Here is a 70,630-nt window from a genome sequence, read left to right as displayed (position 1 = left end):
CCTTGCCCGACACGACCAAACCCTTTGTTCTATACGTGGATGAAAGGCGGTCCCACTGTGTGGCGGTCCTAGGATAGCTTTTGGGCCCGGACTTCTGGCCGGTGGCCTTCTTTCGAAAAAGGTTAGACACCATGGTGTCTGGATGGCCCACCTGCCTTCGGGCAGTTGCAGCGACTGCTCTGGCTATCCAGGAAAGCCGGAAACTTACTCAGTATCAGCCGATTACCGTATACACCCCCACACCGGGTTCTTGTAATTCTTGGAAGCTGGGGAGAATGGTGGCTTACTTGGGGAAGGTTACTGCAATATCAGGCACTCCTCCTGGACTCCCGGGAGATTACCTTGAAACTCTGTTCCACCCTGAATCCTGCGACACTCCTCCCTGTTCCGGGGGAAGGGGCCCCGATATGCCATGACTGTGTGGAAAAGATAGACGCGACTTGCTCTAGTCGACCGGACTTACAAGACTACCCCTTACCCAACGCAGAGGCAGAGTGGTTCGTAGGCGGATCTAGCACAGTTGATAATGGGTTCCGACTGGCAGGGTATGTGATTGTTAGCTTGCATAACACCATAGAGGCTGCCGCATTGCCCCCTGGCACATCTGCTCAAAAGGCGGAGTTGCTGGCCCTCACCCGAGCCCTAATTTTGGGGAAAGGGAAAACCCTTAATGTGCATACAGACTCAAAGTACGCCTTCCACGTTGTCCACGCCCACGGGGCAATTTGGAAAGAGCGAGGCCTTCTCACCGCCCACGGCACCCCTGTTAAATATGCCCCCGAGATCCTCGCACTCCTTGAGGCCGTATGGGACCCAAGGAAGGTGGCAGTGATTCACTGCCGGAGCCACCAGAAGGATGACTCCGAGGTTACCAAGGGTGACAACCTAGCGGACCGCGCCTCCAAAGCAGCCGCCGCGGGTAGCAAGAAACTCCACCAGATGGCCCCCGTTCTTCCCTTAGTCCCGGGGTCCGGTAGTCTCCCCAGACCTCAGTATACCCCAACGGAGCACCAGGAGGCCCTGGCCAAAGGCGGAACCACGCGGCCGGATGCCTGGATTGAAATGCCTGACAGGTTGCTGCTTTTGCCTGGGGCCGCCCTCTGGACAGTTATCCATGCCCTCCACCAAAGCACCCATCTGGGTCGAGACGCTCTGCTTACCCTTTTAACTAAGCTCTTTGTTAACTCTGTAATTTCCCAGACGGTTCGGAAAGTCTGCAGGGCATGTGCGATTTGCCAGCATGTCAATCCAGAGGGAGGATACCGCATGCCCCCACTCGCAACCCCGGTCCAACGGAGAGGATCTGTGCCCGGGGAAGATTGGCAGATAGACTTTAGTCACATGCCCCCCATGCGGGGGATTCTGGCTCCTCTTGGTGATGGTAAATACCTTTACTGGTTGGATTGAGGCTTTCTCCTGTAAAACCGAAAAGGTACAGGAGGTGGCCAAATGGTTACTCCGAGAGACTATTCCTAGGTTTGGGCTCCCCCACTCCCGAAACAATGACAACGGCCCAGCCTTTGTCTCTCAAGTCACTCAGGGGATTGTGAAGGCGTTGGGTGTCACTTACTATCTACACAGGGCATGGCATCCCCAATCCTCAGGAAAGGTTGAAAAAGCCAACCACACCCTAAAAAGGATTCTGTCCAAACTTTGCCAGGAGAATCGGGAAAATTGCGAACGCATGCCCCCAGTGGGGCTGCTTCGGTGCCCATGCCTCCCCCGCAGAGACGTGGGAATGAGTCCTTTTGAGCTTCTCTACGGACGCCCCTTTTTAACCACGGGATTCCTGATAGATCACCGACAATACATGCGGATACATTGGGCCCGTGAGTTGCCATCTATACAGGAGGCAGTTCGGGAATACCCCAATGCCCGTCTCCCCAAACCTGAATGGAATGACCCTCGGCCCACCATCGCCCCTGGAACCCGAGTCTTCCTGCGGAACCGTTCTATAGGCCAGCGTCTGGGCCTCGGAACCAGGTGGGAGGGCCCCCATGCTGTCATTCTTAGCACTCCCACCGCGGGGAAACTCAAAGGGTTTACTTCCAGGAAATCCTTCCAGGACTTCCTGGGTCCATATTTCCCGGGTACAGCCCTGAGAAGAATTCCAACTTCCTGACAATGTGTCCACAGAAGATGAGATAGTGGTGGGGAAGGGCCCATTACCAGGCCCTCTCTCAGAGGACGAGCCGACCGACGACACCAGCCCTAAGGCCTGCCTCCGCCTCCACAACCCCCCCCCCCCCGAGTCTTTTTCTGTCGTTCGAGGGAAAGACCCCCTCTGCCTGACTCTCCGCCGGGATCCTGCTCGGACCGAAGTGTCTGCCGAGGACCACCCCGACCCAGAGGAGCCATAAGCTATCTTGATCCAGGTTCTCTTCCTCTGGCTTGGAGGGCTGTCAATCCAACCCTCGGGGGTGGGGGTGGGGGGACTTTTCTCACAACCTGGCTGTGCGTGCAGCCGGTTTCAGTAACCTCACCGGCCACGCCAACATTTCCTGTTGGGTCTGCCTCCATCTCCCGGGGCACAGTGGAGCTGGAGGATTCCCTTTCGTAGGAATCCCATACGATATCTCTACCTAGGACTCCCTGTATAACTGCACGCAAACGGGGGCCTGCTCCAGAACCAACACCTCCGGAGCCGCCACTCTCACCTCCTTACACCGCCCCTACTCAGTTTACTCCCCGCTTCCGTGGTGATGTCTGCTTTGTGCTTAGCAACACCTCCGCACCCCCCCCCCCCCGTGGTGTGACGAGACCTGGTATTTCTGTCGGGTCAATAGTTCCTGCTCCAGGCACAATTGCACGGTATGGTCCTGATTCTGTAACTGCTCCTTAGCTACCGTAACCTCCAAGCTTAACAACACGGCATACAATATGACCCACTGGGCTGAGAAACGAGCCCTTCCCTGGAACCTCACAGTGTGGCCCTATGTAGGGACAGGGAATGGATTCTCTGGTGCTGCAAACAATCGCTCGGGCCATGAGGTGTCTGTTTCAAGTCTTAATGTCTTGACCACTCTGGCCTGCTGAATGGATTTCGAGGGAAATCCCTCTCGTAATTCCTATCTGAACACATCCGGCACGACACCAACCAAGGCCACCGTCAGGGCAAATGAGACCACCTTCTGTTTCCCCACACCCTGGCTTCTTCTCTATGGAACATTTGCTTACCCTTGCATCAATAACACATCACCGCCTCAGAGCGCCTGCACCTTAGGCTTCCTCGTTCCCCCTCTGTACATCGCAAGTACCCTGGGCACCGACGTCCTGAGCCTCGGGCACCCTCGCCCTCCCCACTCCCCTCATTCTGTAGACTGGGCTCTCTCTGCAAAGTTTAACCCCTGGCATACCTCTGCCTTAGGTCTCCTACCGATTGTTTCAATCGACCAGCTAGCCCGCTCCATGTTTAACATCTCCGGGGGAACTCGATCTTCTGGCCAATACCACTGCTGACGCCCTTACCGGCCTCCAAGATTAGAACACCTCCCTTTGCCGCGTGACTTTGCAAACCCGCATGGCCCTGGACCTCCTTCTAGCAGCGCAGGGAGGGGTTTGCGCTGTCATTAACCAATCGTGCTGCTTCTATTCCGACCACAGCGGCCGGGTTCTCACAGATGTGTTCCGCTTGCGTCAACTGGCTGTTGAAACATGGTATCCGGCTGGGAGAGCAGGGGACTTCTCCTGGTCCTCCTGGTTAGACCTCTCATCTTGGGGAGGCTGGGAGGGAGCCATCACCAAGACCTTCCTCGGGTTACTTCTGCCTGGACTCTTACTTTTATGCCTAGGGATGTGTATCTTAAGCCTGCTCTGCCGTTGCTGCGCCAGGCAGGTGTTAGGTTAACGAAATATTTCTTCAGTTAACCAACGAATAAGGTTCAGACCCGCGACTACAAGTCCCCTTTTTTCAGAGAAAGAAGCACAGGCACATAGCAATATAGGTGTATTGTTACAATTTTAATAGAAGGACAATTTTAATGGAAGGAAGGGAATACGAAAGAAGAAAACAAATACAAAAAAGAAGGGGTTAAAACAAACACAAAAAAGGGGATACATCACCAATTCGGGGGAACGCCAACTCCTGAAGTTTCATGCTGGGGAATCCCGGATTCAGCTTTCAGGGTCCCCGAATGGGAGGGTCCCAGGCAGAGCGTCCTCTCCGTGGGTGAGATTCCGAGTTAGCTCCAACATACGAGCCTTAATAAACCCTTTGCAAACCAAGAAGGCATTTTGCCAATTGCACAAGTTCCCGGGCGACTGGCCAAGTCACCCTGGGAAGATGTGTTTATTCAAGATGTTTCTGTACTGTGGGAAATGGCCCGTTTCCAGAGTACAGAGATAAGTTGTTTTTCTTCTCCTTTGTTCTGCAATTGGTTATCTATCAAGCCCGGTCGAGGTCTCCCAGCAGACAGGTCGGTCTAGCTGTTGCCAAATTAAAGCCTATACTTAATGTGCAAGAGTTTCTAAATTTACCCATCATTAGGTCTCAAAATCAGGCACATTAACAGTATAGGCCGTTAATAACTTGGGAGTAAAGTTAGTATACAACATTGTTATCCTACAAAACATATAACAATTGCAAAAACTTAAAATAATTGAAATGCAGGCAAATATTAGCAAAGGGTTAGCCAGAGCATTAAAATACTTCTGCGCAGTAGCTGATTTAAAGAAGAGATCAAACCCATGATGATTTGTGTCTGTTACTATTACATGAGATGCGTCTATCAGTTTTCCAGCAACTACATGAGTTTGTATGCGATGTTCATTAAGAGCTCTTTGATTTTTAATAAGCAATTGAAGTAGTAACTGTGACGCATTCAGGATGGCTACTAGGGGTTCGATAGATACATAGGTAGTGGGTAACGGGAGGGGTATCGGGATTCAAGTGAGGTTTACATCATTCACCTGTACAGGGGCAAAGTAAAAATCATCACCCTGCCAGTGAAGGAAACTAATATTTCGTAGGCAACCGGAGAAAGGGGAAGCCTTTCCGACAGATTCCAAATCAGTAGAGAGTTAAGGTACATAAATTAGAGGAATGGTTTAACAAACAGGGTTCCATCTGTCGTGTGTCCATTCCAAATACCATCCCTTCGAGGATTGTTACGTTGGTCAATATATTCAATCAATCAATCAATCAATCGTATTTATTGAGCGATTACTGTGTGCAGAGCACTATACTAAGCGCTTGAGAAGTACAAGTTGGCAACATATAGAGACAGTCCCTACCCAACAGTGGGCTCACAGTCTAAAAGGGGGAGACAGAGAACAAAACCAAACATACTAATACATAGAATATCCACCTTTCAATTGGGGCAAAACGAAATAGGAAGACAAGACAAAAGGAATGACATGATAATTACGCATGATCATAGCAGAGCTAACCTTTAAGTGAGTAATTGTCCCTGTCCATACATCCTCAGTACACTGCGTTACAATTCTATTGGCTATCCAGTTATCTCGAGGAATGTAACGAGAAAGAATTTGTCTCCAAATGTCCGGGGTTCCAGCCGATAACGGTCTTTGAACCCGTTCTTTTTGTATCGAGCTATAGATATTCTCCAATGAATACCTTGTCCAATTAAATAGCTTAGAAAAATGAGTGTCTATGTTGAGAGAAGCTAACGCTGCAGCATTAAAAAACTGTAGAAATTGTCCTTGGAAGTTTAAGGTACCTTGGTGGGACAGGATCGTTGTGGGTAACCATTGAGCATTTATTGTGAGAGCCTGAGGGACATCGTGGCCAGCACTGCACAGTCCGTAGACCAGCGTCTCAAGGTCTACTGAATTTACTATACCCAAACCTGTTCCTGCCCCTCCAAGGAGAATATCAAACCATGAACTCCTCGTCCAGTAACAAGGTTTCCAGGAGGGAAAAGTTATGTTAAAATGTAGCAAGTTTTTCTGGGTGTTAAACGTCACATCCTGACAACTTCCAGGTACTCGAACGACAATTAATTCTTGTGAAATGGGGGTAATATTGGTCAATAACCTAATGTACTCTACCCACCAAGTCCTATTAGTTAGGGTGGTGGTGTTAAAACAAAACAATGTGGCGGGGCGGTTCACATTAATGGTAAAGTTAGAGCCCTGGTATTGGGTAACAGTGCTGTTACTGTTACTCTGGCTACATTCGCTTATTAAGGCAAAGATATCGTCTCGGGGAGAAGAAGGTAGCATTATAGAGTCGTTATACATACAGCATGTAATATTTATGTCGTTCTCAGTTTGCACAGTCATGTCAAGTCCGCTGTGGACAACAGTCCCCCCTTTGATCCTTCCGAGGCCCACGGCCTCCGGGAGGATATCACATACAACCCTCCTCGGGATGACGAAGGTCTTCCGCAAAGCCGGGGCCTAAAGCATAGGACAAGATAGAGAAATCAGACATAGCTTTACACACACAACAATCCCACTCCTCAGCCAAATGCAGCATCCAGATGGCACTGCATGTCCATGACCTCGGCCTTGGACAGGGGTATGGTCAGGGTTTGCAGAAGTATCCGGGAAGATAAAGCGCGTCGGAGGCAGGCCGTCAGGAGCTGAAAAACACAGCACACCAAAGCAAAGAAGGAAGAGAGCCCAAAGGCCAAAAGCTGCAGCTAAAGTGTAACCCAAAGCCTCAGGAGGGACAGTGGGGGCAACAACATCAAGCAGTCTGCCCTTCCCAAAGTCACACATCAAAACTAGCCAGCATCAAGACACAAAAGTAAGGCACCAGACAAAATCTCACAGGACCGAGGCCCAACACGTAGAAGTTCGACACAGACATAAAGCTGGGACAGCAGGTGGCTCAGAATCCTGAGAGTCTGCAGAAACCGATGGGGGGAGTACAATCAGGAGGCGAAGCATCAAAACCGACTGGCTTCACCTGGGAGTGGTGGATCCATGAGGGGCGCTCAGCAACACGAACTGCAGAAAAGGAAGACAAGAGAGCCTGGTAGGGCCCCTCGCAGGATGGCTCAAGTGAAGCATTGCCGACCATGCGCTTAACCCAAACCCAATCTCCAGCGACGAACGGATGCAGATGATAGGTGAGATGGGTGCGCTGACGGAGGATTCCAGCAGCCTGCAGCTCAGCTAGAATTGCCTGGAGGAAACAAAACATAGGCTCGCAGGGCATCATCGCCCACTTGTAGGGTTGGAGGAGGTCGGGGATCTGAGAGATTTCCCCAATACGGAGGATGACCAAACAGCATCTCATAAGGTGAAACATTTAAAGGAGCCCTGGGGCGAGAACATAGGCGTTAAACGGCAGGAGGCAGGACCTCCGGCCACTTGACATGAGTTTCCATACAAAGTTCTCCCAAAAGGGGCTTCAATTCAGGATTGGCATGTTCCACTTTCCCTGAACTCTGGGGATGGTATGGTGCATGTAAAGAACATCCAATTCCAAGAAGTGATCGATAAATTTCAGATAGAACAGACTCAGTAAAATGTGATCCCTGATCGGAATCAATACCAGCAGGTGGCCCAAACCGGGGAATGACTTTCTGCAAGAGACATTTCACCAGCGTAAGAGCGGTTTCTCTGGAGGAAGGGAAAGCCTCAATCCACCCAGTCGGGTGATCAACAATGACCAGTAAATATCGGAAACGACCAGCCCTTGGAAGTGTCACAAAATCAACCTGCAAACCCTCAAAAGGGGAATACACCCAAGGGCGTCCCCCCAAGGGAACCCGATGACCAGGGTGAGCACTGAAGCTCTGGGGAGTGGCACAACCGGCCTTAACCCGTTTGGCAACAGGATGGATACCTGGGGGGAACCAAACTCGGAGAACTGTGGCTGCCAAGGCATCTGCAACAAGGTGCGTCTCCTGGTGAAGACCCAGACAATCTGGTAGCAGTGCAGCAGCGGGTAAAATAGGGCATCCATCAGGGACCCAAAAGGGTCCGTCCCATTCCGGCGCCTCACGTTGTCGAGGCCACTCAGCTCTTTTTTCCTTTTCAGTAATCAGGGAGGGCAACAGAGTGCCAGGCATAGACGTGGGGGCCAGGGTCATAACAGGAGGTACACCTACAAGGGGGGCATGCCGAGCTGCCCAACGGGAGGCCTCGTCGGCTCGGCGATTGCCCAAACTCGGGGAATCACTTCCTCGGGTGTGGACATGCACGTGCACGACGGCCACCTCGGCTGGGAGCAGGAGGGCCTGTAGTCCCGCCTAACCGTACCTCCTGAACCCGTACCGGGGCTTGGCCATTCCCCTACTCCCCTTTGAAAGGTTCAAGGGAGGGGTACAGTGTGGCTTTGAGAGGCGGCAGGGACACCGGCGGGGAATCCCAAGGTTCTGGCTCCTTTTCTGCGTCTATCTTTCTGGACTCCTTCCTCAAAGACAGATTCTGTTATCTGATACATCTGATACAACTCGGACGTAGGAATACCGTCAATGGTTTCCTTCTCCAATCCCCCGGCTCTCAACACTCTCTGCTACTCTCCCATCCTTCCCAGCAGTATCCTCAGAGGAGCTCTCCTCCCTCCTCTCAAGTGCTACTCCGGCCACCTGTGTTTCTGACCCCATTCCCTCTCATCTCATGAAATCTCTCGCTCCATCCCTTCTCCCCTCCTTAACTTCCATCTTCAACCGCTCACTCTCCACTGGTTCCTTCTCCTCTGCCTTCAGACATGCCCATGTCTCTCCCATCCTAAAAAAACCCTCTCTTGACCCCACCTCACCTTCTAGTTATCGCCTATCTCTCCTTCCATTCCTTTCCAAACTTCTTGAACGAGTTGTCTACACGCGCTGCCTCGAATTCCTCAGCCCCAACTCTCTCCTCGACCCCCTCCGGTCTGGCTTCGGTCCCCTACATTCCACGGAAACTGCCTTCTCAAAGGTCACCAATGACCTCCTGCTTGCCAAATCCAACGGCTCATACACCATCCTAATCCTCCCCGACCTCTCAGCTGCCTTCGACACTGTGGACCACCCCCTTTTCCTCAACAAGCTATCTGACCTTGGCTTCACAGACTCCGTCCTCTCCTGGTTTTCCTCTTATCTCTCCGGTGGTTCATTCTCAGTCTCTTTTGCAGGATTCTCCTCCCCCTCCCATCCCCTTACTGTGGGGGTTCCCCAAGGTTCAGTGCTTGGTCCCCTTCTGTTCTCGATCTACACGCACTCCCTTGGTGACCTCATTCGCTCCCACGCCTTCAACTATCATCTCTACGCTGATGACACCCAGATCTACATCTCTGCCCCTGCTCTCTCCCCATCTCTCCAGGCTCGCATCTCCTCCTGCCTTCAGGACATCTCCATCAGGATGTCTGCCCGCCACCTAAAACTCAACATGTCCAAGACTGAACTCCTTGTCTTCCCTCCCAAACCCTACCCTCTCCCTGACTTTCCCATCTCTGTTGACGGCACTACCATCCCTCCGGTCTCACAAGCCCGCAACCTTGGAGTCATCCTCGACTCCGCTCTCTCATTCACCCCTCACATCCAAGCCGTCACCAAAACCTGCCGGTCTCAGCTCCGCAACATTGCCAAGATCCGCCCTTTCCTCTCCATCCATACCGCTCCGCTGCTCGTTCAAGCTCTCATCCTATCCGGTCTGGACTACTGCATCAGCCTTCTCTCTGATCTCCCATCCTCGTGTCTCTCCCCACTTCAATCCATACTTCATGCTGCTGCCCAGATTATCTTTGTCCAGAAACGCTCTGGGAATGTTACTCCCCTCCTCAAAAATCACCAATGGCTACCAATCAATCTGCGCATCAGGCAGAAACTTTTCACCCTGGGCTTCAAGGCTCTCCATCACCTCGCCCCCTCCTACCTCACCTCCCTTCTCTCCTTCTACAGCCCAGTCCGCAGCCTCTGCTCCTCTGCCACTAATCTCCTCACCATACCTCGTTCTCACCTGTACTGCCATCGACCCCCGGCCCACGTCATCCCCTGGCCTGGAATGCCCTCCCTCTGCCCATCGGCCAAGCTAGCTCTCTTCCTCCCTTCAAGACCTTACTGAGAGCTCACCTCCTCCAGGAAGCCTTCCCAGACTGAGTCCCTTCCTTCCTCTCCCCCTCGTCCCCCTCTCCATCCCCCCATCTTACCTCCTTCCCTTCCCCACAGCACCTCTATATATGTATATATGTTTGTACATTTTTTGGACTGTGAGCCCACTGTTGGGTAGGGACTGTCTCTATATGTTCCCAATTTGTACTTCCCAAGCGCTTAGTACAGTGCTCTGCACATAGTAAGCGCTCAATAAATACGATTGATGATGTACATATTTATTACTCTATTTATTTATTTTACTTGTACATATCTATTCTATTCATTTCATTTTGTTTGTATGTTTGGTTTTGTTTTCTGTTTCCCCCTTTTCGACTGTGAACCCACTGTTGGGTAGGGACCGTCTCTATATGTTGCCAACTTGTACTTCCCAAGCGCTTAGTACAGTGCTCTGCACACAATAAGCGCTCAATAAATACGATTGATTGATTGATTGATTGATTGATTGATTGATTGATTTACCCCTGCCTTTAACAGGGCAGTGAACAAGTCCTTTTTAGAGATACGGTTATTCCCTCGAGTGTCATTCCGCCCACGGTCACGATTGTACCACAACCCTTCGCGTGGTTTCTCCTGGCGATCCCATTCTCCCATATCTCCTAACTGAGACATTTCATCTAATACTTCTGATAGAGGCTTCCCAGACTCACTCAACAGTAAAGCCATAATTAAATTTTTGTACGCGGGCGGTGCCATTTTGACTAAAATATTCCTCTGTGGCGCCGATACCGGGCAGAGGTGGTAAGAGTCAGCCTCTCCCAACATTATAGCAGCCTTCATCACCTCCTCCTTTAATCGTTGGATTCCGTCCCTCAGGGAATACCAGGTCCCTCCCAGGCCACACTGAGTCAGCGGGGTCTTGTTTCTGACACCCTTCCTCTACCAACGCTAGCAGGGCAGTTTGACCACTCCCGTGTGCATGAGCAGCCGTGGCATGTTCTATGAGAGCCTGCCGCACATTTGAATTAAAACTGATAGGAACGAACTTCGTACAGTCTTTTGCATCCACCCAAATTCCTCCTGCCCCGCTATCACTCATGCACACCATCCATTAAATCAACGGTTCCTGTGGCCTTTGAGAGAAGCGGCTTAAAATATCAGAAACTTCTTGTTGCGTAATATCCTCTGTTACTTCTTTAAAAACTCGGTGTGTCCCCCCCACCACTCCCCCGCCATTTTCCTCTTTTCGTCTCCGGATTGGCCTAGCAGATGACGCTTTGCCGGAATAAGCATTCTTATGATCTTCCCGAATATCTTCACCCGAGGAAACTTCTTCAGTATCATCCCAAATATGCCCGTCCCATCTATCCGGGTCCCTATCTGCCGTAGCGGAGGCGATGACCGCGTGCACCTTTCACTTATTGACCTTTCCCTTCCTTTTCCTATATTCAAACCGTGCCACTCTGACTGCAGCTTTCTCCACCACCGTATGATAGTTTCGCGCTTGGTCACCTAATATAAAATTTTGAAACGGCAACATTGACATTCTACTCTGTAACTCCGTCAGCTCTTTTTCCAAGGCCAACTTATCTTCCATAGCCTTAGTTTTTAATTCATGTGTTTTTCGATAAGCAGTTAACAAACCCCACCCTCTTCTGCAGACTCCTGTCACCTCTTTTCCTTTTTCTACAGGACTACTTTGCAAACACTTTGTTAATTGCAAAGGTTCATCATTTCTTACTCGTCCCTTCCAATCTTCACCCGAGCATGTTCCTTTAGCCCAGGCCTTAGCGAGGGAATGGTACGGCATACTCTCCCATCCTGGGATATCCTCCTCCAGTGGCGTTTGCGTTACTTTCTTGAAAAATGGCCTGATGTATCACGGCTCCTGGCCATGTCAAAATGTTAGCTTAACGAAATATTTCTTCAGTTAACCAACGAATAAGGTTGAGACCCGCGACTACAAGTCCCCTTTTTTCAGAGATAGAAGCGCAGACACATAGCAATATAGGTGTATCGTTTCGACTTTAAAAGAAAGAGAATTTTAATAGAAGGAAAGGAATACGAAAGAAGGATACAAATTCAAAAAAGAAGGGGTTAAAACAAACACAGAAAAGGGGTTACATCACCAATTCGGGGGAACGCCAACTCCTGAAGTTTCATGCTGGGGAATCTCGGATTCAGTTTTCAGGGTCCCGAATGGGAGGGTCCCAGGCAGAGCGTCCTCTCCGTGGGTGAGATTCCGAGTTAGCGCCAACACACGAGCCTTAATAAACCCTTTGCAAACCAAGAAGGCATTTGGCCAATTGCACAAATTCCCGGGCGACTGGCCGGGTCACCCTGGGAAGATGTGTTTATTCAAGATGTTTCGGTACTGTGGGAAATGGCCCATTTCCAGAGTACAGAGATAAGTTGTTTTTCTTCTCCTTTGTTCTGCAACTGGTTACCTGTCAAGCCCGGTCGAGGTCGCCCAGCAGACAGGTCGGTCTAGCCATTGCCAAATCGAAGCCTATACTTAATGTGCAAGAGTTTCTAAATTTACCCATCAGCGGGCCAGCCACCTCCTACCCATTAGGGCGGGATATTCCCCTGTACCTCTTCACCCGCTAGACTCGGCCCGACGAGCCTTCGTCCCCTCTAAGACAAGGACCCCTTAGCCCCCCACCATCGGCTACACGGCCTACCTGCCCCACCGCGAACCATAAACCACCCTTACGGCCCTCTAGTTTGATCGCCGCCCTTTGTCAGCTTGAAGAAGTTGGTTCCGGGACGACACCCCGTTCCCTTAAGAATAAGGGTGTGCCGTGGTTCGGGGGGGGGGGGGGCGGGGCGGGGGAGGGGAATGGAGTAGGGCAACGCCCTAGTCCTTCGGGTGGACCCGAAAGGCTGACCCAGCAAAGATTAGGCTCAAAGAGATGCCTCGGCAGAAGGCCCAAAGCCGACAAGGAAGCGGATCACAAGCCCGGCCCGAAACCGATAAGGAAGTGGGTCACAAGCCCGGCCAGAAACCGTGAAAGTCAGAGATATCACCCAGCCAATCACTGAAACCCCACGAGCCCCAGCAACTGACCCCCACCCCCACCCCCTCGTCCCACCATGGAGGGCCAATCCGAGAGCACCGCGGGAGACACTGTGGACTTCTAAGCCCACCGCACGGCTTGATCGGGGGCCCCCGCTCTCCTCCCAGAAGGAGCGAGGCCGCTGTCTGCGTCACACCCACTGGGAACTCTGTTGTCCGGGCCAGAGCCAAACTAAGGGGAACTTGGACGGGAGCACAAAAGCTAGCTTGGCTGACATGATCCTCACCCTTGGGTTGAGCTGGATGCTGTCATCGGTGGGATTGAACGCCCATTTTACAGATGAGGTAATTGAGGCTCGGAGAAGTTAAGCGATTTGCCCCAGGGTTACGCAGCAGACATGTGGCATTTCGGGGATTAGAACCCAGGTCCCCTGACTCCCAGACTTGTGCTCATATCCAGAATGAATGAACTTGTCTATCAACTCTGTCATACAGTACTCTCCCCTTCGCTTGGTTCCGTACTCTGCACACCGTTTGCTCTCCACGGAAATCATTGATGGATTGATTGACTGATTGCTTTTCTGTAAGCTCCTTGAGGGCAGGGTTGGGGGCTACTTGTGTATATTTGTACATGATGATGATGATGATGATGATGGTATTTGTTAAGCGCTTACTATGTGCAAAGCACTGTTCTAAGCACTGGAGGGGTAACAAGGTGATCAGGTTGTCCCATGGAGGGCTCACAGTTTTAATCCCCATTTTACAGATGAGGTAACTGAGGTACAGAGAAGTTAAGTGACTTGCCCAAAGTCACACAGCTGACAGTTGGCAGAGCCGGGATTTGAACCCATGACCTGTGACTCCAAAGCCCGTGCTCTTTCCACTGAGCCACGCTGCTTCTGTGTATATGTCTGTAATTTCTATTTATCTATTTTGATGCTACTGACGCCTGTCTACCTACTTTGTTTTGTTGTCTGTCTCCCGCTTCTAATAATAATAATAATGATGGCATTTGTTAAGCGCTTACTATGTGCAAAGCACTGTTCTAAGCGCTGGGGGGATACAGTGTAATCAAGTTGTCCCGTGTGGGACTCACAGTCTTAATCCCTGTTGTCCACAGCGGACTTGACATGACTGACTCCATTTTGTAAATGCTGACAGTAACCCTCCATTTCTGCAGGCTGAGAGAACAAGTCTGTAAAGGATGCCTTCAAGGCCATCAACAAGTAACACCCATCCGAAGAGAATTTACATCCCTATTACTTATCTATGCTAGGCCATAGGGCACAAGAATTTACATCCCTATTACCTATCTATGCAAGGCGTGGGAACGGAGCACAAAGATAATTTGTAACATCCGGCCGGTCCCAATTCCTGAAATTCCTGAAATTTCCAAATGCCCCACTCCCATGTTGCTGTAACTCAATAAAAGACACAGTGATATTGGGATCGGGGCTGCTTGTCACTCGTACCTCTCCCGGGAGGTGAACGGGCAGGTAGCCACTTTCCTTCTTTACTGCTCTATCTGAACTCCTGTCTCCGAGTCATTTTTCCTATCTGCATCACCACCCTGGGTACAAGAACCCTGCGTCCGATTTACACCGTGTTAACCTATTTTGCACCCTACTTGTCGATGACAGTAACTTCTGTGGCGACCACGAAGGGACCCTCGTGCTGTGATCTGGATAGGAACAACCTCCGTGGGTGAGAACGGTCGACTCTCATGACGCGTCAGAATTTGTAAGTAAGGATCCGCTTTTAGGGTCTGAGTCTCCCCTTCTCTCCTTCTGGGTTGGTAATTTGGAGCGCCCGGTGAAGTTCCGGGTTAGCAGTTTCTTCCTCCTCCATTTACACGGTGGTGGAAGGTTTCTCCCCCCTTCGGTTAGAAGGGGCGGGTGGTTTCTCCTCCTGGGTTAGGAGGTGGTTTGTTGACCTCAGTAGACGTTCTGAGGGGGCCTAGGAGACGTCCTAGGGGTTCTTTCCGGGTTGAGCGGAAAGGGGGTTCCGGTTGTTGGAACCATGGGCGCGAGTCTCTCCAAGACTAGTTGATGCCTGGCTAAAGTTCTCCAATCATGGGACGAGGGTCACTAGCCTGCAACTAAAGGAATGTCTAAAAAACAACTTGTAGGGTGTCACAAGGCCTGGACTAAGTTCCGGGACCAACAGGGTTATTCTTTCTGGCCCAAGGGAGGGTCTTTTGATCCTCAAACTCTACGCAAACTCTGGGAGGTTTTATCTTGCTCCCGGTCTGATGAAATGTGCTATTGGTATTGTTGGGCTGAAGTTAGTAAGAATCAGTCCTCTCAGACTGAAGTAGCAAGATTGTCACCTGTGGCAGAGAAGGCTGCGTTGCCTTCAGTCCCGAGTCCGCAGTCCCACTCAGTGGACCTGATAGGTACTCCAGTTCCTATCCCCCCTGCTTATTTACTACCTCCGGTACCACTTCTAGCCCCTGTTCGTGAGAACTACCAGCAGATCACAGGGGTGGGCGGGAATATCGTAATAGCCAGAGTAAGGCTTATAACCTGGCAGCAGAATACTCCACCCTTTAAAAAAATCCTCAGGAAGTGTATCGAAGGGTCCTGGGAATTTTGAGAACCCATCTTCCTACTTGGGCGGATGTAGAAGAGCTGCTTGAATTGTTTTTCACTTCTGATGAGCGCTCCTGTCTCAGAGCCTAGACTGTAAATTTAGGGAACGATGGTCAGCCTCATGTTGCGTGGCCAACAATTGAGCCTAATTGGAATTTAAATGTGCAAAGTCCTATAAATTGTTAGTTGATACTGGTGCAACCTATTCAGCGCTCCCTTCCTTTCCTCCTGGAAAAGTGCCCGAGGAAAGGAAAGGATAAGTATAGGAGGGGTAGGTGGGAAAGTTCAAACTGTTTCTAGAACGCAGCCCCTACAGTGCTGGTTACAAGGGATTTACATTCAACACCCGTTCCTAATCATTCCTTCCACTCCATCTCCAGTAATGGGACGAGATCTATTATGCCGTTTGAATGCGACTTCGGTTTGTGATCAGGAAGGAATTGCCTTGACTCTAGGAAGCCTCCTGGGCAAACCTGATCCAGTGTGCACTCCACCTGAACAGCTGAGTTCCCTCATGGGACTCCTGGATGCGTCTCCCTGCACAGATGATCCCACTCTAAGGACATTGCCCCTGACACTGCGGAGTCGTGGTCCGTCAGATGTAGGTTTTCTTCATGGGGCAGAGCAAGTTACAATTGCAGTCCGAGAAGACCGGGCACCTCCCCAAGTCAGACAGTATCCAATGTCTCCTGAAGGTAAAGCGGGTTTAGCGCCCTTGATATCTGCCTTTTTGCATAAGGGAATTTTAGTCGAATGTCGGTCTCCTTGTAATACTCCTGTGTTGCCTGTGCGAAAGCCAGGCTCCCCTCTGTCCTTTCGGTTAGTCCAGGATTTAACTCTTACGTTTTGCCTATGCATGCTGTGGTTCCTAGTCCCACGGCAGTACTTAGCTCCGTGAGCCCCAGAGCAACCTGTTTTACTTGTATTGATCTAACTGGTGCTTTCTTTACTATCCCGGTGTCCTGTGAGAGCCAGTACCTTTTTGCCTTTACCTGGGAAGGTCGTCAACTAACCTGGACGAGGCTTCCCCAGAGTTTTGTTCACTCCCCAACTGTCTTTTCGAGAGAATTGTGTAGAGCCCTATCTCCCCTCAAATTACCCGAAGGGATCAGTATGTTCCAGTATGTGGATGATATCCTTATTGCTGGGGACACGAAGGATCTGTGTCGGTCAGGTTCCCTCCAGGTCCTAGCTTGTTTGCATCAACTTGGTCTTAAAAGTTAGTCGCGAGAAACTGCAGTGGTGTCAGCCCCAGGGAAAATATCTTGGGTTCATGTTGCGGGCGGGAGAAAGAGGAATCTCCCCCAAGCGAGCGAGCCTGATTCAATGCATGCCTCGCCCCACTACTAAGAGGGCCCTGAGGGGTTTTCTTGGTGCGGCTGGGTTTTGTCGAGCTTGGATTCCAGAATTTGGGTTGTTAACCAGACCCCTTTTTGAGTTCCTAAAAATGACCTCCCCAGAACCCCTGGACTGGACTCCCGAGGCTGTAGAAGCCTTTCAGATACTGAAATGATGCCTGAGTTCAGCCCCTACCCTGGGAATCCCTGACTACAGTAAGCCATTCTATTTGTACATTCATGAACGCCGCGGAGTGGCCTCAGGTGTTCTGTGCCAGACTCTTGGTCCAATCGACCAGTAGCCCACTATTCAGGTGTCCTCGATACTGTCATTCTAGGTCAAATGCCCTGTATCTGTTGCATGGCTGCGGTAGTAATGCTGCTTGAAAAGTCTCAGGATATTCTCTTGGGACATCCCGTCGTTGTTCAGACTCCGCATGAAGTTGTGCGCCTCCTTCATGGGGCAGCCACCCAAGCCTTATCTGTGGCACGCCTGACTAAATATGAAGTTGCTTTATTGGAAAATCGGGAGGTACATGTGGAGTGCTGTGGCTCCTTGAATCCAGCTACCCTGCTTGAGTCCTCTCCCATGACTGACCAAATTCATAATTGTGATGAAGTAGTTCGGGAAACTGTCGCTCCTCGATCTGCCCTTCGGGATGAGCCTTTGTCCTCGTCTGATCATCATCATCATCAACATCATCATCATCAATCGTATTTATTGAGCGCTTACTATGTGCAGAGCACTGTACTAAGCGCTTGGGAAGTACAAATTGGCAACATATAGAGACAGTCCCTACCCAACAGTGGGCTCACAGTCTAAAAGGGGGAGACAGAGAACAAAACCAAACATACTAATAAAATAAAATAAATAGAATAGATATGTAAAAGTAAAATAAATAAATAAATAGAGTAATGAATATGTACAAACATATATACATATTTACAGGTGCTGTGGGAAAGGGAAGGAGGTAAGATGGGGGGATGGAGAGGGGGACGAAGGGGAGAGGAAGGAAGGGACTCAGTCTGGGAAGGCCTCGTGGAGGAGGTTAGCTCTCAGCAGGGCCTTGAAGGGAGGAAGAGAGCTAGCTTGGCGGAGGGGCAGAGGGAGGGCATTCCAGGCCCGGGGGATGACGTGGGCCGGGGGTCGACGGCGGGACAGGCGAGAACGAGGTACGGTGATGAGATTAGCGGCAGAGAAGCGGAGGCTGCGGGCTGGGCTGTAGAAGGAGAGAAGGGAGGTGAGATAGGAGGGGGCGAGGTGATGGAGAGCCTTGAAGCCCAGGGTGAGGAGTTTCTGCCTGATGCGCAGATTGATTGGTAGCCACTGGAGATTTTTGAGGAGGGGAGTAATATGCCCAGAGCGTTTCTGGACAAAGATAATCTGGGCAGCAGCATGAAATATGGATTGAAGTGGGGGGAGACACGAGGATGGGAGATCAGAGAGAAGGCTGATGCAGTAGTCCAGACGGGATAGGATGAGAGCTTGAATGAGCAGAGTAGCGGTATGGATGGAGAGGAAAGGGCGGATCTTGGCAATGCTGCGGAGCTGAGACCAGCAGGTTTTGGTGACGGCTTGGATATGAGGGGTGAATGAGAGAGCGGAGTCGAGGGTGACACCAAGGTTGCGGGCTTGTGAGACGGGAAAGATGGTAGTGCCGTCAACAGAGATGGGAAAGTCAGCGAGAGGACAAGGTTTGGGAGGGAAGACAAGGAGTTCAGTCTTCGACATGTTGAGCTTTAGGTGGCGGGCAGACATCCTGATGGAGATGTCCTGAAGGCAGGAGGAGATGCGAGCCTGGAGAGATGGGGAGAGAGCAGGGGCAGAGATGTAGATCTGGGTGTCATCAGTGTAGAGATGATAGTTGAAGCCGTGGGAGCGAATGAGGTCACCAAGGGAGTGCGTGTAGATTGAGAACAGAAGGGGACCAAGCACTGAACCTTGGGGAACCCCCACAGTAAGGGGATGGGAGGGGGAGGAGGAGCCTGCAAAAGAGACTGAGAAAAAACGACCGGAGTGATAAGAGGAAAACCAGGAGAGGACGGAGCCTGTGAAGCCAAGGTCAGATAGCTTGTTGAGGAAAAGGGGTTGGTCCACAGTGTCAAAGGCAGCTGAGAGGTCGAGGAAGATTAGGACAGAGTATATGAGCCGTTGGATTTGGCAAGCAGGAGGTCATTGGTGACCTTTGAGAGGGCAGTTTCCATGGAATGTAGGGGACGGAAGCCAGACTGGAGGGGGTCGAGGAGAGAGTTGTTGTTGAGGAATTCTAGGCAGCGTGTGTAGACAACTCGTTCAAGGAGTTTGGAAAGGAACGGTAGGAGGGATATGGGGCGATAACTAGAAGGTGAGGTGGGGTCAAGAGAGGGTTTTTTTAGGATGGGAGAGACATGGGCATGTTTGAAGGCAGAGAGGAAGTAACTGGTGGAGAGTGAGCGGTTGAAGATGGAAGTTAAGGAGGGGAGAAGGGATGGAGCGAGAGATTTCATGAGAAATCTAACTAATCTAACTAATCTGATCTAACTTTTTTTACAGATGGCTCCTCCTTTATGGACCAAGGGGTGCGCCTCACCGGCGCTGCTGTTGTTACCCTAACCTCTGTGCTGTGGACTGGCTCACTCCCAGGTTCTTGCAGTGTGCAGGCAGCTGAGCTTGAAGCCCTTACACAGGCATTATTATTCGGTAAAGGGAAGCGTGTGACCATCTATACAGACTCTAAGTATGCCTTTGGGGTCTGTCATGCTACAGGTGCCCTGTGGCAAAGTCGTGGGTTCCTCACCTCAGCGGGTCGGCAGGTTGCTCATGGCGAACGTATAGAACGCCTATTACAGGCCCTCTTGCTCCCAGCCGAGGTGGCCGTCATGCACGTGCATGCCCACACCCGAGGAAGTGATTCCCCGAGTTTGGGCAATCGCCGAGCCGACGAGGCCTCTCGTTGGGCAGCTCGGCCTGCCCCCCTTGTAGGTGTAGCTCCTGTTATGACCCTGGCCCCCACGTCTATGCCTGGCACTCTGTGGCCCTCCCTGATTACTGATAAGGAAAAAAGAGCTGAGTGGCCTCGGCAATATGAGGCACTGGAACGGGACGGACTCTTTTGGGTCCCTGATGGGCGGCCTATTCTGCCCGCTGCTGCGCTGCGACCAGTTTGTCTGGGTTTTCACCAGGAGACTCACTTTGGTGCAGATGCCTTGGCAGCCACAGTTCTCCGAGTTTGGTTTGCCCCAGGTATCCATCCTGTTGCCAAATGGGTTACAGCCAGTTGTGCTACTTGCCAGAGCTTCAATGCTCACCCTGGTCATCGGGTTCCCTTGGGGGGACGACCTTGGGTCTATTCCCCTTTTGAGGGTTTACAGGTTGATTTTGTGACACTTCCGAGGGCTGGTCGTATCCGAAATGTACTGGTCATTGTTGATCACCCGACTGGGTGGATTGAGGCTTTCCCTTCCTCCCGAGCAACCGCTCTCACAGTGGTGAAATGTCTCTTGCGGGAAGTCATTCCCCGGTTTGGGCCACCTGCTGTTATTGATTCTGATCAAGGATCACATTTTAATTGGATGTTCTTTACATGCAATCCTATCCCGTCTGGACTACTGCATCAGCCTTCTCTCTGATCTCCCATCCTCGTGTCTCTCTCCACTTCAATCCATACTTCATGCTGCTGCCCGGATTATCTCTGTCCAGAAACGCTCGGGGCATATCACTCCCCTCCTCAAAAATCTCCAGTGGCTACCAATCAATCTGCACATCAGGCAGAAACTCCTCACCCTGGGCTTCAAGGCTCTCCATCACCTCGCCCCCTCCTACCTCACCTCCCTTCTCTCCTTCTACAGCCCAGTCCGCACCCTCCACTCCTCCACCGCTGATCTCCTCACCGTACCTCGCTCTCGCCTATCCCGCCATCGACCCCCGGCCCTCGTCATGCCCCGGGCCTGGAATGCCCTCCCTCTGCCCATCCGCCAAGCTAGCTCTCTTCCTCTCTTCGAGGCCCTGCTGAGAGCTCACCTCCTCCAGGAGGCCTTCCCAGACTGAGCCCCTTCCTTCCTCTCCCCTCGTCCCCCTCTCCATCCCCCCATCTTACCTCCTTCCCTTCCCCACAGCACCTGTATATATGTATATATGTTTGTACATATCTATTACTCTATTTATTTACTCATTTATTGTACTTGTACATATCTATTCTATTTATTTTATTTTGTTAGTATGTTTGGTTTTGTTCTCTGTCTCCCCCTTTTAGACTGTGAGCCCACTGTTGGGTAGGGACTGTCTCTATACGTTGCCAATATGTACTTCCCAAGCGCTTAGTACAGTGCTCTGCACATAGTAAGCGCTCAATAAATACGATTGATGATGATGATGATGCACCATACCAGGGCGATGATGCCCTGCGAGCCTATGTTTTGTCTCTCCAGGCAATTCTAGCTGAGCTGCAGGCTGCTGGAATCCTCCGTCAACGCACCCCTCTCACCGTTCATCTGCATCCGTTCATCGCTGGAGATTGGGTTTGGGTTAAGCGCATGATCGGCAACACCTCACTTAAGCCATCCTGGGAGGGGCCCTACCAGGTTCTCTTGTCTTCGTTTTCTGCATTTCGTGTTGCTGAGCGCCCCTCATGGATCCACCACTCCCAGGTGAAGCCAGCCGTTTTTGATGCTTCGCCTCCTGATTGTACTCCCCCGTGGGTTTCTGCTGACTCTCGGGATTCTGAGCCCCCCGCTGTCCCAGCTTCGTCGAACTTGGCCGATGGGCCTCGGTCCTGTGAGATTTTGTCTGGTTGCTTATTTGTGTGTCTTGCTGCTGACTTGTTTTTGCTGTGCTGTGTTTTTCAGCTTCTGAAGGGCTGCCTCTGATGTGCCTCATCTATCCTGATGCTTCTACAAACCCCCGTCCAAAGCAGAAGTCATGCAGCAAAGACATGCAGTACCATCTGGACGCTGTGTTTCACTGAGGAGGGGGATTGTTGTGTGCGTTGTGTGTGTAAAGCTATGCCTGGATTTTTTTTTTGTCTTTTCCTTGTCCTATGCTTTAGGCGCCGGCTTTGCGGAAGACCTTTGTTATCATCATCATCATCATCATCATCAATCGTATTTATTGAGCGCTTACTATGTGCAGAGCACTGTACTAAGCTCTTGGGAAGTACAAATTGGCAACATATAGAGAAAGTCCCTACCCAACAGTGGGCTCACAGTCTAAAAGGGGGAGACAGAGAACAAAACCAAACATACTAACAAAATAAAATAAATAGAATAGATATGTACATGTAAAATAAATAAATAAATAAATAAATAGAGTAATAAATATGTACAAACATATATACATATATACAGGTGCTGTGGGGAAGGGAAGGAGGTAAGATGGGGGGATAGAGAGGGGGACGAGGGGGAGAGGAAGGAAGGGGCTCAGTCTGGGAAGGCCTCCTGGAGGAGGTGAGCTCTCAGCAGGGCCTTGAAGGGAGGAAGAGAGCTAGCTTGGTGGATGGGCAGAGGGAGGGCATTCCAGGCCCGGGGGATGACGTGGGCCGGGGGTCGATGGCGGGAAAGGCGAGAGCGAGGTACGGTGACGAGATTGGCGGTTGCGGGCTTGTGAGACGGGAAGGATGGTAGTGCCGTCAAGAGAGATGGGAAAGTCAGGGAGAGGGCAGGGTTTGGGAGGGAAGACAAGGAGTTCAGTCTTGGACCTGTTGAGTTTTAGGTGGCGAGCACACATCCAGATGGAGCTGTCCTGAAGGCAGGAGGAGATGCGAGCCTGGAGAGAGGGGGAGAGAGGAGGGGCAGAGATGTAGATCTGGGTGTCATCAGCGTAGAGATGATAGTTGAAGCCATGGGAGGGCATGAGGCAACTAAGGGAGTGCATGTAGATCGAGAACAGAAGGGGACCAAGCACTGAACCTTGGGGAACCCCCACAGTAAGGGGATGGGAGGGGGAGGAGGAGCCTGCAAAAGAGACCGAGAATGAACCACCGGAGATATAAGAGGAGAACCAGGAGAGGACAGAGTCTGTGAAGCCAAGGTCAGATAGCATGATGAGGAGAAGGGGGTGGTCCACAGTGTCGAATGCAGCTGAGAGGTCGAGGAGGATTAGGACGGAGTATGAGCCGTTGGATTTGGCAAGCAGGAGGTCATTGGTGACCTCTGAGAGGGCAGTTTCCGTGGAATGTAGGGGACGGAAGCCAGACTGGAGGGGGTCGAGGAGAGAGTTGTTGTTGAGGAATTCTAGGCAGCACGTGTAGACAACTCGTTCAAGGAGTTTGGAAAGGAATGGTAGGAGGGATATGGGGCGATAACTAGAAGGTGAGGTGGGGTCAAGAGAGGGTTCTCTTGTCTTCCTTTTCTGCAGTTCGTGTTGCTGAGCGCCCCTCATGGATCCACCACTCCCAGGTGAAGCCAGCCATTTTTGATGCTTCGCCTCCTGATTGTACTGCCCCGTGGGTTTCTGCTGACTCTCGGGATTCTGAGGCCCCCGCTGTCCCAGCTTCGTCGAACTTGGCCGATGGGCCTCGGTCCTGTGAGATTTTGTCTGGTTGCTTATTTGTGTGTCTTGCTGCTGGCTTGTTTTTTGCTGTGCTGTGTTTTTCAGCTTCTGAAGGGCTGCCTCTGATGTGCCTCATCTATCCTGATGCTTCTACAAACCCCCGTCCAAAGCAGAAGTCATGCAGCAAAGACACGCAGCACCATCTGGATGCTGCGTTTCACTGAGGAGGGGGATTGTTTTGTGTGTTGTGTGTGTAAAGCTAGGCCTGGATTTTTTTTTTGTTTTTGTCTTTTCCTTTGTTCTGTGCTAAAGCAAGGCGCCTGCTTTGCGGAAGACCTTTGTTATCCCGAGGAGGGTCGTATGTGATCCTCCCGGAGGCCATGGGCCTTGGAAGGATCAAAGGGGGGGATTGCTGTCCACAGTGGACTTGACATGACTGACTCCATTTTGTATATGCTGACAGTAACCCTCCATTTCTGCAGGCTGAGAGAACAAGTCTGTAACAGATGCCTTCAAGGCCATCAACGAGTAACACCCATCCGAAGAGAATGCACATCCCTATTACTTATCTATGCAAGGCCATAGGGCGCAAGAATTTACACCCCTATTACCTATCTACGCAAGGCGTGGGAAGGGAGAACAAAGATAATTTGTAACATCCGGCCGGTCCCAATTCCTGAAATTCCTGAAATTTCCAAATGCCCCACTCCCATGTTGCTGTAACTCAATAAAAGACACAGTGATATTGGCATCGGGGCTGCTTGTCACTCGTACCTCTCCCGGGAGGTGAACGGGCAGGTAGCCACTTTCCTTCTTTACTGTTCTATCTGAACTCATGTCTCCGAGTCATTTTTCCTATCTGCATCACCACCCTGGGTACAAGAACCCTGCAGCCGATTTACACCGTGTTAATCTATTTTGCACCCTACTCGTCGACAGCAATCCCCATTTTTACAGATGAGGTAACTGAGGCTCAGAGAAGTTAAGTGATTTTCCCAAGGTCACGCAGCAGACTTGTGGTGGAGGCAGGATTCGAACCCATGACCTCTGACTCCAAAGCCCGGACTCTTTCCACTGAGCCACGCTGCTTCTTCTAGACCTCTAAGACCAGGACCCCTTAACCCCTCCCCGTCGGCTACACGGCCTACCTGCCCCACCGCGAACCATAAACCACCCTTACGGCCCTCTGGTTTGATCGCCGCCCTTTGTCAGCTTGAAGAAGTTGGTTCCGGGACGACGCCCCGTTCCCTCAAGAATAAGGGTGTGCCGTGGTTCGGTGGGGGGGGGGGGGGGGGGGGGGGGCGGGGGTTGGGTAATGGGGTAGGGCAACGCCCTAGTCCTCCGGGCGGACCCGAAAGGCTGACCCAGAAAAGATTAGGCTCCAAGAGATGCCTCGGCAGAAGGCCCAAAGCCGACAAGGAAGCGGGTCACAAGCCCGGCCCGAAGCCGTTAAGGGAGTGGGTCACAAGCCCGGCCAGAAACCGTGAAAGTCAGAGATATCACCCAGCCAATCACTGAAACCCCACGAGCCCCAGCAACTGACCCCCACCCCCACCCCCTCGTCCCACCATGGCGGGCCAATCCGAGAGCACCGCGGGAGACACTGTGGACTTCTAAGCCCACCGTGCGCGGCTTGATGGGGGGGGGCCCGCTCGCCTCCCAGAAGAAGCGAGGCCCGCTGTGTGCGTTACACCCATTGGGAACTCCGCTGTCCGGGCCAGAACCAAACTAAGGGGAACTTGGACGGGAGCACAAAAGCTAGCTTGGCTGACATGATCCTCCCCCTTGGGTTGAGCTGGATGCTGTCGTCGGTGGGATTGTGCGCCCATTCTACAGATGAGGTAATTGAGGCTCGGAGAAGTTAAGCGATTTGCCCCAAGGTCACGCAGCAGACTTGTGGTGGAGCCAGGATTCGAACCCATGACCTCTGACCCCAAAGCCCGGGTTCTTTCCACCGAGCCCCGCTGCTTCTTCTAGACCGTGAGCCCGTTGTTGGGTAGGGATCGTCTCTATCTGTTGCCGAACTGCCGTTTCCAAGCACTCAGTAAAGTGCTGTGCGCACGGATTGATTGATTGATTGATTGATTGATTGATTTCCTGTAAGCTCCTTGAGGGCAGGGTTGGGGGCTACTTGCGTATATTTGTACATGATGATGATGATGATGATGGTATTTGTCAAGCGCTTACTATGTGCAAAGCACTGTTCTAAGCGCTGGGGAGGTTACAAGGCGATCAGGTTGTCCCACGGAGGGCTCACAGTTTTAATCCCCATCTTACCGATGAGGTAACTGAGGCACAGAGAAGTGAAGCGACTTGCCCAAAGTCACACAGCCGACAGTTGGCAGGGCCGGGATTTGAACCCATGACCTCTGACTCCAAAGCCCGTGCTCTTTCCACTGAGCCACGCTGCTTCAGTGTACATGTCTATAATTTCTATCTATTTCGACGCTACTGACGCCTGTCTACCCGCTTTGTTTCGTTGTCTGTCTCCCCCTTCTAGACCGTGAGCCCGTTGTTGGGTAGGGACCGTCTCTATCTGTTGCCGACCTGCCCTTTCCAAGCGTTCAGTACAGTGCTCTGCGCACGGTAAACGCTCAATAAATACGATGGAATGAATGAAATGCTGTATCGTATATTCCTCCGAGGGCTCAGTACGGTGCTCCGCCCTCGGTCGGCCCTCAGGGAAGCGGCTCTGGCCCCTAGTCTGCCGGCTCCAGGACGGACACCATCGAGAGGCGGGGGCGGGTGGAGGGGGTGACGCCTCCGGCGTCCTAGAAAGGCACCGGAAGTGGGTCGTGGGGGGGGGGGGGAGGAGGGTGCGCTTCCGCCCGCGGGACCTTGCGTCGGTGAGGTGAGGTGAGGTGAGGTGAGGTTCTGGTGCGTTTCGGCGGGCCTGTCCCGAGCGGGGAGAGAGAGGGCCGGGGCTGGGGGCTGGGGGGCGGCGGACTGGGGCTGGGGCAGCCTCCGGGGTTGGCGACGGCGGCGGCTCCCGCCCCCGGGGCTTCTCCCTTACGGCGGGCGGGCGGCCGGGACGCCGGGACGGCGGGACGCCGCGAGGGGGAGTCCGAGAGCCGCCGGGAGCCGTTTTTTCCCCGGCCCGGAGCATGCCGGGAGCCGCGGTCCTCGGGCTGGCCGGGGGCAGCCACTGCGCATGCGCCTTCGGGTCCCGCCTGCGGCGCGGTTGTCGGGAGGAGCGGGACTTGATGAGCGCCCGCCGTGGGCCAAGCACTGTTCCAAGCCCCGGGATCCATACAGGGTAATCAGTTTGGGCACAGGGCCCGTCACACCCGGGTTGATGATGATGATGGTATTTGTTAAGCGTTTACTATGTGCAAAGCACTGTTCTAAGCGCTGGGGGGGGTTACAAGGTGATCAAGGTGTCCCACGTGGGGCTCACAGTCTTCATCCCCATTTTACAGATAGGGGAACTGAGGCTCTGAGAATTTAAGTGACTTGCCCAAGGTCACACAGCGGACATGTGGCGCAGTCGGGATTCGAACCCATGACCTCTGACCCCAAAGCCCGTGCTCTTGCCACTGAGCCACGCTGCTTCTCACAGCGTTCACACTCTTATCCCCGTCTTTACAGATAAATAAATAATGATGGCATTTGTTAAGCACTTACGAGGTGCAGAACACTGTTCTAAGCGCTGGGGAGGGGATACAAGGTGATCAGGTTGCCCCACGTGGGGCTCACAGTCTTAATCCCCAGTTTACGGGTGAGGCGACCGAGGCCCAGAGAAGTGAAGTGACTTGCCCAAGGTCACACAGCAGACTTGTGACAGAGTCGGGATTACCACCCACGACCTCCGACTCCCCAGGCCCGTGCTCTTTCCACCAGGCCGCGCTGCTTCTAGTCAGTTGATGTCCCATGAGCGATAATAATAATGACGATAATGACGTTTATTAAGCGCTTACTATGTGCAAAGCACTGTTCTAAGCGCTGGGCAGGTTCCCAGGAGATCAGGTGGTCCCACGGGTTGGCTCACAGTCTTAATCCCCAGTTGGCGGGTGAGGAAACTGAGGCACGGAGAAGTTAAGTGACTTGCCCAAAGTCACACAGCTGGCAATTGGCAGAGCCGGGATTCGAACCCATGACCCCTGCCTCCGAAGCCCGTGCTCTTTCCACCGAGCCACGCAGTGCCCTGCCTTTCCCTCCCCTCCCCCTCTCTTTCATGGGTTCTAATCCCGGCTAATAGCTAATCAATTGTATTGACAATTAGTTACTCTAGTTGCTCGGTTGTGGATATTTTCTATGCTTCTCGTCCCTGGAAGTGAAGCTCTTTGCACGTACCATTGTGGCCTGGTAGAAATCTCTGCCCTTCCACTCGCCTTCAGTTTAGCTTTGGGGATGTTGCTCAATTTCCCTATGCCTGTTAGCTCATCTTTAAAAGAGGGATTAAATGTCTGTTCTCCCTCCTACTTAGGCTGTGGGAGAACACACTTTATTCCTTATCACCTTATCACACATTATCCCTTGTGGGATAGCGAGCGTCTTGAACCTTCCCCTGGCTCAGTACAGTGCTTGACACACATCAAGCAGTTAAATGAAAAATATATTTTTGTTGTTGTTATTACCGTCTTTCTTCTGTCTCGGGCTTCTGTCATGCTTTGTGGCTGCTCAGTGAGTTCTGTTACTACCACTGGAAACTTTGAACACGAGTTCTTTCCACCATCCTGGCCTGCCTGACCCTTCACTCCCTTTGTCATTATTTCCCTCCTTAAGATCTGTTCTTCACTGTGTACCTGCTGGGAATTAGTTTTCTCTTGGTGGTCGCGTTTCCTATCCAGCAGGCGCCCTTCTTCCGGCACAATGAAAGACTGACGCTTTCATTTTCTCTTCATTTAACCAGATTGAGGACAGCAAAGAATCGACTCTTAAAGGAGACGTAGCGGGAGAGGTAGGATCGCCTAGAAAGATAGAAATCAGGTGCCCTGACTTTGGAGAAACACTAGAACGCAAGAGCCGGTGAGAAGGTGAGCAGGGAATCCTCAGAGGGGAGGGTCGTCCCAGACCCTTCCTCATCCCCCCCCACCCTCCCACCTCCCAGCAGTTGTCAGTTCTCCCCTGAATTCTGGATCTCTGACATCAGGGGAGTCCTCGGAAGTTTGGCGTCATTGTTCACGAAGCTTTCTTAGGGTCCTTTGGTTTATTAGTCCTGAAACCACAAGGGGCTTTGGGCCGTTATTGGAGCAGGGAGTGCGGGGGTCTGCTCATCTCAGTTGGAGACTGGAGTCTAACCTGTAGACCTCAGCTGCCTACTGGGCTCACCGAAGCCCTTGAGCATCTATGAGCTCGATGACATAGCATTCCCCCTGATCCCACCTGGTTGCCCTCAGCAGACCAGTGGTTCCATCAGGACGGGCATTGGGGGGTGGGGGGAGGGGCAAGAGGACCTTTAGGGGAAGGAGGGTGGCCACTTGTATGATCTGAAGCAAAGGAGGCCTATTGGCATCACCGTGGAAGGAAGGAGAGTCATGCAGGCGTTTTGGGAGGAAATCGACTCAGAAATCTCTCAGAACCCTGCTCCCACCACTCAGCCAACCCTGCTGAACAGCCATCCGCTGCCTTGACTGCCCGACAGGTCCTTCCCGCAGGTGTCCCAAGCTTCCATTTTGCTGCTCCTCCTTGGGATCCCTCTGTTTCCTCAGTCCTCGATTGGTAAGTGTCCCTGCCTTCCTGTTTGGGATCCCTGGGCGTGGCAGGGCAGGGACTGGATGTAGCCAGAAATAGCTCTGCCCAAGCCTTCCGTGCCGCCCCGCCCCGCCCCCCGCCAGCTTCTGCTCCCCTGTCTCCGACCACAGGGGAGGCCTGGGTCCCGGACTGGAGTCGGGCAGGGGGTGGGCGAGAGTGAAGGATGTCTGGTCAGTGCTCTGCACACAGTAAGTGCTCAATAAATACAATTGAATGAATGACTGGTCATGAACGGATGTGAATTTGTGTCACCGGAGGGCAGCCTGCTCTGGCCTGTCACCACACTGCTGCTTCTCTGAGGATTGTGGGAAGGTATGTGATGTCCGGTCGGACCAGAACGCGGGACCTCGCCCCCCTCGTTCAGAGTGCTCGCCCAACCCATCTGTTTCCTTGCCCCCGACCCCAGTTCCTGCCCCTGCTTCAGATCCCTCTTTCCTAGCATTGTGGCTTACATTGTTTTTTTTGTCCTGAAGCCGGATCAGCTTCAGTTAAAAAAAAAAAAAATGGCCCTCTTCCCTGCCTTTGTCTCTGATTTCTGAAAAGAATCTCTGTTCTCTCATCCGTGACCCTGAGGAGATGCGCTGGAAGACTCTCCGGGGCCCTGAAGTGGAGAGTGGGTTATTGGCATGCGTGGGAGCAACCTCTTCCGTGACGATGATTGCAGATTGGAGGCCGGAAGAAGGCCGGGAGCCACGGGCCCTGGCGCCCCACCAGGACGAGGGGCCCCCGACCAGGAGCCCCCAGGGGGATGGAGCCTGCGGGAGTGAGTCCGGCCGACAGGAGTCCAGCGAGGCCTTCCGCCAGCGCTTTCGGTGGTTCCGCTACCAGGAGGCGTCGGGGCCCCGCGAGGCCCTGGGGCGCCTGCGGCAGCTGTGCCACCTGTGGCTTAGGCCGGAAGAGCACACCAAGGAGCAGATCCTCAATCTGCTGGTGCTGGACCAGTTCCTCAGCATCCTGCCTGCCGACACCCAGGCCTGGGTGAAGATTCAGTGCCCCAAGAGTGGGGAGGAGGCCGTGGCCCTGGTGGAAGATTTACAGGGAGGCCTCGGTGGGCCACGTCAGTGGGTGAGAGAGGAGACGGGCGTACCGGAGGGAGCAGGGAGACTCGCAGGTGGATATTGTGCGGGGGAGGGGCTCGGCTGAGGGGGCGTGAGGGACCCTTGAGTCCTTTTCTGAGGCTCACTCTGGTTCCTTTCTTATGGCTGCATCTGGGTTGCGCCTTTCTCTCGTTGTGCAAACCAAGTCCTGTGTGGCAGCCCTAGCCCTGAGTCTTCCCCTCCTGAACAGGGAGCGGGGTTTCCCTTTTCTCCTAATGGGTTCGGGGGTCTCCAGGTTTCCCCTTTGTCCTTACTGGAGAGCCCTCCACAGTCCCTAGTTCCCCGACAATACAGACCCTCTGACACTGAATCACGGGGGAGTCTTTGCTCAGAAAAGGCCAGGAGGCAAAAAGAGAGTGAGGGAGTGGGGAAAGGGTAGATGAGAGTCAGAAACGAGGGACATCGCCAGGGAGCTGGAGTACCGGTTTCCCGTCTTGGAGCTCTAGTGGCATCAGGTATTCATTGCCCTGTGCCCCTGTAGTCTCTGCTCTGCTGCCTGTTGCTCTCTCTCAGGAGTGAGTTTCTGGTTTTCTCTCTCTCCCGCTGACCTGCATCTGGGATCTGGTTGGTGTAGTCTTGTGTGAGTTCTTAAACTGGCCCCCTCGCAGAGAAGTTCGGTGCCTATATTGCCGTCCCCTCCGTGGCTGCTCATGTCCTCACCTCCAGATCCCGGCCTGTGCTCCTCCTACACAGGAAGGGTCCGAGGAGGTCACGGCGTCCCAGGGAGGAGCAGAAGAGTCACTGCCTGCATCTTGCGTGGGCTCCTCATCACAAGGTACTGAGTTTGAGTCCCTTTAGCCCCAAGCTTCCCCGCTGCATTTGAAATAATGGGGCCTAATCTTTTCAGTTGATCCCGTGCGGATCTGCTCTATAATCCGGACCTCATTACCTTCCCCAGATCTGTTATTCCTTCCTTCGAAGGGGAGGTGACCACTCCATCCGTTACTCCTTGTGAGTGTATGCCTGTGTCGTATGAGTTGTATTGACACTAAAATTCCTTCATTCCTTGTAACAATGGTGATAATAATTGTAGTGTATAAAAGTGCTAACTCTGTGTCAGGCACTGTAATTCAACCGTCTGTTATTCGTTTCGTTTTGTTGTCTGTCTCCCCCTTCTAGGCTGTGAGCCCATTGCTGGGTAGGGACCGTCTCTGTATATTGCCGATGTGTACTTCCCAAGCGCTTAGTACAGTGCTGTGCACACAGTAAGCGCTCAATCAATATGATTGAACGAATGAATGAATGGGGAAGGGGAAGTAAGGGGAAGAACAGGAGCTTCAAGGGTTTCTTTCTCCAATGGTTATTGTGGCTTTTCTTCCCATCAGATTTCATACTTCTTCCTGTCTCTAGCTCATCCCCTTTTGGGTCAATTTTGCCAATTCAAATTAAACCCATTCCAAAGTTGGAAGGGATTCCCTGCTTGGAGAAACAGGTGGTCACCTTGGTTTCACTCAGTGATTTTCTCCTCCCTCAGCTCTGCAGCCTCCACAAAGACCTTCCCTTCCCCAGGACACAAGCCCGGGAGGTGAGAAAATGCCTGCTGTGCTTGAGGAAGCCAGGACTCAGGTGTGTGGTGGATCGTTTTGCCCATCCTTAGTCCCTGTTGCCCATCCTGAGTCCCTGTTCTTTCTGACCAACTGAGGCTTCTGGTTCCCGTCTCAACCTGGAGATTTTTCATGAAGCTCACCCCATTTCTTCCACTCAGGACTGGTCCATCTGTCTCAGCTCCGTGTTCCCTTGGCCTCACGGCCTCTGTTTTCCTTCACTCCATCTCCTACCCTTGTTCCCTTCCCACACCCAGCACCCCTGACACTGCTGTATCCCCTCCTGCTGCCTCTGGACCTGTTGCTGCCTGGTAGCCCCTTGCTTCCCAGGGGGAGGGATGACTTGCTCCAGGGATGGCGGGAACTGAGGGTGGGGTCTTGTGGTCTCTCAGGGAGCAGTGACATTGGAGGACGTGGCCGTGACCTTCACCCCTGAGGAATGGCAGCTTCTGGCCCCGAGTCAGCATAAATTGTACTGGGATGTGATGCTCGAAAACTTTGTGAACCTCGCCTTGCTGGGTAAATGCTCTACCTTTCCAGGTCAGACTGGGGAAAAAAGGGTTTCATTTTTTCTGTTGTAACTGTGTGTGTGAGACAGTTGGACAGAGGTGTAGGGCTGTGAATATTGAGGTGTGAATTAATTTTTGTGATAGAAACAGACTGTGGAAATTCCAAAGTCCTTTCCATAGCTGGAATGCCCTTGTGTTTCAACCCTGAGCAAAGACAACTGCTCAGGGTGTTCAAGTCCTGGACTCTGACAGGTCCTTTGATCTCTGGACATCATCAGCTTAGACACTCCCGTTACTGGTGTATATATCACTCCTACACTCCAATACATCCTCTGATTCCCAGACATTTTCAGTTTAGACTCTCTTGTTACTGGTGTTTTGACCAGTCTTTCACTCTGAGAAGTACCCTGAGTCTAAGACAGTATTAGTCTACATCAATCAATTCATCTGACAGTCGGTGATATTTTTTGATCACTTTCTATATGAAGAACTCTGTATTAAGAATTTGGGAGAGTACAGTACGATAGAGTAGGTAGATATGATCTCTGTTCCCAAGAAACTAACACACTGGAAGTGGAGACAGGTATTAAAATAAATTACAGGTGCATATGTACATAAGTGCTGTAAGAGCAAAGTATGCAGGTTGGTTTGAAATAGGAATAAATAATCTTACTGGTGTAATTGTTCAAATTAATAATAATAACAATAATTATGGTACTTGTTAAGCACTTACTGTGTGCCAAGCTCTGTTCTAAGCATTGGGGCAGATGCAAGGTAATCAGGTTTGACACAGTCCATGTCCTACACAGAGTTCACATTCTTAACATCTGTCTCCCTCTCTAGACTGTAAGCTCTTTATGGGGAGCGAACATGTCTTCCAACTCCACCATATTGTACTCTCCCAGGTGCTTAGTACAGTGCTCTGCACATAGGAAGCACTCAATTGATGATGGGCCTTTACATAGGCCAGTACCTAATCTTGGGCCAAAAGCCAAGAAGACTTGGAATTGATTTAAATTTTGTTCTTTTTTATCAGCATAAATGGACGAGTAAGTTAAAGAGCAAATCAAGATAAAGAAGTACTACAGTGTAATTATATCATCGTCATTTTTTAGTAATGCCATGGTGCATGCAGTGCTGACTTGATTTAAAGTTCAGGATGCAGTGGTCCCAAGCCCCGAGCCTGCTGCAGGGTGGGACTAGACGGGGAGGGAAGAGAGTGAAGAGCTCATTGTGGGCAGGGAGTGTTTCCACCAACTCTGTTATATTGTAGTCTCCCAAGAGCTACGTACAGTGCTCTGTGCACATGAAGCGCTCAGTAAAAACTGATGATGATGATGTAACAGGAAGAGTCTGACCCCAGAGTTTCTCTGTCAGTTATTAGAAAACTAATAACTAGGAGCATAGCATGTTTCCAGGGAAAGGTGAAGTAGGTGTGTTTATCTCCCCTGGTAGATTGTATACTTATCGTACTTGTGTCTAAATAATAATAATAACAATAATAATGGCATTTGTTAAGTACTTACTATGTGCCAAGCACTGTTCTAAGCACTGGGGTAGGTACAAGGTAAGCAGGTTGTCCCACGTGGGGCTCACAGTCTTAATCCCCATTTTACAGATGAGGTAACTGAGGCACAGAGAAGCAACTGTACTCTCCTAAGCACTCAGCACAGTTCTTAATAAATTCCACTGACCACTTGGCTCTTGAGCCCTCCTCCAGAATTTCCCCGCCACTCCCAGTCATCTAAGAAAACAGTTGTGAGTTATTGGAATCCCAGAAAAGGACTTGCCAGCTGTCTTGGGCACTGGCTTCGTTCCATGTTGATTGTTATCATCAACAGTATTCATTGAGGGCTTACTGTGTGCAAAGCACTGTACTAAGCACTTAGGAGAGTACAGTACAACATTTGATAGACAACTTTCCCTGCCCACAGTGAGTTTACTGTCCTAGAGGGGAAGAGTGACATTAACATGAATAAATGACTTACATAATTTATAGAGATCTATCTAAGTGCAGTGGGGCTGAAGATGGGGTGAATATGAAATGCCCAGAGGTCACCCCTGCCCACAATGAGCTTACTGTCCTAGAGGGGAGGAGTGACATTAACATGAATAAATGACATATAATTTATAGAGATCTATCTAAGTGCAGTGGGGCTGAAGATGGGGTGAATATGAAATGCCCAGAGGTCACAGATCCCAGTCCAAAAATGTCACAGATGGGAGCGGGAGCAGGGGAAAAGAGGATTTAAGCAGGAGAGCCCTTCTCAAAACAAGAATAACAGGCAGAGAGGAATGGGTGATACCTTCATGTTCTTTGTGTTTATTCTAAATCATACGCCTACAGTTAAGACTAAGGAACCGAAGCAGGAAATTGTTGAAGCAGCAGATTTCCACGGGGCATTCTTGAGACATCTACAACAGAATATTCCAGTGACTTCTGTGGATGGACAAATCTGTGAAAATGAGAGCAAATCGGAAAGGCCCGGCAGATGTCCTAGCATCACGAGGACAAGGCAATTCCCCAGCCAGGTCAGAGGGTTCAGAAAGGTCATCGAAGTTCCCGAGAAATCCTCCAAAGAGAAGAAAACTGATGACTGCAAAGTATGTGGCAAAGGCTTCCCTTTTCACTCTCATCTCATTCTACATCAGAGAAGCCATAGCAGAGAGAAACCCTACAAATGTGAGGAATGCGAGAAAGGCATCTGTAGCCATTCCCACCTTATTACGCATCAGAGAATTCATACCATAGAGAAACCTAGTAAGTTTAAAGAGTGTGGAAAAGCTTTGGACTTTCACTCATCCCTTGGTTATCACCAGAGGATTCATACTGGAGAGAAACCCTATAAATGTCCCGAATGCCAGAGTACCTTCAGTTTTAAGGCATCCCTTGTTTGTCATCAAAGAATTCACACTGGAGAGAAACCTTACCTGTGCAGTGACTGTGGAAAGGCCTTCAGGTGTCAGTCCTCCCTCACATGCCATCAGAGGATTCATACGGGAGAAAAACCCTACAAATGCAATGAGTGTGGAAAAGCGTACAGACAACCTTCGCACCTTAGTAGGCACAAGAGTGTTCACACAGGTGAGAGACCGTATGTGTGTAGCGAGTGTGGAAAAGCCTTCAGCCACCAGTCATACCTCGCTAAACACCGCAGAACTCACTCTGGAGAGAAACCCTTTAAATGTGCTGAATGTGGAAAAGATTTCAGCGGTCAGTCAGCACTAATTTCCCATCAGAGAGTTCATACCGAGGAGAACTGTGTCAAATGTGGGAAGGCCTGTGCTCATCGCTCGAACCTCATTAAACATCAGGGAATTCACACCGAAGAGACACTTCACAAATATGAATATGGGAAAGCCTTCAGGCATCCCTCAGTCTGTACTGATCATCAGAAAGTTCACACTGAAGAGAAACCCCACAAATGTGAAGAGTGTGGAAAACCCTTCCATCGTCGCTCAGACCTTAGAAGTCATCAGAGAACTCACGCTAAAGAGAAGCCCTATACATGTGCTGAATGTGGGAAAGGCTTCACTCGGCAGTCACATCTCATTTTGCACCAGAGGATTCATACTGGAGAGAAACCCTGCACATGTCATGAATGCGGAAGAGCCTTCAGACGTCACTGGACCCTCGTCACTCATCAGAGAACTCACACTGGGGAAAAGCCCTATGGATGTAACGAATGTGGAAAAGCCTTCAAATGTCGCTCGACCCTCGTCACTCATCAGAGAACTCACACTGGGGAAAACCCTATGGATGTAATGAATGCGGAAAAGCCTTCACCTGTTGCCTGAACCTTTCTAGACATCTCAGTGTTCATAAATGAAAGAAGGATGCAGGCACGAGGGTGTAGGTGAGGCAGAAGGGAGAGTGTTCTGAGTTCTATGTTCCATGGCACTCTGAGGACCAGGGTCAGCCCAAAGTTATCCCGCTTACTCCCCTACTGCACCAGTGTTTGGAAGACTCCCTGAGGCTGTCGTTGCCCTCGCCTTCGAGCCCTATTGGCCTCTTTCCAGAATGGCAAGGAGAGGACAAAGCAGCAGGTGTCTTAGGAAAGTTTTTGAAGTCGGGGGAAATTGGAACAATCACTGCTGTAACTGTTGGACTCTTATTAAACAGCCCCTTCCTGCAGAGCCAGGGCAGGAAACCATACCTCCTGTGACCTTATTCATATGTTCATTTCATATGTTGATTCCTAGACTTTTTCTAACCTCTGCTCAAGGTCTCTATCTCTCCAGGGATCATAATAATAATAATGATGGTATTTGTTAAGCACTTACTATGTACCAAGCATAATACTAACTATGGTATTTGTTAAGCACTTACTATGTGTGAATCGTTGTTCTAAGCACTGGGGAAGATTCAAGATAATCAGGGTGGACACAGTCCCTGTCCCACATGGGGCTCATAGTTTCAATCCCCATTTTACAGATGAGGTAAATGTGGCCCAAAGAAGTGAATCCAAGGTCACCCAGCAGGCAAATGGCAAAGCCGGGATTAGAATCCAGGTCCTCTAATTCTCAGCCCTGGGCTCTTTGATTTGGCCATGCTGCTTCTCTTCCTCTCCACAAATTTTAGATTCACTTTACTTGGTTTCAGTTCTTTGGGCCTCAGCTACCTCATCTTTAAAATGACGGTTGAGAGTGTGAGCATTCCGACCCAATTTGCTTGTATCCACTCCAGCGTTTGGTTCAATTCCTGATGCAAAGTGAGCACTTAACAAATACTGTAATCATTATTATTATTTTATTATTATTACTACTATTAAAAAGAAAAAAGAAAAATAATTTCTGCCTGAGAGATGCTCCACCAGGTCTTGAGGGAGGTGGAGATTCTCTGCCTGATTTGTTCTCTTTGTCATGCTGGGCAGAGCCTCAGGTCACTTCTGAGAATGTGTCCACAGCAGTGTGGGGAAGAAGCTGGAAGTTTCAGCTTTCCTGAGATGTAGGTGAGTAGTGAGAATGGAAGGGCAGAGTTAGTAAATCAGTTAATCATAAGCACTTACTGTGTGCAGAGGACAGCATTAAGTTCCTGGGTTAGTCCAATATAACAGACACATCCCCTGCCCACAGTGAGCTTAGAGGGAGCAGAGGGTGGATCGGTTTCTGCAACATCTGGAATGTGGGTGAGGGGCGACTGGGGGTGGGGATGGTGCCAAGTCTATGGGTGGGAGAGAAAGCAGTTGGTCGACCATATGTACTGAGTGCTTACTGTGTCCAGAGCACTGTACTAAGCGCTTGGGAGAGTACAATAGAACACATTCCCTGTCCACAACGAGCTTACAGTCTAGAGGGGGGAGACACATTAATATAAATGAATAAATTGCCAATATGGACATAAGTATTGTGGGGCTGAGAAGAGGGATGGTTAAAGGGAGCAAGTCAGGACAACACAGAAGGGAGTGGGAGAAGAGGAAAGGAAGGCTTGGTCAGGGAAAACCTCTTGGAGGAGATGGACCTTCAGTAAGGCTTTAAAGGTCATGGAGAGTCATGCCTGAAAGCAGGCATGCGTGCCACAAGGAGGACTTGGGCCATCGTCGTGCGGCTGATGTCCCAGCCCTCTCTCCTCACAGATGAGACTTGTGGTTCCAGCACCCCCATAGTCCCCTGACCCTCCTGGGTGGCTACTTTCCTTTCTGCTTCCCAGTGCTCAGCCCCACATTACCTGGAACCTGGGCTCTGACCCATTGAGTCCAGAATCTGGTGCTTATCCAAACGCCTGCCCCACCTGGAGGAGCGGATTCTGATGATTGGCTGCAGGGCTGGATTGGTAAGTAAGAAACCAATGGAAAGCCGGGGAGAATTTGCACCAGTGTGACTGCGTATTAGAGGGAAGGTGTAAATGACCAAAGAAATAACATGCCATATTTTCCAGGCAACCTGTGTTCAGTGACTGGATTTGCCCACTTGGGCCAGGATCTCCACAGAGGGAATGGGAATAAAGGCAGCTGGACTGTAATTAGCTGCCATTTGGTTGTTTCTTACACCTCCTTGGGGGAGTGATAGCAAAAGTAAAGTTCCTTATTGCTCAGCAGTTTCCAATCTAATGGGCCAGACAGAGTCAAAATATGTTTATAAATAGAGGGAGCAGGAGAAAGAAAAAAGGTAAAAGAGTAAGCAGTATAAATGTATCAAGATGAAAAAGGAATACATTCTGTGTACAAATAAGTACTGTTCATTTAGTGCTTTCTCTAGAGTCACTATAATTCATTCAAATGTATTTATTGAGCGCCTACTGTGTGCAGAGCACTGTACTAAGCGCTTGGGAAGTACAAGTTGGCAGCATATGGAGACAGTCCCTACCCAACAATGGGCTCACAGTCTAGAAGGGGGAGACAGACAACAAAACAAAACATGTGGACAGGTGTCAAGTCATCAGAATAAATAGAAGTAAAGGTAGATGCACATCATTAACAAAATAAATAGAATAGTAAATATGTACAAGTAAAATAAATAGAGTAATAAATCTGTGCAAACATATACAGATGCTGTGGGGAGAGGAAGGAGGTAGGGCGGGGGCGGTGGACAGGAGGAGAGGAAAAAGGGGGCTCAGTCTGGGAAGGCCTCCTGGAGGAGGTGAGCTCTCAGTGGGGCTTTGAAGGGAGAATGAGAGCTAGCTTGGTGGATGTGCATAGGGAGGGCATTCCAGGCCAGGGGGAGGATGTGGGCCAGGGGTCGATGGTGCAACAGGCGAGAACGAGGTACAGTGTTAGTGGCAGAGGAGTGGAGGGTGTGGTCTGCTTAGAAGAATCCTGGAAGAATAAAGTAGAATCGGTAATAAGTAATGCAAATGAGTACATAAAAACATGCATATGTACTTGAGTTTTGGAGATAGGAATGAAATTTATAAGTGTTAAGGGTGTTTTGGGGTTGATGTGCTTCAAAAGACTATTGCTCTGGGAGTCACATGACCTGGGTTCTAATCCTGGCTCAGCCACTTGTCTCCCGTGGGTCCTTGGGCACCAAGCAGTTGGAAAACCCAGGCTTAGTCACTAGGTTAAGATAAGGGAGCACTGATAATTGTATTTATCAGGCCTTTATTAAGTGGCAAGCACTGCACTCAGCCCTGGGGTAAGTCTTAGGATAATCAAATCGGTTTGCTATCTTAAGTGTCCAGAAGCTGAGGAAACTTAAAGGACCAGAGTGCTTAACTGACTTGCCCATGTACACAGCCAAAACTAGAACCTAGATCTGACTCTGAGTCCCATATCCTTGCCACTAGCCACAATGCCCCTCCACTTTCACCCCATGAGGAGCAGCATGGCTTAGTGGAAAGGGCATGGGCCTAGGAGTCAGAAGACCTGAGTTCTGATCCAGGCTCTGCCACTTGTCTGCTGTGTGACCTTGGGCAATTCACTCACTTCTCTGTACCTTACTTTCCTCCTCCTTACACTGGGGATTCAATGCCTGTTCTCCCTCCTACTTAAACTGTGAGCCCCATGTGGGACAGGGACTGTGTCCAACCTGATTAACTGGTATCTATTCCAGCACATATAATGGTGCTTGATACATAGAAAGCGCATAACAAACACCACAATAATAGTAACAATCTCACTTCTGACTTCTTTCTTTTGTTATAGGGAAATCAGAACCCAGGAGCCTGCTGTTTCCCCAGAGAGGAGCCCATCAGAACAGAAACAGCAGCTGTCAACAGGGACCCTTCTAGACTGTGAGCCCGTTGTTGTGTAGGGACTGTCTCTCTATGTTGCTGAATTGCACTTTCCAAGCGCTTAGTACAGTACAGTAAGCACTCAATAAGTACAGTTGATGAATGAATGACCCAGGTGAAGAGTGGTTTCCTTTTTTTTAATGGTATTTGTTATGCACTTACTATGTGCATGGACACTGTTCTAAGTGCTGCGGTAGAAACTAGATAATCAGGTGTGACACAGTCCCTGTCCCACATGGTGCTCACAATTGTAATCCCCATTTTACAAATGAGGTAACTGAGCGGCACATAGAAGTGGAGTGATTTGCCCAAGATCACACAAGAGACAAGTGGAGAAGGCAGGATTAGAATCCAGGTCCTTTTGATCCACAAAGCCACACTGATTCTCTGTTGTCCTTCCTCCTTAAAATGTGACCTCATCGTTGGACAGATTCTGTATCCAATCTGATGATCTTGTATCAATTAATGGTATTTATTGAACAATTCTTGTTTGCAGTGCATTGTACTAAACAATTGGGAGAGCACAGTGCAAGAGTTGGCAGACAAGTTCCCTGCCCAAAAAGAGCATTCATTGTAGAGGGCGAGACAGACTTGAAGATAAATTATGGATTTGCTCGTAAATGCCGAGAGGCCTAAATTGGTGTGAATATCAAGGACTTAAAGGGTATACAGGTTTGCATGTTGGCATTCCCTCATATCCTGGAGCCTTATGGGAAGGCATAGGCTGCCTACAGCTTGACAGTGGTTTTCCTTAAGGAGATCACTGCACCCATCCATGACTTGTCTTAAGGTAGTACCAAAACAGGATTAGCAAGGGTCAGTTCCCCTCACACCTAAGTCCCTTTGTAACTACTTGTTATAATTGTCTCACCTTGACCCCTATTAAGAAGTCATTTTTTGCTACCTTTTTATGGTATTTAAGTGCCTACTATGTGCCAGGCACTGGACTACACGCTGGAGTCTGTCACATATGAAGGGGGAAGAAGTTGCAGGCCAGAGAATGGATGTGGACAAGGGATCAGCAGCAAGACAGATGAGATCGAGATACAGCGAATAGGTTGGTGGTAGAGGAGCAGCGTGTGTGTGTTGGGTTGTAGTAGATCTATCCTCCCTAGGCTTGTTGGCTAAATGCTGTATTTTAGTTTCAGTGAGTGAGGGGCAGGAGACAAATAGGTTAGTGAGGCTGATGCAGTAATCGAGGCAGGATAGGACAAGTGCTTGGATCATTGTGGTAGCAGTTGGAATGGAGAGAAAAAGGTGAATTTTAGTGATATTGTGAAGGTGATTTGGTGACAGATTGACTGTGGGTTGTATGAGCGAGATGAGTCGAGGATAATACCAAGGTTCCCGGCTTGTGAGACGGGGAGGAGAGTGGCATTGTCTAACAGTGATGGGGAGGATCGGGGAGGACGCTTTGGGTGGGAACAATGAGTTCTGTTTTGGACATGTTAAGTTTTGAGGTATCAGTTTCCTCAGTACAAAGAAAGACTGATACTTTCATTTTATCTTTATTCAGCTGGGGAGGAGACAGACCAAGGATCCACTCCAAAAGGAGGCATTGAGGGGAGAGGTAGGATCAATCACTGCTATTTATTGAGCGCTTATGATGTACAATACGACAGATTTAGCATACACGTTCCAGAAAGTAGACGTTGGTTGTCCAGACTGGAGAAACAGGATAACATGACAGCCGGTGAGAAGGTGTGCACAATATCCTCTGAAGGGCACGAGTTGTCAGTTCTCCTTCAGAATTCCAGGTCTCTGCCACAGGACCTATGTTCATACCTACAATTTATGTAGATTAATGCCTGTCTCCCCATCTTGAGTGTAAGATCCCTGTGAGGGATCTTGTCTACCAACTGCTGCACTCTCCCAAGTGCTTAGTGCAGTGCTCTGCAGGCAATAGGTGCTCCATAAATACCATTGATGGCCACCAAGAGAGTCCTCAGAGGTTTGGCTTCATTATTCACAGAGCCGTCCCTGTGTTTACTGGTATTGCCCAAGTCCAGGAGCATCTGTGAGTTCAGTGACAGAGCTGAGGTGGACAAACTAAATGTTTTTCTCCAATCCAGTTGGGCAAACTGCATTCATTCATTCAATTGTATTTAATGGGCACTTCCTGTGTGCAGAGCACTGTACTAAGCACTTGTGGTATTTAAGTGCTTACTATGTGCCAAACACTGTTCTAAGCACTGGGGTAGATACAAGGTAATCAGGTTGTCCCACGTGGGGCTCGCAGTCTTAATCCCCATTTTACAGATGAGGTAACTGAGGCACCAAGAAGTTAAGTGACTTGCCAGAGGTCACACAGCAGACAAATGGTGGAACTGGGATTAGAACCCACGTCCTCTGACTCCCTAGCCCATGCTCTTTCCACTAAGCCACGCTGCTTCCCCGACTGCACATCCCCTTACTCCATTATGACGCCATCACTCCTTTGGATTTTAGGAATAACAAACCTCAAGGACCTTTAGAATAACAGACATAATTGTGGTATTTGTTTAGCGCTTACTATATGCCAAGCACTGTACTATCAGTGAGCACTGGGCACTGAAATAATAACAGTAATAATAATAATAGTATTAAGTGCCTACTATGTGCCAGGCACTGTAGTAAGCACTGGGGTGGATACAAACTAATAGGGTTGGACACAGATCCTGTCCCACATAGGGCTCACAATCTTAATCCCTGTTTTACAGATGAAGGAATTAAGGCAGAGAATTGATGTGATGTGCCCAAGGCTACACAGCAGAAAAGTGGCAGAGCCGGGATTAGAACCTTGGTCCTTCTGACTTCCAGGCTCAATCCACTGTGCCATGGTACTTCTCTTCTGAGCAGAGGGTTCTTAGACAACTTTTCCCATCCTCCTGCTGTGCCCGGACTGGAGACTCACAACAGGTAGGAAGCTACCTTCCTTCCAGACTCTTGGTAAGGAAAGGGAAAATTTCTGGGTGTGAAATTTTGCTTGTGAAATGCTACCCTGCAGCAGGATCACTGGGTATAAACATTAGGACGTGGGGCTTCTTAAAATCCCCCATCCCTAACATGCCCCCCACCAGCCTCCATGAACCCCCTACACAAGCCACCAATAGTACTGGCTGCTGTGGGCAGATCACTGTACTAACTGAATGGGAGAGTATAATCTAGCTAGTTGGGTACGATCCCTGGAGAGGTAGAGACCTGAAACAAGTAACACTAAAAATTCAGAAAACATTAAAAAAAACCCAAAACGTATAAATAAAGATAATGGGACTTAGGGTTTCCTGCCCCTTGCCCTATAGGAAGGCGCTGTTTAAGAGTCAAACAGTCACTATCGCAATGTTCCAAGTTCCGTCATCCCGTGCCACTTTTGGAGAGAGCAGGATAGGATTGGAGGGCAATGGTAGCTGCAGGGAGTCTTCCAAAGAGGGGTACTTACATTTGGGTAGCAGAGGAGCAAGTAGGATGGAATCTTCTTCCTTCTGCATCGCCTACACCCTTGCATTCACACCAATTAAGCACCGGGTTTTTCTCCGCTATGAACTCTGAGGTGCTTAGAGAGGCTCGGGTGACAACTGAAGGCTTTTCCGCACTGGTTACATTTATAGGGTTTTTCCTTGGTGTGAGTTCTCTGAGGTACAGTGACGTGTGAATGGCAGCTGAAGGCTCTTCCACACTAGTTACACAGGTAGGGTTTCTCTCCAGTGGGACTCCTTTGATGCGTGTCAAGGTTGGAATCCCAACTGAAGGCCTTGCCACATTCCTCACATTTGTAGGGTTTCTCTCCGGTGTGAGTTTTCTGATGATAAATGAAGGCTGAGCAGCAACTGATGACCTTTCCACAATCATCACACTTACAAGGTTTCTCTCCAAGGTGGATTCTGTGATGCTTGGTGAGGAGAGACCGATAACTAAAAGCCAACCTTGTTCACTTTAAGTTTTTCCTTTCCTGCCTTAATTCTGCCCTCTCCTCGGCCAGCCAAAACTATTTCTCCTCCCTTATTGACACCCATGCCCATCATCCCTGTCAGCTCTTCCATACATTTAACTCCATTCTCAGGCCCCCTGTTCCTCCCCCTCCTCCATCCCTCACCCCCAACGATCTGGTCTCCTACTTCATTAGTAAAATTAACTCCATCAGGATTGAGCTCCCCAAAGTCACTCCTTCACCTTCTCCAACCCCCTTGCTCTCAACCCTCTCTGCTACTCTCCCATCCTTCCCAGCAGTATCTTCAGATGAGATCTCCTCCCTCCTCTCAAATGCTACTACAGCCACCTGTGCTTCTGACCCCATTCCCTCTCATCTTATGAAATCTCTCGCCCCTTCCCTCCTCCCCTCCTTAACTTCCATCTTCAACCACTCACTCTCCACTGGTTCCTTCCCCTCTGCCTTCAAACATGCCCAGGTCTCCCCCATCCTAAAAACCCCTCTCTTGACCCCACCTCCCCTTCTAGTTATCACCCTATCTCCCTCCTACCATTCCTTTCCAAACTCCTTGAACAAGTCATCTACACCCGCTGCCTCGAATTCCTCAACACCAGCGCTCACTGTGTGCTCTAAGCGCTGGGGTAGATACAAGGTAATCAGGTTGCACCCGTGTGGGGCTCACACTTTTAATCCCCATTTTACAGATGAGGTAACTGAGGAACAGATAAGTTAAGTGACTTGCCCAAGATCAAACAACAGACATTTATTTTACTTGTACATATTTATCCTATTTATTTTATTTTGTTAATATGTTTTGTTTTGTTGTCTGTCTCCCCCTTCTGGTCTGTGAGTCCACTGTTGGGTAGGGACCGTCTCTATATGTTGCCAACTTATACTTCCCAAGCGCTTAGTACAGTGCTCTGCACACAGTAAGTGCTCAATACATATGATTGAATGAATGAATGTTGCAGAGGCAGGATTAGAACCCACATCTTCTGACTCCCAAGCCCGTGCTCTTTCCACTAAGCCACGCTGCTTCTCAAAAAAAAGACGATGGCATTTGTTAAGTGCTTACTATGTGCCAAGCACTGTTCTAAGCACTGGGGCCCCTCCTTCCAATCCCCCTCCCCCTCCCCCGCCTTACATCCTTCCCCTCCCCACAGAACCTGTATATATGTATATATGTTTGTACGTATTTATTACTCTTTTATTTGTACATAATTATTCTATTTATTTTATTTTGTTAATGTTTTGTTTTGTTGTCTGTCTCCCCCTTCTAGACTGTGAGCCCGCTGTTGGGTAGGGACCATCTCTAGATGTTGCCAACTTGTACTTCCCAAGCACTTAGTACAGTGCTCTGCACACAGTAAGCGCTCAATAAATACAATCGAATGAATGAACATCAACTCTCTCCTCGACCCCCTCCAATCTGGCTTCCGTCCCCTACACTCCACAGAAACTGCCCTCTCAAAAGGTCACCAATGACCTCCTTCTTGCCAAATCCAAAGGCTCCTACTCTATCCTAATCCTCCTCGATGTCTCAGCTGCCTTCGACACTGTGGACCACCCACTTCTCCTCAACACACTATCCAAATTTGGCTTCATGGACTCCATCCTCTCCTGGTTCTCCTATCTCTCTGGCCATTCATTCTCAGTCTCCTCTGCGGGCTCCTCCTCCCCCTCCCATCCCCTTACTGTAAGGGTTCCTCAAGGGTCAGTTCTTGGTCCCCTTCTGTTCTCTATCTACACTCACTCCCTTGGTGAACTCATTCGCTCCCATGGCTTCAACTATCATCTCTATGCTGATGACACCCAAATCTACATCTCTCCCTCTCTTCAGGCTCGGGTCTCCTCCTGCCTTCAGGAAATCTCCATCTGGATGTCTGCCCACCATCTAAAGCACAATATGTCCAAGACTGAACTCTGTATCTTCCCTCCCAAACCCTGCCCTCTCCCTGACTTTCCTGTCACTGTAGACGGCACTACCATCCTTCCCGTCTTACAAGCCCACAACCTTGGTGTCATCCTCGACTCCGCTCTCCTTCACCCCTCACATCCAGTCCATCACCAAAACCTGCCGGTCTCAGCTCCGCAACATTGCCAAGATCAGCCCTTTCCTCTCCATCCAAACTGCTACCTTACTGGTCCAATCTCTCATCCTATCCCGACTGGATTACTGCATCAGCCTTCTCTCTGATCTTCCATCCTCCTGTCTCTCCCCACTTCACGCTGCTGCCCGGATCATCTTTGTGCAGAAACGCTCTGGGCATGTTACTCCCCTCCTCAAAAATCCCCAATGGTGGCCAGTCAACCTATGCATCAAGCAAAAACTCCTCACTCTCGTCTTCAAGACTCTCCATCACCTCGCCCCCTCCTTCCTCACCTCCCTTCTCTCCTTCTACAGCCCAGCCCGCACCCTCCACTCCTCTGCTGCTACCCTCCTCACTGTACCTCGTTCTTGCCTGTTCCGCCATCGACCCTGGGCCCACGTCCTTCTCCTGACCTGGAATACCCTCCGTCCACACATCTGCCAAGCTAGCTCTCTTCCTCCCTTCAAAGCCCTACCGAGAGCTCACCTCCCCCAAGAGGCCTTCCCAGACTGAGCCCCCTTTTTCCTCTCCTTCTCCTCCCCACAGCACCTGTATATGTCTGTAGAGATTTATTACTCTATTTTACTTGTACATATTTACTATTCTATTTTGTTAATGATGTACATCTAGCTTTATTTCTATTTATTCTGATGACTTTACACCTCTCCACATGTTTTGTTTTGTTGTTTGTCTCCCCCATCTAGACTGTGAGCCCGTTGTTGGGTAGAGACCATCTCTATATGTTGCCAATGTGTACTTCCCAAGTGCTTAGTACAGTGCGCTGCACACAGTAAGTGCTCAATAAATACAATTGAATGAATGAATGAATGAAAGGTTTCTTTCTGGCATGAATGAATGACCTGGTGCCTGATAAGGTTGGAATGCTGGCTGTAAGCTTTTCCACATTCATTGCACATTTAGGACTTCTCTCCAGTGGTGAACAAGATACGAGTGATGATGGAAGGCCTTTCCACACTCAGTACAGTTGAATGGTTTCTCTCTGGTGTGACTCCCCTGGTGTGTAATTAAGTGTGACTGCCAAAAGAAGGTCTTTCCACATTCATCGTATTGATAGGGTTTGCTTTTCATATGAATTCTCTGATGCTTAATGACTTTACCGTTTTCAATACATTTATAGGGTTTTGCTTCAGTATGAATTCTCTGGAGTATAATAACATGTGAGCAATTACAGCAGGCTTTCCCATATTCATAATATTGGATTCTCTCATGGCAAGTAAAAGATGGGAGACAACTGGAAGCTTTTCCACAAAGGTAACATTCACAGGTCATCTTCCCTTCGGAGGACTTCTTGTGGGCCTCGCTGACATTTCTGAACCCTCTCTCCTGGTGGTGGCCCTTCCTTGTTCTCCCACCGCTAGGACGTCAGCCCAACCTTTCTGATCTGCTCTCATTTTCCCAGGTTTTCCCAGATTCCGCACAAGCCGCTGGAATATTCTGCTGGAGACTCCCCAAGAGTGCCCTGTATAAATCTGCTTCTTCAGCGACTTCCTGCTTTGGGGAAACTGGCTCCTTAAACTTGTTTGCAGTCATAAAATCTAGAATAAACAACAAACTGAAACTCTCAACAATTCTGAATGCTGGTTATTCGTTAGGACAATCAACATGGGACCGAAGTCAGTGTCCTTTCCTGTACTCCCATTAAACTCAACTGTTTGCTTGGATGAGTGGGGGCAAGGGGAGGTTTCCTGGCATAGGACTCGAGAGTCAGATAAACAAAGCTCTTCTGATACTCTCGGGAGCACATCGTACTTCTGCTTACTGGTTTTCCTGGGGCTGAGGGAGAAACTATAAACATGAGCCTTCTCACCTCCTCATAGAATCAAAGAGGACAGAGGGGAAGCTTGAGAGAGCCTGGGCCCATTGAAGGAAAGGGTTGACTTCCCTCTCTCAGCCACTGCAAAGAGAACTGGAGCTTTCTGTCAGAAATCAGAGATGGGTGGTGCAAAGAGCGGTTTTCTGAAGTCAAACAGGTCCAGTTGCAGGAACAAAAGAAGCTGCAATGCTGGGAAAGAGGGGTTATTTTGAGGGATGGAGGCAGGTGATAAGGTCAGGAAGATAAGAAGCAAGACGGGTTGGGGCGAGCACTCTGAATGAGGGGGCGTGAGTTCCCGGGTTCTGCCCCAACCAGATCTCACAGACATTCCATACATGTGAAGCAGCAAGATACAGTAGGTAGAGCACAGGACTGGGAGTCAGGTCATGGGTTCTAATTCTAGGCTAATCCAATCTAATCTTCTAGATTAGAAGCTTGGGGTGGGAAAGGATTGTATCTCTTTATTGCTGAATTGCACTTTCCAAGGGCTTCCAACTTTCGATTGGATTTAATTCGAGTTGGCAAAATTGACCCAAGAGGGGATGAGCTAGAGGCAGGGAGAAGTATGGAATCTGATGGAAAGAAAAGCCACAATTACCGATGGAGAAAGAAACCCTTGAAGCTCCTGTTCTTCCCCTTACTAGCCACCATGTTCAGTTGCTCACTCTTCGATGGCTCCTCCCTCTCTGCTTTAATACATGCCCTCTTGTTTCCTACTATGGAAAAACCCCTCTCTCAACCTCACTGCTGTGGGAGCTTGGGAAAGTCATTTAATTTCTCTGTGCCTCAATCAATCAGTTGTACTGACTGAACGCTATGTGCAGAGCACTGTTAGAATGCGTGGGAGTACAATACAACAGAATTAGCAAATATGTTCCCTGCCCACAATGGGCTTGCAGTCCTGAGGGATGTCATGGACTGCAGTACAGCCTCAGTGACCTCATCTGATCAATGGTGATTGAGATTGTGAGCCCCACATGGGACAGGGACTCTGTCCAACCTGATTTGCTTGTACCCACCCCAGCACTCAGTACAGCACTTAGAACAGTTCTTAGCACAGAGTAAGCACTTAAGAAGTACCACCATTATTCATTCATTCATTCGTTCAATCATATTGATTGAGCGCTTACTGTGTGCACAGCACTGTACTAAGCGCTTGGGAAGTACACATCGGCAATATACAGAGACGGTCCCTACCCAGCAATGGGCTCACAGCCTAGAAGGGGGAGACAGACAACAAAACGAAACGAATAACAGACGGTTGAATTACAGTGCCTGACACAGAGTTAGCACTTTTATACACTACAATTATTATCACCATTGTTACAAGGAATGAAGGAATTTTAGTGTCAATACAACTCATACGACACAGGCATACACTCACAAGGAGTAACGGATGGAGTGGTCACCTCCCCTTCGAAGGAAGGAATAACAGATCTGGGGAAGGTAATGAGGTCCGGATTATAGAGCAGATCCGCACGGGATCAACTGAAAAGATTAGGCCCCATTATTTCAAATGCAGCGGGGAAGCTTGGGGCTAAAGGGACTCAAACTCAGTACCTTGTGATGAGGAGCCCACGCAAGATGCAGGCAGTGACTCTTCTGCTCCTCCCTGGGACGCCGTGACCTCCTCGGACCCTTCCTGTGTAGGAGGAGCACAGGCCGGGATCTGGAGGTGAGGACATGAGCAGCCACGGAGGGGACGGCAATATAGGCACCGAACTTCTCTGCGAGGGGGCCAGTTTAAGAACTCACACAAGACTACACCAACCAGATCCCAGATGCAGGTCAGCGGGAGAGAGAGAAAACCAGAAACTCACTCCTGAGAGAGAGCAACAGGCAGCAGAGCAGAGACTACAGGGGCACAGGGCAATGAATACCTGATGCCACTAGAGCTCCAAGACGGGAAACCGGTACTCCAGCTCCCTGGCGATGTCCCTCGTTTCTGACTCTCATCTACCCTTTCCCCACTCCCTCACTCTCTTTTTGCCTCCTGGCCTTTTCTGAGCAAAGACTCCCCCGTGATTCAGTGTCAGAGGGTCTGTATTGTCGGGGAACTAGGGACTGTGGAGGGCTCTCCAGTAAGGACAAAGGGGAAACCTGGAGACCCCCGAACCCATTAGGAGAAAAGGGAAACCCCGCTCCCTGTTCAGGAGGGGAAGACTCAGGGCTAGGGCTGCCACACAGGACTTGGTTTGCACAACGAGAGAAAGGCGCAACCCAGATGCAGCCATAAGAAAGGAACCAGAGTGAGCCTCAGAAAAGGACTCAAGGGTCCCTCACGCCCCCTCAGCCGAGCCCCTCCCCCGCACAATATCCACCTGCGAGTCTCCCTGCTCCCTCCGGTACGCCCGTCTCCTCTCTCACCCACTGACGTGGCCCACCGAGGCCTCCCTGTAAATCTTCCACCAGGGCCACGGCCTCCTCCCCACTCTTGGGGCACTGAATCTTCACCCAGGCCTGGGTGTCGGCAGGCAGGATGCTGAGGAACTGGTCCAGCACCAGCAGATTGAGGATCTGCTCCTTGGTGTGCTCTTCCGGCCTAAGCCACAGGTGGCACAGCTGCCGCAGGCGCCCCAGGGCCTCGCGGGGCCCCGACGCCTCCTGGTAGCGGAACCACCGAAAGCGCTGGCGGAAGGCCTCGCTGGACTCCTGTCGGCCGGACTCACTCCCGCAGGCTCCATCCCCCTGGGGGCTCCTGGTCGGGGGCCCCTCGTCCTGGTGGGGCGCCAGGGCCCGTGGCTCCCGGCCTTCTTCCGGCCTCCAATCTGCAATCATCGTCACGGAAGAGGTTGCTCCCACGCATGCCAATAACCCACTCTCCACTTCAGGGCCCCGGAGAGTCTTCCAGCGCATCTCCTCAGGGTCACGGATGAGAGAACAGAGATTCTTTTCAGAAATCAGAGACAAAGGCAGGGAAGAGGGCCATTTTTTTTTTTTTTAACTGAAGCTGATCCGGCTTCAGGACAAAAAAACAATGTAAGCCACAATGCTAGGAAAGAGGGATCTGAAGCAGGGGCAGGAACTGGGGTCGGGGGCAAGGAAACAGATGGGTTGGGCGAGCACTCTGAACGAGGGGGGCGAGGTCCCGCGTTCTGGTCCGACCGGACATCACATACCTTCCCACAATCCTCAGAGAAGCAGCAGTGTGGTGACAGGCCAGAGCAGGCTGCCCTCCGGTGACACAAATTCACATCCGTTCATGACCAGTCATTCATTCAATTGTATTTATTGAGCACTTACTGTGTGCAGAGCACTGACCAGACATCCTTCACTCTCGCCCACCCCCTGCCCGACTCCAGTCCGGGACCCAGGCCTCCCCTGTGGTCGGAGACAGGGGAGCAGAAGCTGGCGGGGGGCGGGGCGGGGCGGCACGGAAGGCTTGGGCAGAGCTATTTCTGGCTACATCCAGTCCCTGCCCTGCCACGCCCAGGGATCCCAAACAGGAAGGCAGGGACACTTACCAATCGAGGACTGAGGAAACAGAGGGATCCCAAGGAGGAGCAGCAAAATGGAAGCTTGGGACACCTGCGGGAAGGACCTGTCGGGCAGTCAAGGCAGCGGATGGCTGTTCAGCAGGGTTGGCTGAGTGGTGGGAGCAGGGTTCTGAGAGATTTCTGAGTCGATTTCCTCCCAAAACGCCTGCATGACTCTCCTTCCTTCCACGGTGATGCCAATAGGCCTCCTTTGCTTCAGATCATACAAGTGGCCACCCTCCTTCCCCTAAAGGTCCTCTTGCCCCTCCCCCCACCCCCCAATGCCCGTCCTGATGGAACCACTGGTCTGCTGAGGGCAACCAGGTGGGATCAGGGGGAATGCTATGTCATCGAGCTCATAGATGCTCAAGGGCTTCGGTGAGCCCAGTAGGCAGCTGAGGTCTACAGGTTAGACTCCAGTCTCCAACTGAGATGAGCAGACCCCCGCACTCCCTGCTCCAATAACGGCCCAAAGCCCCTTGTGGTTTCAGGACTAATAAACCAAAGGACCCTAAGAAAGCTTCGTGAACAATGACGCCAAACTTCCGAGGACTCCCCTGATGTCAGAGATCCAGAATTCAGGGGAGAACTGACAACTGCTGGGAGGTGGGAGGGTGGGGGGGGATGAGGAAGGGTCTGGGACGACCCTCCCCTCTGAGGATTCCCTGCTCACCTTCTCACCGGCTCTTGCGTTCTAGTGTTTCTCCAAAGTCAGGGCACCTGATTTCTATCTTTCTAGGCGATCCTACCTCTCCCGCTACGTCTCCTTTAAGAGTCGATTCTTTGCTGTCCTCAATCTGGTTAAATGAAGAGAAAATGAAAGCGTCAGTCTTTCATTGTGCCGGAAGAAGGGCGCCTGCTGGATAGGAAACGCGACCACCAAGAGAAAACTAATTCCCAGCAGGTACACAGTGAAGAACAGATCTTAAGGAGGGAAATAATGACAAAGGGAGTGAAGGGTCAGGCAGGCCAGGATGGTGGAAAGAACTCGTGTTCAAAGTTTCCAGTGGTAGTAACAGAACTCACTGAGCAGCCACAAAGCATGACAGAAGCCCGAGACAGAAGAAAGACGGTAATAACAACAACAAAAATATATTTTTCATTTAACTGCTTGATGTGTGTCAAGCACTGTACTGAGCCAGGGGAAGGTTCAAGACGCTCGCTATCCCACAAGGGATAATGTGTGATAAGGTGATAAGGAATAAAGTGTGTTCTCCCACAGCCTAAGTAGGAGGGAGAACAGACATTTAATCCCTCTTTTAAAGATGAGCTAACAGGCATAGGGAAATTGAGCAACATCCCCAAAGCTAAACTGAAGGCGAGTGGAAGGGCAGAGATTTCTACCAGGCCACAATGGTACGTGCAAAGAGCTTCACTTCCAGGGACGAGAAGCATAGAAAATCTCCACAACCGAGCAACTAGAGTAACTAATTGTCAATACAATTGATTAGCTATTAGCCGGGATTAGAACCCATGAAAGAGAGGGGGAGGGGAGGGAAAGGCAGGGCACTGCGTGGCTCGGTGGAAAGAGCACGGGCTTCGGAGGCAGGGGTCATGGGTTCGAATCCCGGCTCTGCCAATTGCCAGCTGTGTGACTTTGGGCAAGTCACTTAACTTCTCCGTGCCTCAGTTTCCTCACCCGCCAACTGGGGATTAAGATTGTGAGCCAACCCGTGGGACCACCTGATCTCCTTGGAACCTGCCCAGCGCTTAGAACAGTGCTTTGCACATAGTAAGCGCTTAATAAACGTCATTATCGTCATTATTATTATCGCTCATGGGACATCAACTGACTAGAAGCAGCGCGGCCTGGTGGAAAGAGCACGGGCCTGGGGAGTCGGAGGTCGTGGGTGGTAATCCCGACTCTGTCACAAGTCTGCTGTGTGACCTTGGGCAAGTCACTTCACTTCTCTGGGCCTCGGTCGCCTCACCCGTAAACTGGGGATTAAGACTGTGAGCCCCACGTGGGGCAACCTGATCACCTTGTATCCCCTCCCCAGCGCTTAGAACAGTGTTCTGCACCTCGTAAGTGCTTAACAAATGCCATCATTATTTATTTATCTGTAAAGACGGGGATAAGAGTGTGAACGCTGTGAGAAGCAGCGTGGCTCAGTGGCAAGAGCACGGGCTTTGGGGTCAGAGGTCATGGGTTCGAATCCCGACTGCGCCACATGTCCGCTGTGTGACCTTGGGCAAGTCACTTAAATTCTCAGAGCCTCAGTTCCCCTATCTGTAAAATGGGGATGAAGACTGTGAGCCCCACGTGGGACACCTTGATCACCTTGTAACCCCCCCCCAGCGCTTAGAACAGTGCTTTGCACATAGTAAACGCTTAACAAATACCATCATCATCATCAACCCGGGTGTGACGGGCCCTGTGCCCAAACTGATTACCCTGTATGGATCCCGGGGCTTGGAACAGTGCTTGGCCCACGGCGGGCGCTCATCAAGTCCCGCTCCTCCCGACAACCGCGCCGCAGGCGGGACCAGAAGGCGCATGCGCAGTGGCTGCCCCCGGCCAGCCCGAGGACCGCGGCTCCCGGCATGCTCCGGGCCGGGGAAAAAACGGCTCCCGGCGGCTCTCGGACTCCCCCTCGCGGCGTCCCGCCGTCCCGGCGTCCCGGCCGCCCGCCCCGCCGTAAGGGAGAAGCCCCGGGGGCGGGAGCCGCCGCCGTCGCCAACCCCGGAGGCTGCCCCAGCCCCAGTCCGCCGCCCCCCAGCCCCCAGCCCCGGCCCTCTCTCTCCCCGCTCGGGACAGGCCCGCCGAAACGCACCAGAACCTCACCTCACCTCACCTCACCTCACCGACGCAAGGTCCCGCGGGCGGAAGCGCACCCTCCTCCCCCCCCCCCCCCACGACCCACTTCCGGTGCCTTTCTAGGACGCCGGAGGCGTCACCCCCCTCCACCCGCCCCCGCCACTCGATGGTGTCCGTCCTGGAGCCGGCAGACTAGGGGCCAGAGCCGCTTCCCTGAGGGCCGACCGAGGGCGGAGCACCGTACTGAGCCCTCGGAGGAATATACGATACAGCATTTCATTCATTCCATCGTATTTATTGAGCGTTTACCGTGCGCAGAGCACTGTACTGAACGCTTGGAAAGGGCAGGTCGGCAACAGATAGAGACGGTCCCTACCCAACAACGGGCTCACGGTCTAGAAGGGGGAGACAGACAACGAAACAAAGCGGGTAGACAGGCGTCAGTAGCGTCGAAATAGATAGAAATTATAGACATGTACACTGAAGCAGCGTGGCTCAGTGGAAAGAGCACGGGCTTTGGAGTCAGAGGTCATGGGTTCAAATCCCGGCCCTGCCAACTGTCGGCTGTGTGACTTTGGGCAAGTCGCTTCACTTCTCTGTGCCTCAGTTACCTCATCGGTAAGATGGGGATTAAAACTGTGAGCCCTCCGTGGGACAACCTGATCGCCTTGTAACCTCCCCAGCGCTTAGAACAGTGCTTTGCACATAGTAAGCGCTTGACAAATACCATCATCATCATCATCATCATGTACAAATATACGCAAGTAGCCCCCAACCCTGCCCTCAAGGAGCTTACAGGAAATCAATCAATCAATCAATCAATCAATCAATCCGTGCGCACAGCACTTTACTGAGTGCTTGGAAACGGCAGTTCGGCAACAGATAGAGACGATCCCTACCCAACAACGGGCTCACGGTCTAGAAGAAGCAGCGGGGCTCGGTGGAAAGAACCCGGGCTTTGGGGTCAGAGGTCATGGGTTCGAATCCTGGCTCCACCACAAGTCTGCTGCGTGACCTTGGGGCAAATCGCTTAACTTCTCCGAGCCTCAATTACCTCATCTGTAGAATGGGCGCACAATCCCACCGACGACAGCATCCAGCTCAACCCAAGGGGGAGGATCATGTCAGCCAAGCTAGCTTTTGTGCTCCCGTCCAAGTTCCCCTTAGTTTGGTTCTGGCCCGGACAGCGGAGTTCCCAATGGGTGTGACGCACACAGCGGGCCTCGCTTCTTCTGGGAGGCGAGCGGGCCCCCCCCCATCAAGCCGCGCACGGTGGGCTTAGAAGTCCACAGTGTCTCCCGCGGTGCTCTCGGATTGGCCCGCCATGGTGGGACGAGGGGGTGGGGGTGGGGGTCAGTTGCTGGGGCTCGTGGGGTTTCAGTGATTGGCTGGGTGATATCTCTGACTTTCACGGTTTCTGGCCGGGCTTGTGACCCACTCCCTTAACGGCTTCGGGCCGGGCTTGTGACCCGCTTCCTTGTCGGCTTTGGGCCTTCTGCCGAGGCATCTCTTGGAGCCTAATCTTTTCTGGGTCAGCCTTTCGGGTCCGCCCGGAGGACTAGGGCGTTGCCCTACCCCATTCCCCCCCCCCGCCCCCCCCCCCCCCCCCCCCCACCGAACCACGGCACACCCTTATTCTTGAGGGAACGGGGCGTCGTCCCGGAACCAACTTCTTCAAGCTGACAAAGGGCGGCGATCAAACCAGAGGGCCGTAAGGGCGGTTTATGGTTCGCGGTGGGGCAGGTAGGCCGTGTAGCCGACGGGGAGGGGTTAAGGGGTCCTGGTCTTAGAGGTCTAGAAGAAGCAGCGTGGCTCAGTGGAAAGAGTCCGGGCTTTGGAGTCAGAGGTCATGGGTTCGAATCCTGCCTCCACCACAAGTCTGCTGCGTGACCTTGGGAAAATCACTTAACTTCTCTGAGCCTCAGTTACCTCATCTGTAAAAATGGGGATTGCTGTCGACGAGTAGGGTGCAAAATAGATTAACACGGTGTAAATCGGCTGCAGGGTTCTTGTACCCAGGGTGGTGATGCAGATAGGAAAAATGACTCGGAGACATGAGTTCAGATAGAACAGTAAAGAAGGAAAGTGGCTACCTGCCCGTTCACCTCCCGGGAGAGGTACGAGTGACAAGCAGCCCCGATGCCAATATCACTGTGTCTTTTATTGAGTTACAGCAACATGGGAGTGGGGCATTTGGAAATTTCAGGAATTTCAGGAATTGGGACCGGCCGGATGTTACAAATTATCTTTGTTCTCCCTTCCCACGCCTTGCGTAGATAGGTAATAGGGGTGTAAATTCTTGCGCCCTATGGCCTTGCATAGATAAGTAATAGGGATGTGCATTCTCTTCGGATGGGTGTTACTCGTTGATGGCCTTGAAGGCATCTGTTACAGACTTGTTCTCTCAGCCTGCAGAAATGGAGGGTTACTGTCAGCATATACAAAATGGAGTCAGTCATGTCAAGTCCACTGTGGACAGCAATCCCCCCCTTTGATCCTTCCAAGGCCCATGGCCTCCGGGAGGATCACATACGACCCTCCTCGGGATAACAAAGGTCTTCCGCAAAGCAGGCGCCTTGCTTTAGCACAGAACAAAGGAAAAGACAAAAACAAAAAAAAAATCCAGGCCTAGCTTTACACACACAACACACAAAACAATCCCCCTCCTCAGTGAAACGCAGCATCCAGATGGTGCTGCGTGTCTTTGCTGCATGACTTCTGCTTTGGACGGGGGTTTGTAGAAGCATCAGGATAGATGAGGCACATCAGAGGCAGCCCTTCAGAAGCTGAAAAACACAGCACAGCAAAAAACAAGCCAGCAGCAAGACACACAAATAAGCAACCAGACAAAATCTCACAGGACCGAGGCCCATCGGCCAAGTTCGACGAAGCTGGGACAGCGGGGGGCTCAGAATCCCGAGAGTCAGCAGAAACCCACGGGGCAGTACAATCAGGAGGCGAAGCATCAAAAATGGCTGGCTTCACCTGGGAGTGGTGGATCCATGAGGGGCGCTCAGCAACACGAACTGCAGAAAAGGAAGACAAGAGAACCCTCTCTTGACCCCACCTCACCTTCTAGTTATCGCCCCATATCCCTCCTACCATTCCTTTCCAAACTCCTTGAACGAGTTGTCTACACGTGCTGCCTAGAATTCCTCAACAACAACTCTCTCCTCGACCCCCTCCAGTCTGGCTTCCGTCCCCTACATTCCACGGAAACTGCCCTCTCAGAGGTCACCAATGACCTCCTGCTTGCCAAATCCAACGGCTCATACTCCGTCCTAATCCTCCTCGACCTCTCAGCTGCATTCGACACTGTGGACCACCCCCTTCTCCTCATCATGCTATCTGACCTTGGCTTCACAGACTCTGTCCTCTCCTGGTTCTCCTCTTATATCTCCGGTGGTTCATTCTCGGTCTCTTTTGCAGGCTCCTCCTCCCCCCTCCCATCCCCTTACTGTGGGGGTTCCCCAAGGTTCAGTGCTTGGTCCCCTTCTGTTCTCGATCTACATGCACTCCCTTAGTTGCCTCATGCCCTCCCATGGCTTCAACTATCATCTCTACGCTGATGACACCCAGATCTACATCTCTGCCCCTCCTCTCTCCCCCTCTCTCCAGGCTCGCATCTCCTCCTGCCTTCAGGACAGCTCCATCTGGATGTGTGCTCGCCACCTAAAACTCAACAGGTCCAAGACTGAACTCCTTGTCTTCCCTCCCAAACCCTGCCCTCTCCCTGACTTTCCCATCTCTCTTGACGGCACTACCATCCTTCCCGTCTCACAAGCCCGCAACCGCCAATCTCGTCACCGTACCTCGCTCTCGCCTTTCCCGCCATCGACCCCCGGCCCACGTCATCCCCCGGGCCTGGAATGCCCTCCCTCTGCCCATCCACCAAGCTAGCTCTCTTCCTCCCTTCAAGGCCCTGCTGAGAGCTCACCTCCTCCAGGAGGCCTTCCCAGACTGAGCCCCTTCCTTCCTCTCCCCCTCGTCCCCCTCTCTATCCCCCCATCTTACCTCCTTCCCTTCCCCACAGCACCTGTATATATGTATATATGTTTGTACATATTTATTACTCTATTTATTTATTTATTTATTTATTTTACATGTACATATCTATTCTATTTATTTTATTTTGTTAGTATGTTTGGTTTTGTTCTCTGTCTCCCCCTTTTAGACTGTGAGCCCACTGTTGGGTAGGGACTTTCTCTATATGTTGCCAATTTGTACTTCCCAAGAGCTTAGTACAGTGCTCTGCACATAGTAAGCGCTCAATAAATACGATTGATGATGATGATGATGATGATGATAACAAAGGTCTTCCGCAAAGCCGGCGCCTAAAGCATAGGACAAGGAAAAGACAAAAAAAAAATCCAGGCATAGCTTTACACACACAACGCACACAACAATCCCCCTCCTCAGTGAAACACAGCGTCCAGATGGTACTGCATGTCTTTGCTGCATGACTTCTGCTTTGGACGGGGGTTTGTAGAAGCATCAGGATAGATGAGGCACATCAGAGGCAGCCCTTCAGAAGCTGAAAAACACAGCACAGCAAAAACAAGTCAGCAGCAAGACACACAAATAAGCAACCAGACAAAATCTCACAGGACCGAGGCCCATCGGCCAAGTTCGACGAAGCTGGGACAGCGGGGGGCTCAGAATCCCGAGAGTCAGCAGAAACCCACGGGGGAGTACAATCAGGAGGCGAAGCATCAAAAACGGCTGGCTTCACCTGGGAGTGGTGGATCCATGAGGGGCGCTCAGCACCACGAAATGCAGAAAACGAAGACAAGAGAACCTGGTAGGGCCCCTCCCAGGATGGCTTAAGTGAGGTGTTGCCGATCATGCGCTTAACCCAAACCCAATCTCCAGCGATGAACGGATGCAGATGAACGGTGAGAGGGGTGCGTTGACGGAGGATTCCAGCAGCCTGCAGCTCAGCTAGAATTGCCTGGAGAGACAAAACATAGGCTCGCAGGGCATCATCGCCCTGGTATGGTGCATCATCATCATCATCAATCGTATTTATTGAGTGCTTACTATGTGCAGAGCACTGTACTAAGCGCTTGGGAAGTACATATTGGCAACGTATAGAGACAGTCCCTACCCAACAGTGGGCTCACAGTCTAAAAGGGGGAGACAGAGAACAAAACCAAACATACTAACAAAATAAAATAAATAGAATAGATATGTACAAGTACAATAAATGAGTAAATAAATAGAGTAATAGATATGTACAAACATATATACATATATACAGGTGCTGTGGGGAAGGGAAGGAGGTAAGATGGGGGGATGGAGAGGGGGACGAGGGGAGAGGAAGGAAGGGGCTCAGTCTGGGAAGGCCTCCTGGAGGAGGTGAGCTCTCAGCAGGGCCTCGAAGAGAGGAAGAGAGCTAGCTTGGCGGATGGGCAGAGGGAGGGCATTCCAGGCCCGGGGCATGACGAGGGCCGGGGGTCGATGGCGGGATAGGCGAGAGCGAGGTACGGTGAGGAGATCAGCGGTGGAGGAGTGGAGGGTGCGGACTGGGCTGTAGAAGGAGAGAAGGGAGGTGAGGTAGGAGGGGGCGAGGTGATGGAGAGCCTTGAAGCCCAGGGTGAGGAGTTTCTGCCTGATGTGCAGATTGATTGGTAGCCACTGGAGATTTTTGAGGAGGGGAGTGATATGCCCCGAGCGTTTCTGGACAGAGATAATCCGGGCAGCAGCATGAAGTATGGATTGAAGTGGAGAGAGACACGAGGATGGGAGATCAGAGAGAAGGCTGATGCAGTAGTCCAGACGGGATAGGATTGCATGTAAAGAACATCCAATTAAAATGTGATCCTTGATCAGAATCAATAACAGCAGGTGGCCCAAACCGGGGAATGACTTCCCGCAAGAGACATTTCACCACTGTGAGAGCGGTTGCTCGGGAGGAAGGGAAAGCCTCAATCCACCCAGTCGGGTGATCAACAATGACCAGTACATTTCGGATACGACCAGCCCTCGGAAGTGTCACAAAATCAACCTGTAAACCCTCAAAAGGGGAATAGACCCAAGGTCGTCCCCCCAAGGGAACCCGATGACCAGGGTGAGCATTGAAGCTCTGGCAAGTAGCACAACTGGCTGTAACCCATTTGGCAACAGGATGGATACCTGGGGCAAACCAAACTCGGAGAACTGTGGCTGCCAAGGCATCTGCACCAAAGTGAGTCTCCTGGCGAAAACCCAGACAAACTGGTCGCAGCGCAGCAGCGGGCAGAATAGGCCGCCCATCAGGGACCCAAAAGAGTCCGTCCCGTTCCAGTGCCTCATATTGCCGAGGCCACTCAGCTCTTTTTTCCTTATCAGTAATCAGGGAGGGCCACAGAGTGCCAGGCATAGACGTGGGGGCCAGGGTCATAACAGGAGCTACACCTACAAGGGGGGCAGGCCGAGCTGCCCAACGAGAGGCCTCGTCGGCTCGGCGATTGCCCAAACTCGGGGAATCACTTCCTCGGGTGTGGGCATGCACGTGCATGACGGCCACCTCGGCTGGGAGCAAGAGGGCCTGTAATAGGCGTTCTGTACGATCCCCATTAGCAACCTGCCGACCCGCTGAGGTGAGGAACCCACGACTTTGCCACAGGGCACCTGTAGCATGACAGACCCCAAAGGCATACTTAGAGTCTGTATAGATGGTCACACGCTTCCCTTTACCGAATAATAATGCCTGTGTAAGGGCTTCAAGCTCAGCTGCCTGCGCACTGCAAGAACCTGGGAGTGAGCCAGTCCACAGCACAGAGGTTAGGGTAACAACAGCAGCGCCGGTGAGGCGCACCCCTTGGTCCATAAAGGAGGAGCCGTCTGTAAACAAAGTTAGATCAGAAGAGGACAAAGGCTCATCCCGAAGGGCAGATCGAGGAGCGACAGTTTCCCGAACTACTTCATCACAATTATGAATTTGGTCAGTCATGGGAGAGGACTCAAACAGGGTAGCTAGATTCAAGGAGCCACAGCACTCCACATGTACCTCCGGATTTTCCAATAAAGCACCTTCATATTTAGTCAGGCGTGCCACAGATAAGGCTTGGGTGGCTGCCTCACGAAGGAGGCGCACAACTTCATGCGGTGTCCGAACAACGACGGGATGTCCCAAGAGAATATCCTGAGACTTTTCAAGCAGCATTACTACCGCAGCTATGCAACGGATACAGGGCATTTGACCTAGAATGACAGGATCAAGGACACCTGAATAATAGGCTACCGGTCGATAGGACCGAGAGTCTGGCACAGAACATCTGAGGCCACTCCGTGGCATTCATGAATGTACAAATAGAATGGCTTACTGTAGTCAGGGAGTCCCAGGGCAGGGGCTGAACTCAGGCATCATTTCAGTGTCTGAAAGGCTTCTACAGCCTCGGGAGTCCAGTCCAGGGGTTCTGGGGAGGTCATTTTTAGGAGCTCAAAAAGGGGTCTGGTTAACAACCCAAATTCTGGAATCCAAGCTCGACAAAACCCAGCCGCGCCAAGAAAACCCCTCAGGGCCCTCTTAGTAGTGGGGCGAGGCATGCATTGAATCAGGCTCGCTTGCTTGGGGGAGATTGCTCTTTCTCCCGCCCGCAACATGAGCCCAAGATATTTTACCTGAGGCTGACACCACTGCAGTTTCTCGCAACTGACTTTTAAGACCAAGTTGATGCAAACAAGCTAGGACCTGGAGGGAACATGTCCGACACAGATCCTCCGTGTCCCCAGCAATAAGGATATCATCCACATACTGGAACATACTGATCCCTTCGGGTAATTTGAGGGGAGATAGGGCTCTACACAATTCTCTCGAAAAGACAGTTGGGGAGTGAACAAAACCCTGGGGAAGCCTCGTCCAGGTTAGTTGACGACCTTCCCAGGTAAAGGCAAAAAAGTACTGGCTCTCACAGAACACCGGGATAGTAAAGAAACCACCAGTTAGATCAATACAGGTAAAACAGGTTGCTTTGGGGCTCACGGAGCTAACTACTGCCGTGGGACTAGGAACCACAGCATGCATAGGAAAACGTAAGAGTTAATTGCAAGCAAGTCCTGGACTAACCGATAGGACAGAGGGGAGCCTGGTTTTCACACAGGCAACACAGGAGTATTACAAGGAGACCGTCATTCGACTAAAATTCCCTTATGCAAAAAGGCAAATATCAAGGGCTCTAAACCCGCTTTACCTTCAGGAGACATTGGATACTGTCTGACTTGGGGAGGTGCCCGGTCTTCTCGGACTGCAATTGTAACCTGCTCTGCCCCATGAAGAAAACCTACATCTGACGGACCACGACTCCGCAGTGTCAGGGGCAATGTCCTTAGAGTGGAATCATCTGTGCAGGGAGACGCATCCAGGAGTCCCATGAGGGAACTCAGCTGTTCAGGTGGAGTGCACACTGGATCAGGTTCGCCCAGGAGGCTTCCTAGAGTCAAGGCAATTCCTTCCTGATCACAAACCAAAGTCACATTCAAACGGCATAATAGATCTCGTCCCATTAAAGGAGCTGGAGTGGAAGGAATGATTAGGAACGGGTACTGAATGTAAATCCCCTGTAACAAACACTGTAGGGGCTGCGTTCTAGAAACAGTTTGAACTTTCCCACCTACCCCTCCTATACTTATCCTTTCCTTTCCTCGGGCGCCAGGAGGAAAGGAGGGGAGCGCTGAATAGGTTGTACCCGTATCAACTAAAAATTTATAGGACTTTGTACATTTAAGTTCCAATTAGCCTCAATTGTTGGCCACGCCACATGAGGCTGATCATCGTTCCCTAAATTTACAGTCAAGGCTCTGAGACAGGAGCGCTCATCAGAAGTGAAAAACAATTCAAGCAGCTCTTCCACATCCGCCCAAGTAGGAAGATGGGTTCTCAAAATTCCCAGGACCCTTCGATACACTTCCTGAGGATTTTTTTAAAGGGTGGAGTATTCTGCTGCCAGGTTATAAGGGTTTGGGGCTCGAAAGGGACATGAGCCCTTACTCTGGCTATTACGATATTCCCGCCCGCCCCGGGATCTGCTGGTAGTTCTCACGAACAGGGGCTAGAAGTGGTACCGGAGGTAGTAAATAAGCAGGGGGGATAGGAACTGGAGTACCTATCAGGTCCGCTGAGTGGGACTGCGGACTCGGGACTGAAGGCAACGCAGCCTTTTCTGCCACAGGTGACAATCTTGCTACTTCAGTCTGAGAGGACTGATTCTTACTAACTTCAGCCCAACAATACCAATAGCACATTTCATCAGATCGGGAACAAGATGAAACCTCCCGGAGTTTGCGTAGAGTTTGAGGACCAAAAGACCCTCCCTTGGGCCAGAAAGAATAACCCTGTTGGTCCCGGAACTTAGTCCAGGCCTTGTGACACCCTACAAGTTTTTTTTAGACATTCCTTTAGTTACAGGCAAGTGACCCTCGTCCCATGATTGGAGAACTTTAGCCAGGCACCAACTAGTCTTAGAGAGACTCGCGCCCATGGATCCAACAACCAGAACCCCCTTTCCGCTCGACCCGAAAAGAGCCCCTTGGACGTCTCCTAGGCCCCCACAGAACGCCTTCTGATGTCAACAAACCACTTCCTAACCCAGGAGGAGAAACCACCCGCCCCTTCTAACCGAAGGCGGGGGGGGGGGGGAACCATCCACCACCGTGTAAATGGAGGAGGAAGAAACCGCTAACCTGGAACTCCACCGGGCGCTCCAAATTAACAACCCAGAAGGAGAGAAGGGGAGACTCAGACCCTAAAAGCGGATTCTTACTTACAAAGTCTGACGCGTCACGGGAGTCGACCGTTCTCACCCACGGAGGTTGTTCCTATCCAGATCACAGCACGAGGGTCCCTTCGTGGTCGCCACAGAAGTTACTGTTATCGACAAGTAGGGTGCAAAATAGGTTAACACGGTGTAAATCGGCCGCAGGGTTCTTGTACCCAGGGTGGTGATGCAGATAGGAAAAATGACTCGGAGACAGGAGTTCAGATAGAGCAGTAAAGAAGGAAAGTGTCTAGCTGCCCGTTCACCTCCCGGGAGAGGTACGAGTGACAAGCAGCCCCGATCCCAATATCACTGTGTCTTTTATTGAGTTACAGCAACATGGGAGTGGGGCATTTGGAAATTTCAGGAATTTCAGGAATTGGGACCGGCCGGATGTTACAAATTATCTTTGTTCTCTGTTCCCACGCCTTGCATAGATAGGAAATAGGGTTGTAAATTCTTGTGCCCTATGGCCTTGCATAGATAGGTAATAGGGATGTAAATTCTCTTCGGATGGCTGTTACTTGTTGATGGCCTTGAAGGCATCCTTTACAGACTTGTTCTCTCAGCCTGCAGAAATGGAGGGTTACTGTCAGCATTTACAAAATGGAGTCAGTTATGTCAAGTCCGCTGGGGACAACAGGGAGTAAGACTGTGAGCCCCATACGGGACAACTTGATCACACTGTATCCCCCCAGCGCTTAGAACAGTGCTTTGCACATAGTAAGCGCTTAACAAATGCCATCATTATTATTATTATTAGAAGCGGGAGACAGACAACAAAACAAAGCAGGTAGACAGGCGTCAGTAGCATCAAAATAGATAAATAGAAATTACAGACATATGCACAGAAGCAGCGTGGCTCAGTGGAAAGAGCGCGGGCTTTGGAGTCAGAGGTCGTCGGTTCAAATCCCGGCTCTGTCAACTGTCAGATGTGTGACTTTGGGCAAGTCACTTAACTTCTCTGTACCTCAGTTACCTCATCTGTAAAATGGGGATTAAAACTGTGAACCCTCCATGGGACAACCTGATCACCTTGTAACCTCCCCAGCCCTTAGAACAGTGCTTTGCACATAGTAAGCGCTTAACAAATACCATCATCATCATCATCATCATCATGTATAAATATACACAAGTAGCCCCCAACCCTGCCCTCAAGGAGCTTACAGAAAATCAATCAATCAATCAATCCATCAATGGTGTCCGTGGAGAGCAAACGGCGTGCAGAGCACGGAACCAAGCCATGGGGAGAGTACAGTATGACAGACTTGATAGACAAGTTCATTCATTCTGGATATGAGCACAGGCCTGGGAGTCAGGGGACCTGGGTTCTAACCCCCGAAATGCCACGTGTCTGCTGCGTGACCCTGGGGCCTTCTGCCGAGGCATCTCTTGGAGCCTAATCTTTGCTGGGTCAGCCTTTCGGGTCCGCCCGGAGGACTAGGGCGTTGCCCCGGAACCAACTTCTTCAAGCTGACAAAGGGCGGCGATCAAACCAGAGGGCCGTAAGGGCGGTTTATGGTTCGCTGTTGGGCAGGTAGGCCGTGTAGCCGACGGTGAGGGGTTAAGGGGTCCTGGTCTTAGAGGTCTAGAAGAAGCAGCGTGGCTCAGTGGAAAGAGCCCAGGCTTTGGAGTCAGAGGTCATGGGTTCGAATCGTGGCTCCACCAAAAGTCTGCTGTGTGACCTTGTGCAAATCACTTAACTTCTGTGAGCCTCAGTTACCTCATCTGTAAAAATGGGGATTGCTGTCGACGAGTAGGGTGCAAAATAGATTAACACGGTGTAAATTGGCCGCAGGGTTCTTGTACCCAGGGTGGTGATGCAGATAGGAAAAATGACTTGGAGACATGAGTTCAGATAGAGCAGTAAAGAAGGAAAGTGGCTACCTGCCCGTTCACCTCCCGGGAGAGGTACGAGTGACAAGCAGCCCCGATGCCAATATCACTGTGTCTTTTATTGAGTTACAGCAACATGGGAGTGGGGCATTTGGAAATTTCAGGAATTTCAGGAATTGGGACCGGCCGGATGTTACAAATTATCTTTGTGCTCCGTTCCCACGCCTTGCATAGATAGGTAATACGGATGTAAATTCTTGCGCCCTATGGCCTTGCATAGATAGGTAATAGGGAAGTACATTCTCTTCGGATGGGTGTTACTTGTTGAGGCCTTGAAGGCATCGGTTACAGACTTGTTCTCTCAGCCTGCAGAAATGGAAGGTTACTGTCAGCATATACAAAATGGAGTCAGTCATGTCAAGTCCGCTGTGGACAACAATCCCCCCTTTGATCCTTCCGAGGCCCGTGGCCTCCGGGAGGATCACATACGACCCTCCTCGGGATAACAAAGGTCTTCCGCAAAGCCGGCGCCTAAAGCATAGGACAAGGAAAAGACAAAAAAAAAAAAAAATCCAGACGTAGCTTTACACACACAACGCACACAACAATCCCCCTCCTCAGTGAAACACAGCGTCCAGATGGTGCTGCGTGTCTTTCTTGCATGACTTCTGCTTTGGACGGGGGTTTGTAGAAGCATCAGGATAGATGAGGCAGATCAGAGGCAGCCCTTCAGAAGCTGAAAAACACAGCACAACAAAAATAAATCAGCAGCAAGACACACAAATAAGCAACCAGACAAAATCTCACAGGACCGAGGCCCATCGGCCAAGTTCGTCGAAGCTGGGACAGCGGGGGGCTCAGAATCCCGAGAGTCAGCAGAAACCCACGGGGGAGTACAATCAGGAGGCGAAGCATCAAAAACGGCTGGCTTCACCTGGGAGTGGTGGATCCATGAGGGGCGTTCAGCAACACGAACTGCAGAAAAGGAAGACAAGAGAACCTGGTAGTGCCCCTCCCAGGATGGCTTAAGTGAGGCATTGCCGATCATGCGCTTAACCCAAACCCAATCTCCAGCGATGAACGGATGCAGATGATCGGTGAGAGGGGTGCGTTGACGGAGGATTCCAGCAGCCTGCAGCTCAGCTAGAATTGCCTGGAGAGACAAAACATAGGCTCACAGGGCATCATCGCCCTGGTATTGTGCATGTAAAGAACATTCAATTAAAATGTGATCCTTGATCAGAATCAATAACAGCAGGTGGCCCAAACCGGAAAATGACTTCCCGCAAGAGACATTTCACCACTGTGAGAGCGGTTGCTCGGGAGGAAGGGAAAGCCTCAATCCACCCAGTCGGGTGATCAACAATGACCAGTAAATATCGGAAACGACCAGCCCTCGGAAGTGTCACAAAATCAACCTGTAAACCCTCAAAAGGGGAATAGACCCGAGGGCGTCCCCCCAAGGGAACCCGACGACCAGGGTGAGCATTGAAGCTCTGGCAAGTAGCACAACTGGCTGTAACCCGTCTGGCAACAGGATGGATACCTGGGGTGAACCAAATTCGGAGAACTGTGGCTGCCAAGGCATCTGCACCAAAGTGAGTTTCCTGGTGAAGACCCAGACAAACTGGTCGCAGCGCAGCAGCGGGCAGAATAGGCCGCCCATCAGGGACCCAAAAGAGTCCGTCCCGTTCCAGCCCCTCATATTGCCGAGGCCACTCAGCTCTTTCCTTATCAGTAATCAGGGAGGGCAACAGAGTGCCAGGCATAGACGTGGGGGCCAGGGTCATAACAGGAGCTACACCTACAATGGGGGCATGCCGAGCTGCCGAATGAGTGGCCTCGTCGGCTCGGCGATTGCCCAAACTCGGGGAATCACTTCCTCGGGTGTGGGCATGCACATGCACGATGGCCACCTCGGCTGGGAGCAAGAGGGCCTGTAATAGGCATTCTATACGATCCCTATTAGCAACCTGACGACCCGCTGAGATGAGGAACCCACGACTTTGCCACAGGGCACCTGTAGCATGACAGACCCCAAAGGCATACTTAGAGTCTGTATAGATGGTCACACGCTTCCCTTTACTGAGTAATAATGCCTGTGTAAGGGCTTCAAGCTCAGCTGCCTGCGCACTGCAAGAACCTGGGAGTGAGCCGGTCCACAGCACAGAGGTTAGGGTAACAACAGCAGCGCCGGTGAGGCGCACCCCTTGGTCCATAAAGGAGGAGCCATCTGTAAAAAAAGTTAGATCAGATTAGTTAGATTAGTTAGATTTCTCATGAAATCTCTCGCTCCATCCCTTTTCCCTTCCTTAACTTCCATCTTCAACTGCTCACTCTCCACCGGTTACTTCCTCTCTGCCTTCAAACATGCCCATGTCTCTCCCATCCTAAAAAAACCCTCTCTTGACCCCACCTCACCTTCTAGTTATCTCCCCATATCCCTCCTACCGTTCCTTTCCAAACTCCTTGAACGAGTTGTCTACACACGCTGCCTAGAATTCCTCAACAACAACTCTCTCCTCGACCCCCTCCAGTCTGGCTTCCGTTCCCTACATTCCACGGAAACTGCCCTCTCAAAGGTCACCAATGACCTCCTGCTTGCCAAATTCAACGGCTCATATACTCTGTCCTAATCTTCCTCGACCTCTCAGCTGCCTTTGACACTGTGGACCACCCCCTTTTCCTCCACACGCTATCTGACCTTGGCTTCACAGGCTCCATCCTCTCCTGGTTTTCCTCTTATCACTCCGGTCGTTTTTTCTCAGTCTCTTTTGCAGGCTCCTCCTCCCCCTCCCATCCCCTTACTGTGGGGGTTCCCCAAGGTTCAGTGCTTGGTCCCCTTCTGTTCTCAATCTACACGCACTCCCTTGGTGACCTCATTCGCTCCCACGGCTTCAACTATCATCTCTACACTGATGACACCCAGATCTACATCTCTGCCCCTGCTCTCTCCCCATCTCTCCAGGCTCGCATCTCCTCCTGCCTTCAGGACATCTCCATCAGGATGTCTGCCCGCCACCTAAAGCTCAACATGTCGAAGACTGAACTCCTTGTCTTCCCTCCCAAACCTTGTCCTCTCGCTGACTTTCCCATCTCTGTTGACGGCACTACCATCCTTCCCGTCTCACAAGCCTGCAACCTTGGTGTCATCCTCGACTCCGCTCTCTCATTCACCCCTCATATCCAAGCCGTCACCAAAACCTGCTGGTCTCAGCTCCGCAACATTGCCAAGATCCGCCCTTTCCTCTCCATCCATACCGCTACTCTGCTCATTCAAGCTCTCATCATATCCCTTCTGGACTACTGCATCAGCCTTCTCTCTGATCTCCCATCCTCGTGTCTCTCCCCACTTCAATCCATACTTCATGCTGCTGCCCAGATTATCTTTGTCCAGAAACGCTCTGGGCATATTACTCCCCTCCTCAAAAATCTCCAGTGACTACTAATCAATCTGCGCATCAGGCAGAAACTCCTCACCCTGGGATTCAAGGCTCTCCATCACCTCGCCCCCTCCTACCTCACCTACCTTCTCTCCTTCTACAGCCCAGCCCGCAGCCTCCGCTCCTCTGCCGCTAATCTCATCACCGTACCTCGTTCTCGCCTGTCCCGCCATCGACCCCCGGCCCACGTCATCCCCCGGGCCTGGAATGCCCTCCCTCTGCCCAACCGCCAAGCTAGCTCTCTTCCTCCCTTCAAGGCCCTGCTGAGAGCTAACCTCCTCCAGGAGGCCTTCCCAGACTGAGTCCCTTCCTTCCTCTCCCCTTCGTCCCCCTCTCCATCCCCCCATCTTACCTCCTTCCCTTTCCCACAGCACCTGTAAATATGTATATATGCTTGTACATATTCATTACTCTATTTATTTATTTTACTTGTACATATCTATTCTATTTATTTTATTTTGTTAGTATGTTTGGTTTTGTTCTCTATCTCCCCCTTTTAGACTGTGAGCCCACTGTTGGGTAGGGACTGTCTCTATATGTTGCCAATTTGTACTTCCCAAGCGCTTAGTACAGTGCTCTGCACATAGTAAGCGCTCAATAAATACGATTGATGATGATGATGATGATGATGATGATGATGATCAGACGAGGACAAAGGCTCATCCCGAAGGGCAGATCGAGGAGCGACAGTTTCCCGAACTACTTCATCACAATTATGAATTTGGTCAGTCATGGGAGAGGACTCAAGCAGGGTAGCTAGATTCAAGGAGCCACAGCACTCCACATGTACCTCCGGATTTTCCAATAAAGCACCTTCATATTTAGTCAGGCGTGCCACAGATAAGGCTTGGGTGGCTGCCTCACGAAGGAGGCGCACAACTTCATGCGGTGTCCGAACAATGATGGGATGTCCCAAGAGAATATCCTGAGACTTTTCAAGCAGCATTACTACCGCAGCCATGCAACAGATACAGGGCATTTGACCTAGAATGACAGTATCGAGGACACCTGAATAATGGGCTACTCGTCGACAGGACCAAGAGTCTGGCACAGAACACCTGAGGCCACTCCGCGGCGTTCATGAATGTACAAATAGAATGGCTTACTGTAGTCAGGGATTCCCAGGGTAGGGGCTGAACTCAGGCATCATTTCAGTATCTGAAAGGCTTCTACAGCCTCGGGAGTCCAGTCCAGGGGTTCTGGGGAGGTCATTTTTAGGAGCTCAAAAAGGGGTCTGGTAAACAACCCAAATTCTGGAATCCAAGTTCGACAAAACCCAGCCGCACCAAGAAAACCCCTCAGGGCCCTCTTAGTAGTGGGGCGAGGCATGCATTGAATCAGGCTCGCTTGCTTGGGGGAGATTGCTCTTTCTCCCGCCCGCAACATGAGCCCAAGATATTTTCCCTGGGGCTGACACCACTGCAGTTTCTCGCGACTAACTTTTAAGACCAAGTTGATGCAAACAAGCTAGGACCTGGAGGGAACCTGACCGACACAGATCCTTCGTGTCCCCAGCAATAAGGATATCATCCACATACTGGAACATACTGATCCCTTCGGGTAATTTGAGGGGAGGTAGGGCTCTACACAATTCTCTCGAAAAGACAGTTGGGGAGTGAACAAAACCCTGGGGAAGCCTCGTCCAGGTTAGTTGACGACCTTCCCAGGTAAAG

At 51.0% G+C, this 70,630-nt stretch overlaps 2 protein-coding genes across 9 annotated transcripts; one reads left to right on the top strand and one right to left on the bottom strand.

Moving 5' to 3' along the window:
• The first annotated feature begins 25,106 nt into the window (after nt 1–25,106).
• LOC119942258 (zinc finger protein 436-like) lies at nt 25,107–36,493 on the top strand. Its single transcript, XM_038762940.1, has 8 exons — nt 25,107–25,201; nt 28,213–28,260; nt 28,958–29,021; nt 29,719–30,119; nt 30,845–30,926; nt 31,626–31,717; nt 32,088–32,235; nt 34,552–36,493. The coding sequence occupies exons 1-8, from the start codon at nt 25,133–25,135 to the stop codon at nt 36,000–36,002; spliced, it is 2,355 nt and encodes a 784-aa protein (XP_038618868.1). The 5' UTR covers nt 25,107–25,132; the 3' UTR covers nt 36,003–36,493.
• A 4,905-nt stretch (nt 36,494–41,398) lies between these two features.
• Nucleotides 41,399–55,104, bottom strand: LOC119942615 (zinc finger and SCAN domain-containing protein 23-like). 8 transcript variants are annotated; one of them, XM_038763479.1, is made up of 6 exons: nt 54,996–55,104; nt 51,933–51,980; nt 51,172–51,235; nt 50,075–50,475; nt 49,268–49,349; nt 41,399–41,661 (listed from the first exon to the last, which is right to left on the bottom strand). In XM_038763479.1, the coding sequence occupies exons 1-6, from the start codon at nt 55,062–55,064 to the stop codon at nt 41,501–41,503; spliced, it is 825 nt and encodes a 274-aa protein (XP_038619407.1). In that variant the 5' UTR covers nt 55,065–55,104; the 3' UTR covers nt 41,399–41,500. The 8 variants fall into 8 exon arrangements, with proteins under 8 accessions (XP_038619407.1, XP_038619406.1, XP_038619408.1 ...); XM_038763478.1 differs by lacking the exon at nt 41,399–41,661 and adding an exon at nt 46,942–47,429; XM_038763480.1 differs by lacking the exons at nt 41,399–41,661; nt 54,996–55,104 and adding an exon at nt 46,942–47,429 and having other exon boundaries at nt 50,075–50,596; nt 51,172–51,248; nt 51,857–51,976.
• Nucleotides 55,105–70,630: the final 15,526 nt, after the last annotated feature.

Source organism: Tachyglossus aculeatus, chromosome 21, assembly GCF_015852505.1.
Source record: "Tachyglossus aculeatus isolate mTacAcu1 chromosome 21, mTacAcu1.pri, whole genome shotgun sequence".
Classification (NCBI taxonomy): domain Eukaryota; kingdom Metazoa; phylum Chordata; class Mammalia; order Monotremata; family Tachyglossidae; genus Tachyglossus; species Tachyglossus aculeatus.
Note: the sequence above shows the minus strand (reverse complement) of the source record. Positions and strands in the feature narration are given on the sequence as shown.

Excerpts from the sequence above, each read along its gene's own strand:
- LOC119942258 (XM_038762940.1), top strand. The coding sequence starts at position 25,133 with ATGATCCTCCCCCTTGGGTTGAGCTGGATGCTGTCGTCGGTGGGATTG. Across the intron at positions 25,202-28,212 it reads GCGCCCATTCTACAGATGAG|ATTGAGGACAGCAAAGAATC; the intron begins GTAATTGAGGCT and ends TCATTTAACCAG. Across the intron at positions 32,236-34,551 it reads TAAATGCTCTACCTTTCCAG|TTAAGACTAAGGAACCGAAG; the intron begins GTCAGACTGGGG and ends ATACGCCTACAG.
- LOC119942615 (XM_038763478.1), bottom strand. The coding sequence starts at position 55,064 with ATGATCCTCCCCCTTGGGTTGAGCTGGATGCTGTCGTCGGTGGGATTG. Across the intron at positions 49,350-50,074 it reads TCGGTGGGCCACGTCAGTGG|GAAGGGTCCGAGGAGGTCAC; the intron begins GTGAGAGAGGAG and ends CCTCCTACACAG. Across the intron at positions 47,430-49,267 it reads CGTGGGCTCCTCATCACAAG|ATTTTATGACTGCAAACAAG; the intron begins GTACTGAGTTTG and ends TGTTTATTCTAG.